Source organism: Nicotiana sylvestris, chromosome 8 (assembly GCF_000393655.2).
Source record: "Nicotiana sylvestris chromosome 8, ASM39365v2, whole genome shotgun sequence".
Lineage (NCBI taxonomy): Eukaryota > Viridiplantae > Streptophyta > Magnoliopsida > Solanales > Solanaceae > Nicotiana > Nicotiana sylvestris.
In genome coordinates this window covers 132,698,539-132,770,627 of record NC_091064.1, presented here as the reverse complement: position 1 = coordinate 132,770,627, position 72,089 = coordinate 132,698,539, and the positions used below count along the sequence as shown (strand labels likewise).

The window sequence follows — 72,089 nt, the reverse complement described above, 5'->3', positions numbered from 1 at the left end:
TTGAAAATAGAAGCTTTAACCAAGCTTCAAAAAAAATGTTGAACTCATGTTTTAGTTTAAAACCATTATTTAGTTCAAAAACATTAGAGGCAGAACAAATTTATCCGAGATTTCATGATTTCAAGCAGAATTTATTTCATATTTCGCAGAAGCAGATTCGTTCAAATAATTCCAGGAACAAGTATGTTAAGGTCCGCCCTTATTTCTTTAGGCATGGCCCAAATTATATTGAAGAATAGAGCAAATACATAGTTTTTATAAATTACTCTATTCATAGAACTAGTAGGGGTGACTATATTCGTGATTCCACATGAGAATTATTATTATCTTCTATTCATGGGTCTCAGAATAATACGCAGTTGGAAAAATTTATCAGGAAGGAATACTGAGATTATTACGTATTTTTCATGCATTTCATACATGTGCATTGACCCATGACCAGATGGCGTTATATACAAGTATATATGTAAATATATGTATATGGGATATGGGAAAAGGTTACGGTGTTATATACGCACCACCACCTGATCAGCTGGTATATGATGATGATGTTGCCCACAGTGGCTGAAATTTGATTTAAACGACATTATATATGCGTATATATGTAGGTATATATATGTATATGGAATATGGGAAAGGTTATGGCATTATATACGCACCACCACCTGATCAGCTGGTATACGATGATGATTTTGCCCACAGTGGCCAATATGATATGATAGGATACCCTCAGAGGCTGATAATGTTATGAAATATGTACCTATGCACGACATGACATTCATACGCATATGCATGATGCTAAAAGTAATTTATGATTTACAAAAGTTATTCAGACTTACAGGTTGAGTCATGTACTCTATATGTCTTCCATGTCTCTTATGTATTTTTTATGTGCCTTACATACTCAGTACATTATTCGTACTGACGTCCCTTTTGCCTGGGGATGCTGCATTTCATGCTCGCAGGTTACGATAGACAGATCGAGAGCCCTCCATGTAGGCTATCAGCTCAGCCAAAGTTTTTGGTATGCTCCATTTGCTTCGGAGTTGCTTGTTTGGTTAGTATGAGTTAGACGTATATTGTTTGGTATGGTGGGACTCTGTCTCGACCTTTATAATAATTACGTGTTCTTAGAGGCTTGTAGACATATGTCATGTACTAGAAAGATTGTACGGCCTTGTCGGCCTATGTTTTGAGTTTATAAATGATTATGTTGGCATATTAGGCCCGTATGTCACGTGTATGATAATGTAATAAGAAATATACGTTACATTGGTACTCGGTTGAGTAACGTACCGGGTGCTCATTGCGGCCCATCGGTTTGGGTCCTGACAAAGGTGGTATCACCTTTTGTCACGACCCAAACCGTTGGGCCGCGACAGTCACCCGGTACCTTACTCAACCGAGTACCAACATAATGTATCTTTCTTATTACATCATCATATACACATGACATATGGGCCTAGTAGGCCAACATGATCTTTTATAAATACAAAACATAGGCTGACAAGGCCGCACAATCTTTCACGTACACGACATATGTCTACAAGCCTCTAAGAGTACATAAATTTCATAAAGGTCGGGACAAAAGTGGTATTAGAGTAGTTCTATCCTAGGGAGTCTACAAGCTGTGTCTAGTAGAGTCTTGTTTATGGGTATCGTGCACTACACTTATAAGCAGGAGGCTATAGGGTATTTAGGATTGTCACTATTTCTTCTTACTCTAGATCGTGTAGTAGAGCTCACTTATAAGAAACTCAAATTTTGAATTTCTTTTTTTTCTATTATTCATAATAAGACGATACCTACATCGAGAAAGAAGGATTGGAAAGAGAGATAGTTGTGGAAGAGCTGAGTCAGAGGAATTGGATTTTTGTATAATGCCTACGATAAGTAAATGTGACGTCTTTAGCAGATCATGGGTGTACAAAAAAGTGCAAGCTTCCTTATAAGAAGCCTTATGGGAAGAATGTCTATCCATCTTTATGGTAAAAGACAATAAGAGATTAAGAAGATAAATACAATTTTCAACAAGCAAAAGAAGCAAGAGGAAGAAGAGTACGAGGCACCCAATTAATGAAGGCTAATGACGTTTATAATTGAGGCAGATGAACATAAGCTTTTTGAATTATATTCAATAGTAACAGATGTATATACAATTGGTCGCACTCCTTCCAGATATGACCTATGGGGGTTAACAAAAGTAGTATAAGAAGATATGATGGATGAATTGATTGCGTCAGTTGACATTTCCGAAGGATATTCCAAATGTGCTAATAGTTCTCTTTATGAGACACCTAGATGGTGCACTCTAAAATAGTGCAGCTTGATATGTGTACTTCAAAGACATGCACTATAAGCCTTGAAGGGATACATATTACCTTAGTGTGGCTCGTGTCACTAGTAAAACAAGAATTTTAAGCAACTTGAAGAGCCACTGGATGGAACAAAGGAAAGCTAAAAGCAAAAGAATGTCTTGTTCGAGTGTTTAGAATAAGGTGATAGTCATAAATGTTAGCAAGAAATAAGAAAAGAGTTAATGAAGCATTATGAGTAAGATGTGGTACATGGATGACAAAAGGTAGCAACAATTAAAAAATTGGACGAATTCCGACCACAAATCGTGGTGTGTGAAAGAGGCTCAAAGAGGGGAATGCCCTAGCATTTGGACTCATTCACAGAACAATCGCCTAGATGGCAAGGGAAGTTCTAAAGTATTCGAAAGATATAAGTTATGAAAATTATAAGCGCATCAGTCAAAATTCGAGGACGAATGTTCCAAAGGGGGGAATAATATTGCACCTAGCAGTATTACATTACGGTGATGTTATGCTTTGAAGTATTAAGTTACGACGATGTTGCACACTGTAGTATTGTGTGTTGAAAGGTATATTGACATCAGTCTAAGGAAAAGATTATTTAGAGATTATAATGATTGTAAGTGATGAATAAATTCATGAAGGTAAAAAGGGAAGCAAGTCGAAGAAAATGAATTTTCGTCCAAGTTTGGCATTTTGGGGTAAAATATGGCCCGAGCTAAATACCAGTATTTATGGACTAGTACCATGCAAGGTACCATATAACCACGGTAATATAACATATAAAGTATATATAAAGTATTTTAGTAATAAATAGAATTTTACATAATTTGTGGTAAATTTTAAATTATGCGGGTAATAGATTAATTACCGAGTAACGAAACATTACCCGATTAACTAATAAGTGGATAAAAATTAATAAAATTAACCCCAAAAACGTGGCACAAGGCCACTACTCAAGAAAGGTGAGTCACTAATCCTAAGTCTAGGTGTCTACCTAATAACCTAACGTGACTTAAAGTCTTAGCAAGACTTGTAAAAGTCTTATCCAATTTAGACCATCTGCCCTTAAAGCTTCAATTCATTTTCTTGGTCTAATATGAATTGAGCCCTTAAAGCTTCTGAAAGTAGGAGCTTGAAAATAGAATCTTTAACCAAGCTTCAAAAAAAATGTTGAAGTCAAGTTTTAGTTTAAAACCATTATTTAGTTCAAAAACATTGGAGGCAGAACAAATTCATCCGAGATTTCAAGATTTCAAGAAGAATTTCGTTCATATTTCGCAAAAGTAGATTCATTCAAATAATTCCAGGAACAGGTATGTTAAGGTCCTCCCTTCTTTCTTTTGGCATGGTCCAAATTATACTGAAGAAACGAGCAAATACACAGTTTCTATAAATTACTCTAATCATAGAAATAGTAGGGGTGTCTATATTTTTGATTCCCCATAAGAATTATTATTATCTTCTATTCATGAGTCTCAGAATAATACACAGTTGGTATAGGTCCGTTATGATATTTAAATCTTATTTGTGAAATTTGGTAAAAACAAAATTGATTTGACGTGATTCAGACCTTTGATTGAGAAAATAGAAGCTTTGAAACTATCTTGAAAATTTCATGCAATTTGGTGGTAAATTCATAGTTTTAGGTGTTATTTTGGCGATTTGACCGCATGAGCAAGTTCCTATGATGTTTTAAAAATTCGCTACGGAGTGTTTTGGAACTTAGGAAAAAATTTCTTGTATTGCTGAACTTGTTGCAGGCCTCTGATCTCTCATTTGCGAGGTTAGACATCGTAATTGCGAACCTTGCAAGTTCTGCATTTGCGAGGCTTCCATCGCAATTTCTATTAAAATCTGGGCCAGGAAGTCTCTGCATTTGCGAAGATTTCTTTGCATTTGGGATGTTAAGTGGGTAGGGGAAATGATCGCAAATGCGATCATTTTGTCGCATTTGCGGAGGTTCCCGTTCGCAATTGCGAAGGCAACACGGGTTTGGAGAACCTTGCATTTGCGATGGTTCTTCGCAATTGTCGCAAATGCGACATCTGCAGCTGATAACTTTGGACTTAGACGGGATTTTTCATTCATTCTCCCATTTTTCAAAACCTAAACTTGAAGCGGCGATTTTCCAAAGGCTAGTTCTTCCCTAAATTATAGGTAAATATATCTTAACTCATTTCTTTCAATTTTTACTTTTTTCACAAGATTTTATCCAAGAATCTAGGGTTTTTCATGGTGGAATTGGGGATTTTTGGGTAGAACTTGAGAATTTTGAAATTTGGGGATTTAAATATCAAATTGAGGTCGGATTGCAAAACCAATTGTATATCCAGGCTAGGGGTTGAATGGGTAATCGGATTTTGACCAAGCGGGCCCAAGGTCGATTTTTGACTTTATGGGGAAAATGTTGGGAAATCTATAATTATGCATTGAAATTGATTTCTTTAGAAATAATTAATATTATTGAGTTAATTATGACTAGATACGAGTAGATTCAAGGTGGAATCGAGAGGTAAAGTGGTAATTGAGCATTGAATTAGCCGTTGGATTGAGGTAAGTGTTTGGTCTAACTTTGACTAGAGGGATTAAGGATCTCCGACTTAGTCGTTATGTGAAATTCCATGTGTGTGGCGTATAGGTGTGTTGACAAGTATCTATGCGCCACCAAATTAATTGTTTAACTTGTTCCCTTCCCCGTTCCCAAAATATTGTATTCCTATCTTAATTGCTACTTGCTTATTGATGCTCCCATGTCTAATTGCTTCTTGTTAGATGTGGTTTCTTTTTTTAAGGTTTAATCGTTTCGTAGTTTCATTGTATTACATTACTGATTTAAGTTGGTTTATTGGAGTTTCATGATACATTTTGGTTGGTCTCGCTGTGTAGTAATAATTGATGAGATTTTATAATTGTACAAATTTACGTTTGATTTGGTTGAGGCAAAAATGTTGTGGAAGGTTTGAGCTAAATTGTGAAATACTTATTCTTATTGTGTGATTGATACTGATATGGTGGGATCGGGTTACACGCCACAACAGGAGGAATAACGATGAATTATGATTGTTTAGTGGGATCGAGTTGCGCGCCGCAACAAAGATTGAAGGGTGGATTGGTGGGATTGGGTTGCACGCCGCTATAGGAACAATAAGGTTGATATATTCAGGAGTAATAAGGGTGGACTTGTGGGATCAGGTTGCACGATGTAACAAAGATTAATAAGGTTGAATATTCACATTGTTATTGATTATATTATGGGATCGGGATGCGTGCTGCATCATTTTGTTGTTTATGTATTTTTCCTCTGTTGTGACTCTATTCTATAGCATTGTAGCTCTCTTAAGGATTGGTTATAGCTGAGTACTGACAAGCTAATTGACTTCCGTATTTATTTTTACTGCAAATTATTGTTCCATTTTGTTCAGAACTTTCTTTTTCTTTAATATATACTTTATGCATGTTATGTTGTAAACGCCCCGCCTTAGCCTCATCACTACTTCATCAAGGTTATGCTTGGCATTTTCGAGTACATGAGGTCGGTTGTATTGATACTGCACTCTGCACTTTCTGTGCAGATTTTGGAGCTTATTGTGGCTGATCGAGAGGTCGATTGCAAGCATTCACCTAGGTGACTCAAGGTAGTACTGCAGGCGTCCGCAGGCCTTGCATCCCCTCCTATGTTCTGCATATCTATTTTATTTTCTTACGAGACAAATGTACTTTTCTTTTAGACCATTACTTGTAGATATTCCCAGAATGTTCGTGGGTTGTGACACCAGTTTCTGGGTGGTAATTGTTTCGGTTTTGTTAATAGTAGAAGGATAATTAATTAATATGTACTTCCGCTTTTATTTCTATTTGAGTTAACATTTGTTAATATTGAGTATGAAAATGTGAAGCAAAAAGGTGATTATAACTTTAATGTTGTCTTGCCTAGCGAGTGCGATGTTAGGCGCCATTAGTGTCCCGACGGTGGGGAATGCGGGTCGTGACAAGTTGGTATTAGAGTAGTAGGTTTCCTAGGTCTCACTATTCACGAACAAGCTTTGTAGACTCTGAGGGATCGGTACGGAGACGTTTGTGCTTATCCCTAGAGGCTACCAAATTAGGAACAATTTCACTTCTATTGTGTGATTTGATCTCTCAATGCTACTTGAACTCTCTACTCTTGTTACTTCGTAGATGGGGAGAACACGTACTACTTCATCAGCTGATCAGTAGCCCGAGCCCCCAATGGCAGCTCCTACGAGGGGTAGAGGAAGAGGACGAGGCTGTGCTAGAGGTCGAGGCAGGGGTAGGGATCAACTTAGAGCTCGAACAACAACCATCTCTCGGGATGGGAGAGGAGCACAGGCTCCCGCTTCTCACACTCCAGAGCAGATGGATCCCCAGTTTTAGACTCCAGCAGCTCATCCAGTTGGGGCAGTTCCGCCGGTTGTTGTAGCACAGACCGGCGAGGTATCAGCTATGTCTTCTGAGGCCTTGTGGAGATTGGATAGGTTTACCAAGCTTTTCACCACTAGTTATGGCAGTATATCTTCAGAGGATCCCAAGACTATCTGGACAGTTCTCACAAGGTGTTACGGAACATAGGGATAGTGGAGACCAATGGGGTCGACTTTGCTGCCTTTCGTCTGTTAGGTTCAGCCAAGAAATGGTGGAGGGACTATTGTTTGGCCAGACCAGCTGGGTCAGCAGCTCTCACTTGGGACTATTTCTCTCAGCTATTTTTGGAGAAGTATCTTTCTATCACTCAGAGAGAGGACTATCGGAGGCAGTTCGAGCGCCTTCAGCAGGGTTCTATGACCGTCACTTAGTACGAGACCAGATTTGTTGATTTGGCCCGTCATGCTCTTCTTATATTTCCTACCGAGAGAGAGATGGTAGGGAGGTTTATTGAGGGACATGCTCAACCTATCAAATTGCAGATGGCTAAGGAGTCAGGGAGTGAGATTTCTTGCCACGCTGCAGCCAATGTGTCCAGACGAGTTTAGATGGTTCTTGTTTATCGTAAAAATGGTAATAATAATTAAATTTGATTATAGGACTCTAAAAATACGTGATATATTTTTATGCTTGTTGTTAAGCAGTTGATGCTATGTATGTGAGACTTAGAAACGAAATAAGAGTTAAGGATAGGTCGATAATCAAACTGTTGGGACAATTATCGAGGCTTCCAGCTTGCTGATTCCGGCCTCGAGGTTGATTCCGAAGCTCGGCGGGAGCTATCGAGGGGATTAGGAACACAGCTAATAGTTATAACAAAATTACAGAGGCTCTTTATGGCCAATGATAAGCAATAAATGATGAACAATTATGAAGATAATAAATGAAAGCAATAATATCAATGGGATATGTTAGAGAGAAAATAGAATGTTCTTGTATATTTTGTTTGGAGCAACTGGAGCAACAGGGTTCTACAAAATGACAAAGATCCCCTTTATATAGGAGGGAAATCCCAACATAGTACAAAAAGAATTAAAAAGATAAAGGGATGGGACAGCTAGATGACACTTTGATCCAGAGCTAGGGTAGTCCACCAAGCTCCGTCAGTCCTAGTCATGTTCCTTAGGAACTCCCCACTCCTACCATATCTGCGGTCAACATCATCCCAAGGTCGAGCGTCACGAACCTCGAAGGGGAAATTCGATCATAGCCTTGAAGCCTCGAGGCTTTGAGATGATCTTTTGCTGGTACCTCGATAATGAGAAATCGAACCCTCAGATTTTATTGTACACAGATAGTCTCCGCGTTTCTTAGAGTGAAAGTGATAAGAAACGACCTTGAACCTTTGTCCCCTCTGATATTCTTGCGATGACGACAGTCATAAGGTGTCAACAGACGGTGCACACGCAGCCCTCGAAGGCCTCCGCATGGCAGTTAGCTGCCCCTTGGCCTTCCTCAATGCGCACACGGGGCTTTTATAAATACTCCCCTCCTTGTTCTTCCCAATTCATTACATTTCCCTCGCTTCTCTTTGAATATGTTCTTCCATGTACTTAACTTTTCTTGCCAATGGAGCTGCAGCAATTTACCTTGGTGCGGTTCCGGACCTCCCGGTTTGGGTCGTGCGCCTGGACTCGATTTGCCCGTATGTTGAGCGAGTATGGCGTGATTTATCCCAGGCCCGGTGGGAAGCTAAGGATCATGGTGAGCCTCTACCCTTGCTGTAGCATCCTTTTCGACTTAAATTGCTACTGGCAGCTCTCTCACTCCCTATGCTTACCTCTTGCATTTGTGTAGGTCTGGGGGAAGTCCCCTTGATGAAGGGGGCATTACCCGGAGGGAAAGGTGATTTAGTACCCGATGTAGGGAAGAAGAGACAAAGTGATAGTTACGCCCCGCAATATTACGTCAATATTACGTCCTACAGTATAATATTACAACGATGTTATGCTCTGCAGTAATATGTTACGATGATGTTACGTCCTATGGTATTAGGTTACGATAGTGTTGCATCCTGCAGTATTTTACGTGGAATTTGTCATAAGGTAATTGACATCAGTCCAAGTAAAGATTATTTGGATATTATAAGGATTATTCTATTTCACAAGTGATGAATAAATTCGTAAAGGTGAAAGGGGAAGTAAGTCAAAGAAAATGAATTTTTCATCCAAGTTTGGCATATTGGGGTAAAATACGGCCCGAATAATAATACCCGATAATTATGAACTAGTACCATGCAAGGTACCATATGACCATGGTAGTATAATATATATATTATATATGAAGTATTTTAAAAATAACTAGAATTTTTAAGTAATTTGTGGTAATTTTTAAATTATGCGGGTAATTGGTTAATTATCGGGTAATGGTACACTACCTAATTACCTAATAAGTGGATAAAGATTTATATTTTCCACCCCACCCCATGTGGAAGCAAGCCAATTCTTACACAAATGACTTTTAAATCATTTTGGTTATGTGGCAACATGACTACAAAACACTTCATTTTCTATATATCTTTAATCTTGCCTTTTCAATCATCACAACAACCTAGTGTGCTCTTTTGGCTTTTGACTATTGATTCTTATATGTTCTTTATGATAATGTGTTGCAGCATAGTGAATCATTTTATTACCATGATGTTAGAAACTTGCATATCAAAGAAAATCTGGCTTGACTTTTAACCAAATTTTAAAATGATTTTCAAAGCCCAAAATCAGAAAATGACATTGAAAGAGATCGAAAGTTGCTTTTGAGTGTTGATCCGTTATTAATGCAATTGGTACTCATGCTATTTCCACCATCTGCTCGTTGATAGTCTAAAAAGTTGCTTGTTTCCGTGTTATTACTTTCTTAAATTCTAAGAGAGTACAGTGCAACCTTTTCCAAGAATATCATACAGATTTTTCCCTACTCAGGTATGATCCATACGATATGAATGAAACGTGCAAATATACAAATTTCATAAATGACTCTACTCATAGAAGTAATAGAAATATCTATGTTCTTTAATTTCCATGTGTCATAATATTTTATCATTTGTTCATGGGTCTCAGAAAAATACGAAAGTTGAAAAGATGTTACTTTATGATATTGCTCAAGAGGCAAAATGGTCTTATGACATTCCGAATGATTTTATTGACGTACTTTTCATGCGTTGCATTCATGTGCATTGAACTATGACTAGATGGCGTTATATACGCGTATATATGTAAATTTATGTATATGGGATATGGAAAAAGGTTACGGCGTTATATACGTACCACCACCTGATCGGTTGGTATATAATGATGATGTTGCCCATAGTGGCTGAAATATGATCCAAACGGTGTTATATACACATATATATGTATGTACTCAAATGGAGTTATATACGCATATATATGTATGTATATATATGTATATAGGATATGGGAAAGGTTATGGCATTATATACGCACCACCACCTGATCAGCTGGTATACGATGATGATTTTGCCAACATTGGCCGATATGATATGATGGGATGCCCTCAGAGGCTGATAATGTTATGAAACATGTACCTATGCACGACATGTCATTCATACGAATATGCATGACGTTAAATGTAATTTATGATTTACAAAGTTATTCAGACTTACAGTTTAAGTCATGTACTTTATATGTCTGCCATGTCTCTTAGGTATTTATTTATGTGCCTTACATACTCGGTACATTATTCGTACTAACGTCCCTTTGCCTGGGTACGTTGTGTTTCATGCCCGCAGGTCCCGCTAGACAGGTCGAGAGCCCTCCAAGTAGGCTATCAGCTCAGCGGAAGATGTTGGTGCGCTCTATTTTTCTTCGGAGTTGCCCGTTTGGTTAGTATGATTTAGACATGTATTGTTTGGTATGGCGGGACTTTGTCCCGACCTTTATGGCATTTATGTATTCTTAGAGGCTTGTAGATATGTGTCGTGTACATAAAAGATTGTACAGCCTTGTCGGCCTATGTTTTGACTTTATAAAGGATTATGTTGGCCTATTAGGCCCGTATGTCACATGTATATGATGATATGATAAGAAAGATACGTTACGTTGGTACTCGGTTGAGTAAGGTACTGGGTGCCCGTGGCGGCCCATTGGTTTGGGTCGTGACAAAAGTGGTATCAGAGCAGTTCTGTCCTAGAGAGTCTACAAGCCGTGTCTAGTAGAGTCTTGTTTATGGGTGTGTCGTGCACCACACTTATAAGTAGGAGGCTACAGGGCATTTAGGATTGTCACACTTTCTTCTTACTCTAGATCGTGTGGTAGAGCTCACTTATAAGAATTCAAATTTCGAATTTTTTTTCTATTATTCGTAATGAGACGATACCTACATCGAGAAAGAACGATTGGAAAGAGAGATAGTTGTGGAAGAGCTGAGTCAGATGAATTGGATTTTTGTATAATGCCTACGGTAAGTAAATGTGAGGTCTTTAGTAGATCATGGGTGTACGGAAAGGTGTAAGATTCCTTATAAGAAGCCTTAAGGCAAGAATATCTATCCATCTTTATAGTAAAAGACAATGAGAGATTAAGAAGATAAATACAAGTTTCAACAAGCAAAAGAAGCAAGAGGAAGAAGAGTACGAGGCACCCAATTAATGAAGGCTAACAGTGTTTATAATTGAGGCAGAGGAACATTAGCTTTTTTAGTTATATTCAATAGTAACAGAGGTATATACAATTGGTCGCAACCATTCCAGGTATGTCCTATGGAGATTAACAAAAGTAGTATAAGAAGATATGATGGATGAATTGATTGCATCAGTTGACATTTTCGAAGGATATTGCAAATATGCTAATAGATCTCTTTATGAGACACCAGATGGTGCACTCTGAAATAGTGCACCCAGATATGAGTACTACAAAGACATGCACTATAAGCCTTGATGGGATAAATATTACTCTAGTGTGGCTCGTGTCCCTAGTAAAGCGAGAACTTTAAGCAACTTGAAGAGGCATTGGATACAGCAAAGGGAAGCTAAGAGTAAAGGAATGTCTTGTTCAAGTTTTCAGTATAAAATGATAGGCATAAATGTTAGCGGGAAACAAGAAAAGAGTTAATAATCATTATGAGTAAGATGTGATACATGGATGACAATGGTATATCAAAAGATGACAATATTACAAAAATCTATAGTCAAGTGAAGGAAGAAATGAGAAGTGACAGGCCTTAGGACAACAAAATAGTATAAGCCATACAATCATGTCCTCATTTCAAGAAATAAATTCGCAACTCTATCATGATTACCAAGAGGGAAAGTTAGACCCAGAGTAATAGAGCCAGTATGGATTGGTGAATAAGATAAACTAAATATGTTTGGGACTGAGTGATTTGATAATAGTCAGCATCATGAGAATTTCAGATCGCGTTCCAGCAATAATAATATGGACAACAGAAGAAGATTCATGAGAATTCAGAGAATGGTTATTTAGGAAGACACTTCCCTAAAACAAGCAATATTAGAAAAGTTAAGCTTAAGGGACTGTATGTACCAGTTACATTAAGTGTCACCCTTGCAAGTAAGAAAATTTGTTATCCTTGGTACAGAAGGATTGCCGCAAGGCGAGTAAGAGTCATCGATGATGTGAAAGGATGCAAAAGAGGAAAAGATGAAACATCTATAGGCAGGTCATCGTAGCTCCAACTCTTAGTACTCCCTTAAAAGGGGGGAATATAGAAGTATAAAAGGAAGAATTTGATAAAAATAAGAAAGGAATGAGATTGAATTTATCTAGAATGCTACAGATATGCTACGATTCCACAACATTATATAAACGCGACGTCAAGGAGATAAAGTAAGGGTTCCTACCCGAGATGTTATTGATAATTAAGGAGCCAATGCGAGACGTAAGTTAAGACCAAGGAAATAACCCAAGAAAGATTTTGCGGAATAGTGACATGAGGATAGGCCAACGAGTAGTTAGTAGTTGATTCAGGGAGAGCCTAGTATGGCTAGTCAAGAAGTTACAGACAAATCAGCAGATCATGCAAGATAAATGTAGTATACCCCAACATGGAGAATTCAGCCTCGCAGTAATGTCATTATAATATTGGAGATATATTCAAATAAGAGTCAAGGTAGTTAAAGGTACCGTATGAGTTTTACGGAAATAAATAAGAGTACCACTGGAAGACAGTCAAAATATTACTTCAAAAGCAACCCTACAAGCACAAGGACGTGGAAGTAAGTAACTACAGATAAGTATAGGCAAGGAAAGACATTAGAAGGTCCGTCGAGTATACAATGTAATAGGCTCACAACTTTACAGGAGTCAGAGAGTCTTCCCTAACTACTACGATGAAGGACTAGCTGAAGAAACAAGGAAGAAGGCTTCAACCTAAGCACAACGACCTAAAGAGGAAATTGTCGTGTAACAACAAGTCTCACAACAACATTGTAAGCACTCCAAATGGAAGGGGTACCTACCGTGGTTAATGAACGGGAAGTAAAATTATAAGTAATATTCGAGATCATATGAGTTGCACGAAAACTCTGTTATGCGTGGGAACTAAGATAAGCTAAGTATGCACGTAAAAAAGAGGCAAAAAGACCAGGAAAAGTAATAGCTTACGTTAAAGGAAGCGAAGAAGGAACCAAAGGAATTATTAAATCAATGATCCCTAGTTGATGACATTATGAATGCACTTAAGTGTTTGGAGTTCTATACCTGCAGCATATACAACCGTAGAAGATTATGGTATACGTTAAAGAAGGAATTGAGCCAGGTCATAGACGAAGGATTGAATTATTAAAAGATTTTATCATGGATATCGCTCATCGCCTATGAAAGGCTAAAGTAATAACTAATACCAGGAGTCGCATATCGGAAGATAGCTTAAGCCTACATAAAGGCTGATCAGAAAAAAAGAGGAAACTAAAGAGTTGCATCGACTAAGCAAAACAGAAGGGGCCACAAGAATTATAGGCCTCGGGATCACTCTAAAGTAGCAGATGCATAAGAGAGATAATGCAGTAGCCACAGTTTATAACGACTCTACGATGAAACCAACTGAAGAGTACTAGCCTCATAAGAATCATTATGAAGCTCCTACCGGATTGTGTATGTACCAAAGGTGCGAGTATTATAATAGATCTTAAAGTTATGGACGTGAATTACACCTAGGTGGAAGGGAGGTTATGAAGGATATAAAAGATATGATACGAGATTTTCAGTAAGTAAGGTAAAAGTGAACAACGTACAAGATACTCAAATGCAGAAAGTTGTGAATAGTCCATACTTCGGGTAGAAGGCTATAAACACGAAGATCCAATAACCAGGAGTGATAGCGGCATCGTCGGCGACATGTCTTCTAGCCTATGATTTCTAAATAATGAGAGATCTAGTTAAGAAAGTAGAGAAAAGTTAGAGACAATGTAATGTCTTGCTTGACATTGCAGAATAACATAAAGAAATTTATGGTGCAAACAACTTGAAGGAAAGTTTATATATGAATATGTATAGGTCGCAAGCTAAAGTATAGTAGAGCGACAAAGTTTTAAGGAAACATGAGTAAGAATGAGGAAAGGAAAGTGAAAAGGTGACGAGAATGGATAAATCCTCAGGATTAAGCCCATGAAAACAAGAAGAGTTGATGGTTTCTCTAAGTTATGGAAAGCTCAGAATAGCCTGAATGAACTCAAAGAGTCTAAGACTAGTAGCATTTAGAAAAGATGGAATGCTGCCCTGATAATACAATGACGGTGTAATTGTGATGGATAAAGGATGACGTTTAGGCCTTCGAGTGAGTAATGATTTGTAGAGGATTTCATGGATTGTACGAGATCAAAATACCCACATAAGTGAATCATATTGGGATGCTATAAAATATGGTCATTGAAGTATAGTATTACCCCTGAGTGGATCAGGAAAATCACTTCAAATATTCCTCGATAGAACGTAAGCCCTAGTGGCAAGATATGACGTAAGAAGTTTCAAGTTATCAGTAGTATATTGTAGATTAATATTGAGGTGAATCAATAATGGATGGACAGAAGTTACAAAGTATGAGATGAGATTATGTCGCCATTCTTGAGACGAACGGTAATGAAGGAGCATTGAAGGACTGAGATTTATACCTAACGGATAAGCAATAAAAGTAACTGGGAGCTTGGTAAGCATACCTCAGTAGAGGTAGATTGAAGTAAATATTATGGTATAGTATAACCAATATAAATGCAGTAAAGTCATATGAATGGATAATCAGATCTACGAAATATGGTATGGCCATATTCGCAAGTTCTAAAAAGTATCAAGCAAAGGACTTCCAGAGAGGCATCCTATTAATCCTTGTATATACAAAGTAAGGCCTATAAATTGACTAAAAGATAAAAGGAAAAAGGAAAGATGAATCGCATAAGTGCACTTACGAAGCTAGGGTCATACAGGCTGCATGATAGGAGGTAATAACAATTGCAAGATTAGGAAGATTTCGACCATATGTCATGATACGAGCAAAAATACTAAAGGGGGGAATACCCTAGACTTTGGATTTATTCACAGAGAAACTGCTTAAATGGCAAGAAGAGTATTAAGGTATTCACAAGAGCTATAAGTTACAAAAATGATAAGAACATCAGTCAACATTCGAGGACGAATGTTCCAAAGGGGGGAATGATGTTACGCCCTTCAATATTACGTCAATATTATGTCCTACAGTATTATATTATGATAATGTTATGCTCTGCAGTAATATGTTACGATGATATTACGTCATGCGGTATTAAGTTACGATAGTGTTGCATCCTACAGTATTTTACGTGGAATTTGTCGTAAGGTAATTGACATCAGTCCAAGTAAAAGATTATTTGGAGATTATAAGGATTATGCTATTTCACAAGTGATAAATAAATCCGTAAAGGTGAAAGGGGAAGTAAGTCATGGAAAATGAATTTTTCATCCAAGTTTGGCATATTGGGGTAAAATACGGCCTGAGCAATAATGTCCGATAATTATGAACTAGTTCCATGAAAGATACCATATGACCATAGTAGTATAATATATAAAGTATATATGAAGTATTTTAAAAAAAACTAGAATTTTTAAGTAATTTGTGGTAATTTTTAAATTATGCGAGTAATTGGTTAATTACCGGATAACGGGACACTAACCTAATTACCTAATAAGTGAATAAAGATTTATATTTCCCACCCCACCCCACGTGACAGTAATCCAATTCTTGCACAAATGACTCTTAAATCATTTTGGTTAGGTGGCAACATGACTACAAAACACTTCATTTTCTATATATCTTTAATCTTGCCTTTTCAATCATCACAACAACCTAGTGTGCTCTTTTGGCTTTTGACTATTGATTCTTATTTGTTCTTTATGAAAATGTGTTGCATCATAGTGAATCATTTTATTACCATGATGTTAGAGACTTGCATATCAAAGAAAATCTGGCTTGACTTTTAACCAAATTTTAAATGAGTTTCAAAGCCCAAAATCAGAAAATGACATTGAAAGAGGTCGAAAGTTGCTTTTGAGTGTTGATCCATTATAACTGCAATTGGTACTCATGCTATTTCCACCATCTGCTCGTTGATAGTCTAAAAAGTCGCTTGTTGCCGTGTTATTACTTTCTTGTATTCTAAGTGAGTACGGTGCAACCTTTTCCAAGAATATCATACAGATTTTTCCCTACTCAGGTATGATAAGGCTATTCCTTCTTTCTTTTGGCATGATCCATACGATATGAATGAAACGTGCAAATGCACAAATTCCATAAATGACTCTACTCATAGAAGTAATAGAAATATCTATGTTCTTTAATTTCCATGTGTCATAATATTTTATCATCTGTTCATGGGTCTCAGAAAAATACGAAAGTTGAAAAGATGTTACTTTATGATATTGCTCAAGAGGCAAAATGGTCTTATGGCATTCCGAATGATTTTATTGACGTACTTTTCATGCATTGCATTCATGTGCGTTGACCTATGACCAGAAGGCGTTATATATGCGTATATATGTAAATATATGTATATGGGATATGGAAAAAGGTTACGGCATTATATACGCACGACCACCTGCTCAACTGGTATATGATGATGATGTTGCCCACAGTGGCTGAAATATAATCCAAACGACGTTATATATGCATATATATATATATGTATGTACTCAAACGGCGTTATATACACGTATATATGTATGTATATATATGTATATAGGATATGGTAAAGGTTATGGCGTTATATACGCACCACCACCTGATCAGCTGGTATACGATGATGATTTTGCCTACAGTGGCCGATATGATATGATGGGATGCCCTCATAGGCTGATGATGTTATAAAACATGTACCTATGCACGACATGTCATTCATGCGCATATGCATGACGTTAAAAGTAATTTATGATTCACAAAGTTATTCAGACTTACAGGTTGAGTCATGTACTTTATATGTCTTCCATGTCTCTTATGGATTTATTTATGTGCCTTACATACTCGGTACATTATTCGTACTGACGTCCCTTTGCTTGGGGACGCTGTGTTTCATGGACGCAGGTCCCGCTAGACAGGTCGAGAGCCCTCCAAGTAGGCTATCAGCTCAGCGGAAGATGTTGGTGCACTCCATATTATTCGGAGTTGCTCGTTTGGTTAGTATGATTTAGACGTGTATTGTTTGGTATGGCGGGACTCTGTCCCGACCTTTATGGCATTTATGTATTCTTAGAGGCTTGTAGACATGTGTCGTGTACATAAAAGATTGTACGGCCTTGTCGGCCTATGTATTGACTTTATAAAGGATTATGTTGGCCTATTAGGCTCTTATGTCACATGTATTTGATGATGTAATAAGAAAGATACGTTACGTTGGTACTCGATTGTGTAAGGTACCGGGTGCCCGTCGCGGCCTATCAATTTGGGTCGTGACATGGATCCATTGGACGGGCCTTCTGAATCTAAAAAAATTAAGTCAGAAAAAAGTAAGGCCGATCCGGTAGCTCTAACCCTAGAAATGGCGAGAAACCCTCGAGTTGAGGGTGAGGAGGAAAACAGCTTCTCGACAGTGCTCGAGGGAGGGATAAACCTGGCCGATCCTGGGGCCGCAAAGATGGTGGCTTTCGAGCCGAAGGCTGATGTCGTTGCGGTCCCACTTCGTGGCGGAGAGACAACTGAGGGAGTATCGGGTTCTACCCCCGAGCTGTTCAATGGTCAGAGTTCCCCTCGATCTGGGTGCCTTCGTCAGGTGGTTCAGATAGGCCTTGTTCTTTGGCCCTGACTGAACAAGGGATGGTCCTGATTGACCTTGCCAGTTCCATGGTCGTGATCGATTCTCCTCGGGGAACGACCCTACCTTCTAAAGAAGTGCAAGATGCCCCGTATGAAGAATCTCCCGAGGTGGGGATGCCTGTTAGAGGCGGAGATGTGCTCGAAAGGCTTCCAACCGTTCCTGAAGGAGTCCTTAAGAACTATGCTTCCCACGTCTTTGGTGAGATGAGCAGGCTTTACGATCAGGTAATCTTCGCAAAAATACATGCGGGAGATACCATTTTGCTTGTCTAGTTCGAGAGGGTGGAGACCCTACAAAAGAGAGATGTTGCCTCTCTTGCTTTCGGAGGTGCGCCGACCAGCGGCCCAGGAGGTGAAAGAAATGAAGGTGGAGCCCCCAGAGAGGAAGAGGCCATCGAAGAGGGGCCGCTGAAGGACCCGTAATTGTCGGGGTTAAACATTTATCGAAGATGTAGGTTTGATGGTAGATTAGGATTCTGTTCGGTTCTCTCTTTGTAAGGGATTTTTCAAGACCTGTAAACATCCTCTTGGAGGTTATGAGAAGGCTTTTTATTTCCTATTCCTTCATTCTTTTTTGTTTTTTGGAAATACTATGTGATGTACTTTGACTTTTGACCCAAGGTTTCGAACTTCGGGTTAGACCCTCGGGCTTCGCTATCATCGAGAGACTTGGATTTTATGTATTCGAGCGGTACGACCTTTAATCTTAGCACTGGTGACAATGACTCATATGCACGGGGTCAGTTCCCCCTTCTTAGAGTAAGCTGGCATTTGAGCTCTTGTGCTTTTACTTTCAGGCGTTTTTATTAGATTGAGCTTAGTCTCCGAGTCAGATCTCGACTCGAGTTCATCTGACCCTCAAATTTTTAGAATTTCGAGCTGGCCCTTAGGCTTTCATACGGTGGGTCGGAGCAACCTTATGTGTGGGATGGTGGCTATGGCTCTTACGCCTTGACTCAAGCTTATTCGACCCTCAAGTTTTGTATTTGTGTGGGCTGGCAACAGTGGCTCTTATGCCTTTGGTCGAAATGACCTTTTATGTGTGTGGCCCTGAGGCTCATTGGTCTGGCGACAATGGATCTTATGCTTTGCTCCCAGGAAAATTTAGTTAACTATTTTGGGTTCAGTCTCTGAATCGGGTTACAACTCGAGCTCATTCGATCCTCAAGTTTTGTATTTGTGTGGGCTGGCGATAGTGGCTCATACGTCTTGGGTCGAAATGACCTTTTATGTATGTGTCCCTAAGGCTCATTGGGCTGGCGACAACGGATCTTATGCTTTGCTCCTAGGCATATTTAGTTAACTATTTTGGGTTCAGTCTTCGAATCGGGTTACGACTCGAGCTCATTCGACCATTAAATTTTGTATTTGTGTGTGATGGCGACATTGGCTCTTACGCCTTAGGTCGAAATGACCTTTTTATGTGTGTGTCCCTGAGGCTCATTAGCTAGTGACAATGGATCTTACGCTTTGCTCCTAGGCACATTTAGTTAACTATTTTGGGTTCAGCCTCCGAATCGGGTTACGACTCCAACTCATTCAACCCTCAAGTTTTGTATTTGTGTGGGCTGGCGATAGTGGCTCTTATGCCTTGGGTCAAAGTGACCTTTTATGTATCTAGCCTTAAGTCTCATTGGGTTGGCGACAATGGCTTTGAGATCGGGTTTATGCCTTTAATAAGGTCTTACAAGTTTTACATGCCTTTGAGGTCTTATAGTTTTGGATACTTGGTACAAGTACTGTTCATGCGTTGCTTGAGGTCATATAGATATAGTAATTGCCTTATGTAGGTCTCACGAGATAGAGTTTGCCCGCTCGGGGTCTTATGGCCTCGGGTTTTGATAAGTCGATGGAGGTAGTGCTTGATGGCAGTCCTCGAGTCGTCGAGGGTTTATTGACTCGGGAGCCATTATTTGCAAACATGGTTTTGCCTTATTGATGTCTTATGATTTTGGCGATTCTGACCCAGTGGTAAGGCAATTTTTGAGATTTCGGCGTCAGTCTCCGAGTGTTCGTGACACCTTCGGTTTTGGAGATGTTTTATGACCTTGATGTTGCCTCGTTGAGAGCTTGCGAGTTTGGATTTTTGACCTGGGGGTAGTTCTGGTACCGAATTATTGATTAGAGTCTGAGAGTGTTCGGGACATTTTTGACAGAGGAATTGTCTTTGCTAAAACGTTGATGAAAAGTGCTCTTTGATTACCTGGTACAAGTACACATGTTTTTGTCGTTGAAAGCTTGGCTACTCTATATGGGCACGGTTTGTTCGACCGTTTGGCTTGGTACATTACTTTTCCTATCGAGGTCCCATTTAGGGTGTCTTGGCTTTCCCGAGCAGGTGACCTTCCGGGGCGAGGCCCCCCAGTATTCGAGGTGCATTGTAAAAGAAATCTCTAATACTTGTTGAGTCTCTTTTAGGTGTCGTATGGCCGTTACCTCGTTAAAAACCTTGCCGGTAAAACCCTTCTAGTGACAAAATCCGGTCAAAGGAATAGAGTGCAACAGGTGCTCGAGGATGTTCTTGGAATTTTCCATCGGATGCCCTAGCAATAATATTGTTTTAGCATTGATATGTTCCAGTTGCTTGGAAACTGCTTACACTCCATGGTACCGAGCTAGTAAGACCCTTTTTCAACAACTCCGAGGACGCGGTACGGTCCTTCCTAATTTTGGCCTAGCATTCCTTCATTAGGGTTTCGGGTGTTAAGGGTGACTTTTCTTAGAACCAAGTCCTCGACTCTAAAATGCCGGAGGTTTGTTTTCCTGTAATAATATCTTTTGATCCTTTGTTATTGGGCGGGCATCCGGACTAGTGAGGCTTCTCAATTTTCATCTAGTAGTTCGAGAGCCATTGTCATGGCCTCGTTGTTCGAGCTTTCAGTGGTGTGTTGGAATCTGGCGCTTGGCTCCCCGACCTCCACTGGTATCAGAGCCTCAGCACTGTATACTAGAGAGAAAGGTGTTCCCCTGTGCTTGCTTTTGAAGTTGTTTGGTATGGCCACAGCACTTCGGGCAATATTTCTCTCCACTTTCCTTGGCGCTTTCCAACTTCTTTTTCAAGTTTTGATGATGGTTTTATTTGTGGACTCGGCCTGGCCATTTGCACATGGGTGGTAAGGTGTCGATAGGATTCTCTTGATTTTATGATCCTCAAGGAATTGTGTTACCTTGCTCCTGATGAACTGCCTCCCAGCATGTTATCTCGGAAGGAATCCCGAATCTGCACATAATGTGGTCCCAAATGAAGTAATGACTTCCTTTTCTCTTATCTTCTCGAAGGCCTGCACTTCCACCCATTTTGAGAAATAGTTAGTCATAAATTAAATAAATTTAGCTTTACCTAGTGCCGTCGGTATGGGCCTGACGATGTCAAATCCCCACTTCATGAATGGCCATGGCAATAAGACCGAATGTAGTTGTTCACCGGGTTGGTGAATCATAGGGGCAAATCTCTGGCATCTATCACATTTTTGGACGAACTCCTTAGTATCTTTTTCCATGTTATCCCAATAGTAGCCTGCACTGAATATTTTTTGGACCAATGAGTCAGCACCGAAGTGATTTCGCCAAGTACCCTCATGGATTTCTCGGAGTACGTAATCTGTATCCTCCGGTCCCAGACATACTGTTATGGGGCCATCAAAAGTTCTTTTGTACAGAGTCTTATTTTCATCTAGCGAGAACCCGGCTGCTTTGGTTCGCAAGGCCCTCGATTCCTTTGGATCCACGGGCAATTTCTGTCTTTCAGATAATCAATATATTTATTTCTTCAGTCCCATGTTAGGCTGGTGGAATTAATATCTGCGTGACCTTCCTCGATCACTGATTTAGATAGCTGACTAATAGCCCCGGGGAGTAGGTCATCTTCTTCAACAGACGATCCCAGGTGTGCGAGGGCATCGGCCTTGCTATTCTGCTCTCAAGGTACATGGACTAAATTCCATTATTTGAAGCGACGTAATGTAACTTGGATCTTGTCCAAATACCACTGCATCCTGTCTTCTCAGACCTCGTAGCTCCCATTCACCTGGTTCACTATCAGGAGTGAATCGCATTTTGCTTCGATGGTCTCGGCTCCCAGGCTTTTGGCCAGTTCTAAACCTACAATCATAGCCTCGTACTCGGCTTCATTGTTAGTCAATTTTTTAATTTTTATCGATTGTCTGATCACACCGCCCCTAGGTAGATTTAGGACTATACAGAGTCTGGAACCTCTCACGTTTGTGGCGCCATCAGTGAACAGGGTCCATACCCCGGAAGACATGCCTGATTTCGGTAAAAGTTCCTTTTCTACCTCGGGCACGAGGAAGGGAGAGAAATCGTCCACGAAGTCCGCCAGGATTTGGGACTTGATGGGCGTTCGAGGTTGATACTCAATATCATACCCCCTGAGTTCGATGGCCCATTTGGTCAATCGACCCTATAGTTCGGGTTTGTGCAATATTCTCTAGAGGGGGTATGTCGTTAGAACACAAATTTGGTGGTATTGAAAATAGGGTTTCAACTTTCGCGATGCGCTTATTAACGTAAGAGCTAATTTTTTCAAGGTGTGGATACCTAGTTTCGGCATCCCCTAAGGTCCGGCTTACTTAATAAACAAGGAATTGTGGACCTTTCTCTTCTCGAACTAGCATGCCACTTACCGCTATCTCGGATACAGCCAAGTATAGATATAATGTTTCATCCTCTTTTGGCGTGTGGAGCATAGGTGGGCTAGTCAGATATCGCTTCAACTCTTCTAAGGCGCGTTGGAATTCTGGAGTACATTCGAAGTTGTTTTTCCTTTTGAGTAAGGAGAAGAAGTGATATCTCTTGTCAGATGATCTTGATATGAATCTGCCCAGAGCCGCTATTCGTCCTATTAGACATTGCTCGGCCTTTACATTATTCACCACCGTGATTTTTTTGATGGCCTTGATTTTATCGGAGTTAATCTCGATCCCCCTGTTTGATACCATGAAGCCTATGAATTTGCCCGAGCCTACTCCGAAGGCACATTTCTCGGGGTTGAGCTTCATGTTGTAACTTCTGAGGTTGTCGAATATTTCCTGTAAGTGAGTTAAATTGTCCTCTGCGCGCAATATAAACTTCCATGGATTCACCTATTTGACTCTCGACCATTTTATTAACTAGACGCTGGTATGTAGCCCCTTCGTTTTTTAGTCCGAAAGGCATTACATTGTAATGGTAGGTACCATACATCATGATGAACGAGGTCTTCTCTCTGTCTTCGGGGTTCATCTGAATTTGGTTGTACCCCAAATAGGCATCGAGAAAGGTTAGGGTCTCATGGCCGGCCGTAGCATCGATCAAACGATCGATGTTAGGCAATGGGAACGAATCCTTGGGACACGCCTTATTTAGGTCTTTATAGTCTACGCACATTCTTAGCTTATTTCCCTTTTTGGGTATCACTACTACGTTGGCCAGCCATTTGCGGTACTTTACTTCCCTACTGGACCATATTTTAAGGAGTTTATTTACCTCATCCTTGATGAATGTGTGTTTTGCCTCAGACTGGGGTCTTCTTTTCTGCTTCACCAGTTTAAACCTGCGGTCGATACTAGTCGGTGGGGGGTTATTTCCGGCAGGATACCTGTCATATCAAAGTGGGACCATGCGAAACAGTCGATATTATCGATAAGAAATTGAATGAATTTTTTCCTGAGTTTGGAGGTTAATCCCATTCCCATGTATACCTTACGATCGGGGAGGTGTTCAATCAAAACAGCTTGCTCCAGATCTTCGATTGTTGATTTCATTGTGTCCGACTCTTCGGGGGAAACTATCACGACCCAAATCGATGATCCACGACGGGAACCGTGAACCTTACTCAACCGAGTACCAACGTAACATATCTTTCTTATTACATCATCATATACACGTGACATACGGGCCTAATAAGCCAACATAATTATTTATAAACTCAAAACTTAGGCCGACAAGGCCATATAATCTTTCACGTACATGACATATGTCTACAAGTCTCTAAGAGTACATAAATGTCATAAAGGTCGGGACAGAGGCCCGCCATACCAAACAATACACTTCTAAATCATACTAACCAAACAAGTAACTCTGAAGCAAATAGAGCGCATCAACATCTTCCCGTAGCTGATAGCCTACTTGGAGGGCACTCGACCTGTCTATCGGGACATACAAGCATGAAATGCAGCGTTCCCGGGCAAAAGGGACGTCAGTACGAATAATTTACCGAGTATTTAAGGCACATAAATAAGTACATAACAGACATGAAAGAAATATAGAGTAATTGACTCAACCAGTAAGTCTGGATAACTCTGTAAATTATGAAATACTTTTAGCGTCATGCATATGCGTATGAATGTCATGTCGTGAATAGATACATGTTTCATAACATTATCAGCCTCTGAGGGCATCCCATCATATCATATCGGCCTCTATGGGCAAAATCACCATCGTATACTAGCTGATCAGGCGGTGATGCGTATATAACGACATAACCTTTCTCATATACCATATACATATATATACATAAATATATACATGTATATAATGTCATCTGGTCACGGGTCAAAGTACATGAATACAATGCTTGAAAAGTACGTTAATAAAATCTTTCGGAATGTCATAAGACCATTTTGCCTTTGAGTAATATCATAAAGTAAACTCTTTTCAACTTTCGTATTTTTCTGGGACCCATGAACAGATGATAAAATATTATGACACATGGAAATTCAAGAACATAGATATCTCTAATACTTCTATGAATAGATTCATTCATGGAATTTGTGCAATTGCATATTTCGTTCGTATCGTATGGATCATGCCAAAAGAAAGAAGGGATAACCTTAACACACCTGAGCCGATTCTCTTGACAATCCCTATTACACATATTAATTGTGATAAAATACATAACAACAGATCGAAGTAGGGAAAATCCGTATGACATTTCTGCAGCTGGAGATCAAGTGTCTGACTGCACTCAGGTTGTCACTAGAAGAATCAATTTAAAACTTGTAGGGGAAATGAATTTAAGGACATGCCCATCTTCTGAAAATCAATTCCTTGGTAGACAATATGACAATTTGATAGCTCCCTTATCTTTTCATCAACTGCCTTTGACGACGTATCATGGTAGACTAGATCAGTATATGGAAGCTTTGGATCTATTTTGCATTCCATAAGAACTCCACCGTTATAATCTTCAATATACCCTTGCCAACGCTCTTTCTCTAAATAAATCTCTTTCTTTTCAACTAATTTCCAAATATTTGATGATTCACACAATTAAAATTTAACTAGTCTTCTACTTAAATATTTGGATACGAATGTAAATCCTTGTAGGTGCTTTAATAATATGACACCTTTCTTCATGTCATATGAGTCACTTGGTGGCTTTATTAACCATTTCATGGGCTACCATGTGGGGGCTTGTCCCCTCTTATTAATTGTCTACAAAATTTTAATTACATGGTTAATCTCCCATTAAACCAATAATTAACCAATTACCCATATAATTAAGAATTTTATCAAATTACTTAGAATACTACTCACTTTTAACACACCTTATACACCTTACTATTATGGTCATGTGGTACCTTGTTTGGTACTAGTCCATAAATACCGGGTATTTTAGCTCGGGCCATATTTTATACCAAAATTTCAAACTTTGCCGAAATTTATTTTCTTCGATTCGCTTACCCTCTCACATTCATCACTTGTTTGAAATAGCATAATACTTATACTCTCAAAATAATCTCTAGACTGATGTTAATTACCTATGCGACAAATTCAACGTACAATACTTCAGGGTGCAACATCGTCGTAACTTAATACTGCGAAGCGTGATATCACCATAATGTAATACTGTTGGGTGCAATACGGTCGTAACTTAATACTGTGAAGCGTAATATTACCGTAATATATTATTGTAGAGGGTAACGTCATCGTAATACTGCGGGGCATAACAGCAACGAAAGTTCGAGGATCGAGGAAATCTTCTTCGTCATCCTCGGGGGTTCGTATGCTCTCAGAGACACCTGAGGTTGGGAGTACAGGGGTCGACTCCTCCTGATAAATCGCGAACATATTTTTTGCCGCACTTTGTTCTCCATATATGGTTGTTATGCCATCCTTTGTCGTAAATTTAATCATCTGATGTAGAGTCGATGGTACTACCCTCATGATGTGTATCCACGGCTTGCCAAGTAGTGCATTATACCTTATGTCGCCACTGATAAATTGAAACTTTGTGTTCTAAACCATGCCAGACGTGTCGATTGGGTGGGTGATTTCACTTTTTGTTATTTTGCCGGTCATGTTGAAGATGTGGAGGACCCGTGAGGCAGGTCTAATCTGGTCAAGCAACCCAAGTTGTTCTACTACCCCTGACCTGATTACGTTGGTCGAGCTGCCTGGATCCACGAGCACAAGTTTAACTCGAATGTTGCTGAAAAGAAATGAGATTACCAACGCGTCGTTGTGTGGTTCTATCAATGTCTCGAGATCTTCTTCGCTGAACGCGAGGGTGTCTTCGGTCACACGGTCTCAGATCGACCCTTCTATTGTAGCGGATATTTTTGTCCGCTTGATCATGGGCCCTTGGGGAATGTCGATCCCTCCAATAATCATATGAACAACATGCTGAGGGATCTCTTTTGGTGTCCAGGTTGGAACAGCCACACCGGTTTCTCCCCGGTTCTCCAGGTAGTTGTTTTCATCTCTATTTGCTAAATTAGGAATTTCAACCTGAAATTTGAAGATCTTGGACAAGAACAGGTGTGAAAGATAACTTGTGTTACGTGAGGAAACCAGCAAGAAAATAATCACTATTATTTTTAGCCCACGGTAAGCACCAAACTGTTTACCGTAAAAATGATAATAACAATTAAATTTGATTGTGGAACTCTAAGAATACGTGATCTATTTTTTGGGTAGTTGTTAAGTTGTTGACGCTATGTATGTGAGACTTAAAAACAAAATAAGAGTTAAGGATAGGTCCATAATCAAACCGTTAGGCCAATTATCGAGGCCTTGAGCTTGCTGATTCGTGGCCTCGAGGTCGATTCCGAAGCTCAGCAAGGAGCTATCGGGGGAGTCGGAACACGACTAACAGTTATAACAAAATTAACGGAAGCTCTTTATGGCCAATGATAAGAAATAAATGATGAAAAATTATGAAGATAATAAATGAAAGCAATAATATTAAGAGGATATGTTAGAGAGCAAATATAATGTTCTTGTATACTTTGTGTAGAGCAACTGAAGCAACAGGGTTCTACAAAATGACAAGGATCCCCTTTATATAGGAGGGGAATCCCAAGATAGTACAAAAGCATTAATTACAAAGATAAATGGATAGTACAACTAGATGACACCCTGATCCATAGCTAAGGTAGTCCACTAGGCTTCGTCAGTCCTAGCCGTGTACCTTGGGAACTCCCCACTCCTACCATAGCTGCGGTGGACATCATCCCAAGGTCGGGCGTCATGAACCTCAAAGGGGGAATTCAACCATAGCCTTGAAGCCTCGAGGCTTCGAGATGATCATCTGTGGTGCCTCGATAATGAGAAATCAGACCCTCCGATTTCACCATACACAGTTCTATCGCAGAGGAGTGATCAAGGGTCCGAAAAGAGGCCGCATCACTCCGATGGATTAAGTGGGGACTCATCTGGATGTCGGGGTACTTTTGGTAGGGGCCTTCCTCCTAGGCCATTTCATTTAGCAATTTAGACATCCCATGGAGCTTTAGGGGGTCGTGGTTCTTATGTACCTCCTTCTGGGTAGCTGGCTTATAGTGCACTGCCAACTCCTATCTAAGCACTAGCTCTTCAGAGTTATTATCACGGTCAGCCGGCTCGTTAGGGTCAATCTAAGCTTTATTAGTCGCAGTACCAAGATGGATGTTTCGAGTGTGGTGAGTATCTGCATATTTGGAGGACCTGTCCGAGATTAGTGGGTGTTCAGCCATAGTAGTAGGGTTCTCGTGCCATGATCTCAGCACCGCCCGCTTAGCCAGCTAGAGGTAGGGGTCAGGGAACTAGAGGTAGGGTTCAGGCCATTAAAGGTGGAGGTCAGGCTGTTAGAGGTAGAGGCCAGGCCGCTAGAGGTGGAGCTCAGCTAGTAGGAGACTGTCCCAGGGATATGGTTAAGTGTGGTAGGGTCCAGCCCCGATGTTATGCTTTCCCAACCAAGCCTGAGGCTGAGTCCTCCGATGTTGTCATTACATGTATTATTTCGATTTGTAGTAGAGATGCTTCAGTTCTATTTGATCTAGGGTCTACCTACTCCTATGTATCTTCTTATTTTGCTTCATACTTGAATGTGCCTCGAGATTCTTTGAATGCTCTCATATATGCGTCCACACTTGTAATGGATTCTATTATTGCAGATCATGTCTATTGCTCGTATGTTGGGGGTCTTGAGACTAGTGTAGATCTCCTACTCCTCGATATGGTTGATTTTGATGTTATTTTGGGGATGGATCGGCTTCAGCCTTATCATGCTGTCACGCCCCGAAAATCGAGGGGCGCGACCGACGCTCGACCGGGTAGCCCCCAGCCAAGCGAACCTGGGTGCCTTTCCTATTCCACGTGATACCCCGCGTTTCCATTACCCATTAACCAAGTGAAATAGCCATTTATAAATTTAAACACATTCTTACGAGATTTACATAACATAGATAGTTACTTAGCGTGGTTTACAAGTTATACTGCCCAAAATACATAAGTACATAACCCACATTTCCTGTCTACGGAGCCTCTAGAGATACAAAAGAGTGTTACAATACTTGCCGGTAACAAGGCTCCGACTATACCTTATGCAAATACCAAAATAAAATTTTCGGGAAGATAAGCGGCATGAGCCATGTAGGGCCCCGAGAGGAAAGGGGATCACCAATTCGGCTGATGGGAGGTGAAGTAGTGCTAGTGTCGGTGGGCTGGAGTACCTGTTATGGAACCACCTACAATCATAGCATGAATGTAGCGCCCCCGGCAAAAGGGACGTCAGTACATTTGAATTGTACTGGTATGTATGAACAAACTTTACCCCAAGTAAAATCAAGAAATACACATATAACAAACAGTAATAGAATCAACAATCAAATGCACATGAAAGGAACAACCAAAGACAAACAAACTCCATAATCTCTCCTTTTCCCCTTTCAACATTATTTCATCACATCAATGATTTCACAACTTTCACATATTTTTATTTCAATAGTGATTTCGATCACTTTTCCACCCTTATTACCTCGTCCACCCTTATTACCTTGGCCACCCTTATCACCACAACCCACAACTTATAACTTCGTGTTGCGGCGCGCAACCCGATCCCACCGGACAATCACATTTCACACGACAACAACAACAACAATATACAAAGAATTTTCATAAACGTCAATACCATTTCCATCATATGCAACAGCCCGTATACAACTTAAGTCACAACGATAATTGCCCGCGACAAGTCACGTATGATATTACCACATTTGTTTTCGTTGCATCAATTACGATTTCTTTCCATCATTTGTTACACAGCCCTTACCACATAAACACATTCACACACATACTTGGTTTGTTGCCATTTACTTACACCATTATATCGGGAGACTTAACCAACAACATTCAAGGGATATTAATCACAAGAATTCGCAAATAGTCCACATAAGTAACACATACCAATTACTCGTATACCAAACAAGGTGACTTTACAAAGGTTAAAGTTAGCAATACATACTTGGAGTCGAATTCCCCCCCCCCCTTTTCTTCTATTTCCAATTCACCAACAACCTAGTACCGTCAATCTAGTTCACAAGTTAACACATATAACTTAGAATTGAAGTTCACAAACTCAACCCGAACTTACTTAGGTTATCAACCCCTCTTTTGCAAATCTTTAGTTCTACCCAATTCCTCTTATTAGATTCTAGGTTTTAAAGGACATGCATGTGTATCTCAACTTCCATTTTCAAGAATTAACGCATGAGAATCTCCCATTTTGTTTAAATCTGAAAACAATGAAAAAGGGTTGGGGATTTTACCTGCAAGAACGGAGATGAAGACAATTATTTGAAATTCCCCGGCCCGAGTGACTTTGAAGAATCAAATTGATGAAGGTAGGACTTTATATCTCAAGAATTATCTCTTCCCTCTCTCTAGTTTTGTTCAGAAAATATGTTAAAATAAGGCGTTGGGGTGTTTTATTGAAGAAGGGGTCGGGTTTAAAATTTAGAAAAAAAGGAGCCCGAGTTAGGTATGCGATCGCACTTTGCAATCGCAGAGTGAAAATGCGGTCCGCAGAATGGACCGCAAAAGTGCTCCCAAACTCTGAACACACTGCCTGGGTATGTGGTAGAAATGCGGTCCACATACCCATTATGCGGTCGCATAGTGCACCGCAGAACTGCCCCTCACAAAATCCCAAGGGAAATATGCGATGACTACGCGGTCCGCATATCCGTTATGCGATTGCATATTGGACCGCATATTTAACCTCCAATTCGACCAACACACTGACTCCCTTTGCAGAGATTATGTGGTCCACATATCTGTTATGCGACCACATTCTAGACCGAAGAATTGCATTTCCTGGAAAACAGTATTTCTTGACTTTTTATAACATAGATCAGTACCAAAAGGGTCCGAATTGCAGCTCGCTTAATTTTACACATTCCTAACATATATTCGGGACTTGGCACCACAAGCTACCTGATTTTGAGTACAAGTTTTCACGGGGCCTTACATCCTCCCCCACTTAAAATCATTCGTCCTCGAATGAGGATTTTGGAAATCGGTTGGTTTTGAAAACATGATATGCAAACTCCCAATTTTTGGAAAAAAAAATAAAAAATTTGCCAGAGTTTCCTTTGTAATTAGACTTATCTACCTGTCAGAGAGCCCCCAAAACACCATTTCCAAACACCATTACGCTATCCCTATTATCCCTACAGCTGGTATACAATTCATTACCTCAACACCTGCACATAATTTGGTCACTTCAATGAGTTCCATACAGTTCAACCACTCCAATACACTATACGTATTCCATTAATCATTACCAATCTACACTGCCTTTAATCATTCACTTATCACATGAGTTCTTACAAAACTTTCGTTTACCAAAAAGGGGCTTGCGCATGACTCAAATAATCACAACACATACAATTCTTGCACAACTTGAGGAGTTACAATAGTAAAGCATTTAGGGAAAAATATAGGGTGTCTTTGCACCAGATTGAACACAACATCAGTTTACTTAGAGACAAGAGTTCGCACGATCACTACTAGACTTGTTCAAATAGATGGGGATATTTTTCTTTCATTTCACTTTCCGCTTCCCAAGTGGCTTCCTCGACTTGTTGACTTTGCCATAGCACTTTAACTGAAGCAACTTCCTTGTTTCTCAATTTGCGAACTTGCCTATCAAGAATAGCGACCGGAATTTCTTCATATGATAACTCTTCATTGACCTCGATATCCTCGATTGGCACGATGGTGGATGGGTCTCCAACCACTTTCTTTAACATAGACACATGGAACACCGGGTGCACTAATGACATTTCAGGGGGCAATTCCAGTCTATAGGCTACCTGTCCTATCCTTTGAGTGACCCGATATGGCCCGATATATCTAGGACTCAACTTCCCTTTCTTCCCAAATCGCATGACTCCCTTCATAGGAGATACCCTCAAGAACACCCAATCATCTACTTGGAATTCCAATTTTCTTCGACGAATGTCCGCATAAGATTTCTGGAGACTCTGAGAAGCTTTCAGCCTTTCCTGAAAGATTTTAACTTTTTCCATAGCCTGGTGCACGAGATTTGGCCCTAACAATTATGCTTCACCCACTTTGAACCATCCAATCGGAGATCTACATCTCCTCCCGTACAATGCCTCAAATGGGGCCATCTGAATGCTATCATGAAAGTTGTTATTGTAAGCAAATTCTATAAGTGATAAGTGATCATCCCAATTACCTTTGAATTCCAAGACACAAGCCTGTAACATATCTTCAAGCATCTGAATAGTCCGCTCCGCTTGACCATCAGTCTGCGGATGGAAAGTCGTGCTGAGATTCACCTGAGTACCCAAACCTTGCTGAAAGTTCTTCCAAAAATTAGTTGTGAACTGGGCCCCTCGATCTGAGATAATAGAAAGTGGAGTGCCATGAAGCCTTACTATTTCCTTGATATACAATTGGGCATATTGTTCCGCAGTATCCGTGGACTTGACTGGCAAGAAGTGAGCTGATTTGGTGAGTTGATCCACTATTACCCAAATTGAGTCAAACTTGCGCTGAGTGCGAGGTAACCCTACCACGAAATCCATGTTGATCATCTCCCATTTCCACATTGGTATTTCCATAAGCTGAGTTAACCCACTGGGCCGCTGGTGATCAGCTTTTACTTGCTGACAATTCGGACATTTAGATACGAAGTCTGCCACACCCCTCTTCATACCGTTCCACCAATAAATTTTCTTGAGATCACGGTACATTTCGTAGAACCTGGGTGCACATAATACCTGGAATTATGAGCCTCCGCCATTACCCTCCCCCGAAGATTATCCACATCTGGAACACATAGCCTACCTTGACATCGTAATACACCATCCTCACTACCGAGTGAAAATGTCGAAGTCTTGTTATTCAAAATTGCCTCCTTCATCTGTGCTAATGCTGGATCAATGAGCTATTTTCCTTAACTTCCGCTACCAGTGACGATTCTGCTCCATTACGCACCATAACCTTCCCCTCGTCTAAGGTCAAAATACGAACCCCCAGGCTGGCCAATTGATAAACCTCCCAAGACAAAGGCCTCTGATCCGCTCCCAAATGAGCCAAACTACCCATGGACTTCCAACTGAGAGCGTCGACCACCACATTCGCCTTCCCTGGATGGTATAAAATATCCATATCATAATCCTTGATCAATTCTAACCACCGCCGCTGCCTTAAATTCAACTCCTTCTGCTTGAACAAATATTGGAGACTCTTGTGGTCCGAGAACACATCCACATGTACCCCATAAAGATAATTCCACCATATTTTCAAGGCAAATACAACTGCCGCAAGCTCCAAATCATACGTCGAATAATTCTTCTCGTGATTCTTGAGTTGCCTTGAAGCATACGTTATAACCTTCCCATGTTGCATCAACACACACCCCAAACCGACCCTGGAGGCATCACAATAAACCACAAATCCTTCTGTGCCTTCCGGCAAGGTCAATATCGGCGCCAAGGTCAATCTCGACTTCAATTCCTGAAAATGTTTCTCATAACCGTCGGACCATTGGAACTTAACTGCTTTCTGCATCAACTTAGTCAAAGGGGAGGCGAGGGTAGAGAATCCCTCCACAAACCTCCAATAATACCCCGCTAAACCCAAGAATCTATGGATCTACGTCGGGGTCGTGGGTCTAGGCCAATCTTTTACTACTGCAATCTTCTCGGGATCCACCTGAATCCCTTCACTAGAAACATCGGCCCAGAAAGGTAACAGACTCCAACCAAAATTCACATTTTGAAAATTTAGCATACAACTGGTGTTGATAAAGGGTCTGCAGAACTGCCCTAAGGTGATCGGTATGATCCTCCCGGCTCCGCGAATAAACAAGGATGTTATCAATGAAAACAATCACAAAGGAATCTAGAAATGGCTTGAAGACCCGATTCATAAGATCCATGAAAGCTGTCGGGGCATTGATTAGCCCAAAAGACATGACCAAGAATTCAAAGTGACCATAGCGAGTTCTGAAAGCGGTCTTAGGAATATCCTGTTCTCGGATCTTCAATTGGTGATACCCGAACCGTAGATCAATTTTGGAAAAAAACCTCGCACCTTGCAATTGGTCGAACAAATCATCTATCCGAGCCAAAGGATATTTATTCTTCATGGTGACCTTGTTAAGCTACCGATAATCAATACACATCTGGAGCGACCCATCCTTCTTTCTGACAAAAAGAACCGGGGCACCCCACGGTGACACACTTGGCCGTATGAACCCCTTTTCTAATAAATCCTTCAGTTGTTCCTTTAACTCCCTTAACTCCGCTGGCTCCATTCTGTATGGTGGAATAGATATCGGCCGCGTATCTGGCAATACACCAATCCCGAAACTCATTCACGACTGGCACGGACTCGGGGACAGACACTTCTGAAGTGGTGTCCGCCACCCGGACCAAATGGTAGATACACCCCTTCCTAATCATCTTCGAAGCCTTAAGGTAGGAAATAAACCTACCTTTCGGCACCACACCATTTCCCTTCCACTCAATAACTGGCTCATTAGGGAACTCAAGCCTCATGACTCTCGTTCGGCAGTCAAGTTTAGCAAAGCACGAATAAAGCCAGTCCATTCCCATAATCACATCAAAATCCACCATTTCAAGCTCAATAAGATCGGCCGTGGTAGCAAGACCACATACCATGACAACACAATTCCTATAAACTCGCGTGGCTATAATGGAATCACCAACTGGAGTCGATACAGAGAACGGCTCAGGAAGGTGTTCGGGTTCTACCCCAAAACTTGAAGCAATGAATGGGGTGACATAAGACAAAGAGGACCCCGGATTAATAAGAGCATAACAATCAATGGCCTGAATAGACAAGATAATTGTAGCAACATATAGGGAGGCCTCTGCACTCTGGCGACCACTCAAGGCACAAAGTCGGCTGGGTACACCTCTACCACGAGCTCCACCCCTAACTACACCGTGCCCTGCTGCGGCTGGAAGACGCACGGATGATGTGGTAGCTGAAGAACCGGATGACTGAGCAAATCCCCTACACATGCCCTGACTGGGTGCACAGCAGTCCCGCTGTATATGGCCACTCACCCCGCATCTATAACACACCGGAATATCCAAATAACAAGTCTCACAATGGAACCTCCCACACTTGGGGCATGAAGCCCTCCCCTACTGCTGTGATCTCCCTCTTGGACGACCGGAATGATGGGGTCTCCTACTATCTGAACTTGATCTCAAGTGACTGCTCTGCTAATAATTTTGCATAGATGGCGGTGCGCTTGCTGAGGACTGGGCATATGACTGGGATGGCCGTGATGGCCCTCTCCCCGGAATTGGTCTCCCTGAGTGACCCGCTGATCGGGCCCTACTGCTACTCTCCCTTTCTGCCCGAATTTTCAACTTTCTAGCCTCTGTGGCCTGAGCGAACCCCACAATCTTCCCATAATTCATATCTGAGTATAAGGCCACTGTAGAAGCCTCATTCACCACCAAAGGGCTAAGACCCTAAACGAATCGCCGAACTCGAGCATCCATGGTCGACACTAACTGAGGAGCATACTTAGACAACCTCACAAACTCTATGTGGTACTCCCAAACACTTATACTGCCCTGCTTAAGGACCTCAAACTCTGTGGCACGGGCCGTCATTGTATCGGCAGGCAAGAAGTGGTCCATGAATGCATATACAAACTCATCCCATCTAGCCGGAGGTCTTCCCTCCCCACGGGAATCCTCCCACATCTCGAACCACGAATACACTACTCCCCTCAACCTGTATGAAGCCAACTCAACCCCTTCCGTCTCTGTAGCCTTCATCACTCGAAGGGTCTTATACATTTCATCAAGGAAATCCTGCGGATCGGCCTCTAGGTCTGTGCCCGCGAACTCTGGAGGGGCCAACCGCAGAAACTGGTTGACTTTGGAGCAGGAAAAATCTCCCTATCCGCTGGGGGGCTCAAGGGAATCATGAGATCTCTGGGCCTGAGCGGCCACTAACTGGGTTAACATATGGGTGGCTCCTCTAAGGTCCCCATCAGAAACCCCGGGACCGGAAGCTGGAATTGCATAAAGATCAGGAATATCAGCGGGAGGGATGGTAGCACGACCACATACCATGACAACACAATTCCTATAAACTCGCGTGGCTGTAATAGAATCACCAAATAGAGTCGATACGGAGAACGACTCATGAAGGTGTTTGGGTTCTACCCTAAAACTTGAAGCAATGAATGGGGTGACATAAGACAAAGAGGACCCCGGATCAATAAGAGCATAACAATCAATGGCCTGAACAGACAAGATACCTATAGTAACATCTAGAGAGGCCTCTGCACTTTGGCGACCACTCAAGGCGTAAAATCGGCTGGGTACACCTCTACCACGAGCTCCACCCCTAACTACACTGTGCCCTGCTGGGGCTGGAGGACGTACGGATGATGTGGTAGCTGAAGAACCGGATGACTGAGCAAATCCCCTACCCATGCCCTGACTGGGCGCACGGCAGTCCCGCTGGATATGGCCTCTCACCCCGCATCTATAACACACCGGAATATAAAAATAACAAGTCTCGCAATGGAACCTCCCACACTTGGGGCATGAAGCCCTCCCCTACTGCTGTGATCTCCCTCTTGGACGACCGGAATGCTGGGGTCTCTTACTGTTTGAACCTGATCTCAAGTGACTGCTCTGCTAATAACTCTGCACAGATGGCGGTGCGCTTGATGAGGACTGGGCATATGAATGGGATGGCCCTGATGGCCCTCTCCCCGGAACTGGTCTCCCTGAGTGACCCGCTGATCGGGCCCTGCTGCTACTCTCCCTTTCTGCCCGTATTTTCAACTTTCTAGCCTCTGTGGCCTGAGTGAACCCCACAATCTTCGCATAATTCATATCTGAGTATAAGGCCATTGTAGCAGCCTCATTCACCACCAAAGGGCTAAGACCCTAAACGAATCGCCGAACTCGAGCATCCATGGTCGACACTAACTGAGGAGCATACTTGGACAACCTCACAAACTCCATGTGGTACTCCCAAACACTCATACTGCCCTGCTTGAGGACCTCAAACTCTGTGGCACGGGCCGCCATTATATCGGCAGGCAAGAAGTGGTCCATGAATGCATCAACAAACTCATCCCATCTAGCCGGAGGTCTTCCCTCCCCACGAGAATCCTCCCACATCTCGAAATACGAATACACTGCTCCCCTCAACCTGTATGAAGCCAACTCAACCCCTTCCGTCTCTGTATCCTTTATCACTCGAAGGGTCTTATACATTTCATCAAGGAAATCATGCGGATCGACCTCTAGGTCTGTGCCCGTGAACTCTGGAGGGGCCAACCGCAGAAACTGGTTGACTCTGGAGCTGGCAAAATCTCCCTATCCGCTGGGGGGCGCAGAGGAATCATGAGATCTCTGGGCCTGAGCGGCCACTAACTAGGTCAACATATGGATGGCTCCTCTAAGGTCCCCATCAAAAACCCCGGGATCGGAAGCTGGAATTGCATAAAGATCAGGAATATCAGCGGGAGGGATGGTAGCACGACCACATACCATGACAACACAATTCCTATAAACTCGCGTGGCTGTAATAGAATCACCAACAGGAGTCGATACAGAGAACGGCTCATGAAGGTGTTCGGGTTCTACCCCAAAACTTGCAATGAATGGGGTGACATAAGACAAAGAGGACCCCGGATCAATAAGAGCATAACAATCAATGGTCTGAACAAACAAGATACCTGTAGCAACATCTAGGGAGGCCACTGCACTCTGGCGACCACTCATGGCGTAAAATCGGCTGGGTACACCTCTACCACGAGCTCCACCCCTAACTACACCGCGCCCTGCTGGGGCTAGAGGACGTACGGATAATGTGGTAGCTAAAGAACCGGATGACTGAGCAAATCCCCTACCCATGCCCTGACTGGGCGCACAGCAGTCCCGCTGGATATGTCCTCTCACCCCGCATCTATAACACACCGGAATATCCAAATAACAAGTCTCGCAATGGAACCTCCCACACTTGGGGCATGAAGCCCTCCCCTACTGCTGTGATCTCCCTCTTGGAAGACCGGAATGATGGGGTCTCCTACTGTCTGAACCTGATCTCAAGTGACTGCTCTGCTAATAACTGTGCACAGATGGCGATGCGCTTGTTGAGGACTGGTCATATGACTGGGATGGCCCTGATGGCCCTCTCCCCGGAACTGGTCTCCCTGAGTGACCCGCTGATCGGGCCCTGCTGCTACTCTCCCTTTCCGCCAGTATTTTCAACTTTCTAGCCTCTGTGGCCTGAGAGAACCCCACAATCTTCCCATAATTCATATCTGAGTATAAGGCCGTTGTAGCAGCCTCATTCACCACCAAAGGACTAAGACCCTGAACGAATCGCCGAACTCGAGCATCCATGGTCGACACTAACTGAGGAGCATACTTGGACAACCTCACAAACTCCATGTGGTACTCCCAAACACTCATACTGCCCTGCTTGAGGACCTCAAACTCTGTGGCACGGGCCGCCATTGTATCGGCAGGCAAGAAGTGGTCCATGAATGCATCTACAAACTCATACCATCTAGCCGGAGTTCTTCCCTCCCCCGAGAATCCTCCCACATCTCGAAATACGAATACACTGCTCCCCTCAACCTGTATGAAGCCAACTCAACCCCTTTCGTCTCTGTAGCCTTCATCACTCGAAGGGTTTTATACATTTCATCAAGGAAATCATGCGGATCGACCTCTAGGTCTGTGCCCGTGAACTCTGGAGGGGCCAACCGCAGAAACTGGTTGACTCTGGAGCTGGCAAAATCTCCCTATCCGCTGGGGGGCGCAGAGGAATCATGAGATCTCTGGGCCTGAGCGGCCACTAACTAGGTCAACATATGGATGGCTCCTCTAAGGTACCCATCAAAAACCCCGGGATCGGAAGCTGGAATTGCATAAAGATCAGGAATATCAGCGGGAGGGATGGTAGCACCCTCTACCGCAGCTAGAACAGGAATACTTGGATCTGGAATAGATGGGCCAAGCAAATTCAAGACCGGGGAGTCACTCTCACCCACGACATCAGGTACATGATTCACAACCACCCTTGGGGTGGCATTGGCCCCGAGGCCGAGTCTAGCTCTCTTTTTAGGTGCCATTACTGAAAATTTGGAACAGAGCACGAGTTAGATGTAAATACTTCCACTTTTCACTTCACCGCACGATATAGATTAACAAAGAATAAGGTAATTTCCTAAATGCCCATCTAGCCTCCAACTTATAGATGTGGTCAACAACACACCGATAATAAGGACTCTACTAGACACGGCTCCGAGACATCCTAGGACACTTAAAAACCTTAGGCTTTGATACCAAGTTTGTCACGCCCCGAAAATCGAGGGGCGCGATTAGCGCTCGACTGGGTAGCCCACAGCCAAACGGACCTGGGTGCCTTTCCTATTCCACGTGATACCCTGTGTTTCCATTACCCATTAACCAAGTGAAATAGCCATTTATAAATTTAAACACATTCTTACGAGATTTACATAACATACATAGTTACTTAGCGTGGTTTACAAGTTATACCGCCCAAAATACATAAGTACATAACCTATATTTCCTGTCTACGGAGCCTCTAGAGATACAAAAGAGTGTTACAATACTTGCCAGTAACAAGGCTTCGGTTATACCTTACGCAAATTCCAAAATAATATTTTCGGAAGGATAAGCGGCATGAGCCACGCAGGGCCATGAGAGGAATGAGGCTCACCAATTCGGCTGACGGGAGGTGAAGGAGTGCTTCTGTCGGTGGGCTGGAGTACCTGTTATAGAACCACCTACAATCATAACACGAATGTAGCGCCCCCGGCAAAAGGGACGTCAATACATTTGAATTGTACTGGTATGTATAAAAAAACTTTACCCCAAGTAAAATCAATAAATACACAGATAACAAACAGTAATAGAATCAACAATCAATTGAACATGAAAGGAACAACCAAAGCCAAACAAACTCCATAATCTCTCCTTTTCCCCTTTCAACATTATTTCATCACATCAATGATTTCACAACTTTCACATATTTTTATTTCAATAGTGATTTCGATCACTTTTCCACCATTATTACCTCGGCCATCCTTATCACCACAACCCATAATTATGATTTATTTCCATCATTTGTTACACACCTCTTACCACATAAACACATTCACACACACACTTGGTTTGTTGCCATTTACTTACACCATTATATCGGGAGACTAACCCAACAATATTCAAGGCATATTAATCACAAGAATTCACAAATAGTCCACATAAGTAACACATACCAATTACTCGTACACCACACAATGTGACTTTACAAAGGTTAAAGTTAGCAATACATACCTGGAGTCGAATTCCCCCCCCCCTTTTTCTATTTCCAATTCACCAACAACCTAGTACCGTCAATCTAGTTCACAAGTTAACACATATAACTTAGAATTGAAGTTCACAAACTCAGCCTGAACTTACTTAGGTTATTAACCCCTCTTTTGCAAATCTTTAGTTCTACCCAATTCCTCTTACTAGATTCTAGGTTTTAAAGGACATGCATGTGTATCTCAACTTCCATTGTCAAGAATTAACACATGAGAATCCTCCTTTTTGCTTAAATCTGAAAACAATGAAAAAGGGTTGGGGATTTTACCTGCAAGAACGGAGATGAAGACAATTACTTGAAATTCCCCAGTCCGAGTGACTTTGAAGAATCAAATTGATGAAGGTAGGACTTTATCTCTCAAGAATTCTCTCTTCCCTCTCTTTAGTTTTGTTCAGAAAATATATTAAAATAAGGGGTTGGGTTGTTTTATTGAAGAAGGGGTCGGCTTTAAAATTTAAAAAAATATGAGCCCGAGTTAGGTATGCGATCGCACTTTGCGATCGCAGAGTGAAAATGCGGTCCGCAGAATGGACCGCAAAAGTGCTCCCAGAATCTAAACATACTGCCTGGGTATGTGGTAGAAATGCGGTCCACATACCCATTATGCGGTCGCATAGTGCACCACAGAACTGCCCCTCCTAAAATCCCAAGGGAAATATGCGACGACTATGCGGTCCGCATATCCGTTATGCGATCGCATATTGGACCACATATTTAACCTCCAATTCGACCAACACACAGACTCACTTTGCGGCGATTATGCGGTCCGCATATCTGTTATGCGACCGCATTCTAGACCGCAGAATTGCATTTCTTGGAAAATATTATTTCTTGACTTTTTATAACATAGATCAGTACCAAAAGGGTCCGAACCACGGCTCGCTTAATTTTACACATTCCTAACATACATTCGGGACTTGGCCCCACAAGCTACCCGATTTTTAGTACAAGTTTTCACGGGGCCTTACACATGCTATATTGGATTGTCACGCCAAGACCATGACCATAGCGTTGCTGGGGTCGCCTCGATTTGAGTGGAAAGGGACTACTAGGTATACTACTAGCACGATTATCTCTTATATGATGGCTTGGTGTATGGTCGAGAAGGGGTGTTTGACTTATTTGGCTTATGTTTGTGATTCTAGTGCAGAGGTTCCTTCCATGGATTCTGTACTAGTTGTTCGAGAGATCCCAGAGGTATTTCTTGTAGACCTACCGGGGATGCGACCTAACAGGGATATCAACTTTTGCATTGATTTGGCTTCAGGCACTCGGCCTATTTCTATTCCGACGTACCGTATGGCCTCGCCAGAGTTGAAAGAATTGATGGAGTAGTTGCAAGATTTGCTTGATAAGGGATTTATCATACCTAGTGTCTCGCCCTGGGGTGTGCAGGTGCTGTTTGTGAAGAAGAAGGATGGGTCGATGAGGATGTGCATAGATTTTGGGTAGTTGAACAAAGTCACCATCAAGAACAAATATCAATTGCCGAGGATTGATGATTTATTTGATCAGCTATACAGTGCCAAAGTGTTTTCAAAGATTGACTTGAGATCTAGCTGACATTAGTTGAGGATTAGGGCATCCAATGTCCCAAAGACAGCCTTTCGGAGTCGATTTGAGCATTATGAGTTTCAAGTGATGTCATTTGGCCTAACAAATTCCCCAATAGCATTTATGGATTTTATGAATCGGTGTTCAAGCCCTATCTAGATTCCTTCGTGATTGTTTTTATTGATGATATCATTATCTACTCCCGCAACCGAGATGAGCATGAGCAGCACCTTCGGATCATTCTTCAGACTTTGAGAGACAGCCAGTTATATGCTATGTTTTTGAAATATGAGTTTTGGTTGAGTTCACTTGCTTTCTTGGGTCACGTTGTATCAACATAGGCCATTCAGGTGGATCCTAAGAAGATTGAGGCGGTCAAGAACTGGCCTAGCCGCACATCAGTTATGGAGATCCGGATTTTCTATAGTTTGGCGGGTTGTTACCGTTGGTTTGCAGAGGGTTTTCATCTATTGCAGCTTCGATGACCAGGTTGACCCAGAAGGGTGACCCGTTCAGGTGGTCGGACGAGTGTGAGGCGAGATTTTAGAAGCTCAAGAGAGCTTTGACTATGACACTAGTATTGGTGTTGCCCACGGGTTCAGGGCCCTATACAATATATTGTGACGCATCTCGTATTAGACTAATTGTGATGTAGATGCGGAATGGCAAGGTTATTGCATATGCTTCACGAAAATTGGAGATTCACGAGAAGAATTATCCAGTTCATGACTTAGAGATAACAGCCATTGTTCACGCGCCGAAGATTTGGAGGCATTATTTATATGGCATGTCGTGTAAGGTGTTCACGGATCATAAGAGTTTGCAGCATTTGTTCAAGCAGAAGAAGCTCAATTTGAGGCAGAGAAGGTGGTTGAAGCTATTCAAAGACTATGATATCACCATCTTGTATCATCATGGGAAGGCCAATGTGGTGGCCGATGCTTTGAGTAGGAAGTCAGCCAGTATAGGCAACCTTGCATATATTCCAGTCATTGAGAGACCGCTTGCATTAGATGTTCAGGCTTTGGCCAATCAGTTCGTGAGGTTGGATGTTTCTGAGCCCGGTCGTGTTTTAGCTTGCATAGTCGCTCGGTCTTCCTTGTTACATGCTTATTGATGCTCCCATGTCTAATTGCTTCTTGTTAGATGTAGTTTTCTTTATTGAAGGTATTAATTATTCCGTAGTTTCATTGTATTACATTACTAGTTTAAGTTGTTTTATTGGAGTTTCATGATATATTTTGGTTGGTCTCGTTGTGTAGTAATAATTGATGAGATTGCATAATTGTATAGATATTCGTTTGATTTGGTTGAGGCATAAATGTTGTGGAGGGTTTGAGCTAAATTGTGAAATACTTGTTCTTATTGTGTGATTTGTGCTGATATGGTGGGATCAGGTTGCACGCCTCAACAGGAGGAATAAGGGTGAATTATGATTTTCTGGTGGGATCGAGCTGCACGCCGCAACAAGGAATAATAAGGGTGGACAGAGGGGATCGGGTTGCACGCTGCAACAAGAGTAATAAGGGTGATATATTGAGGAGTAATAAGGGGGACTGATGGGATCGGCTTGCATGCCGCAACAAAGATTAATAAGTGTAAATGTTTACATTTTTATAGATTATATGGTAGGATCGGGATGCGTGACGCATCATTTTGTTGTTTATGTGTTTTTCCTCTTCTGTGATTCTATTCCGTACCATTGTAATGCTCTTAAGAATTGGTTATAGCTAAGTACTGGCAAGCTAGTTGAGTTCCGTATTTATTTTTGGTGCAAATTACTGTTCCGGTAGGGTTTATACCTTTGTGACACTAGTGTGGTAGGGTTTTTACCTAAAATAGCCAGTATCATTGTTGTGTCTTACTAATTCAGTGCATGTTGTATTTAATAGTTATCGCTTTACTTTGCATCTTTCTTCTGGATTTCATGTTCATATTTTTTTTATTATTTCTGGTGATACTAATATTCTATGCTTTTGTCCTTTTGTTCCCTTGAGCTGAGGTCTTTCGGAAACAGCCTCTCTACCCCTTCGGGGTAGGGGTAAGGTCTGCGTACAAACTACCCTCTCCAGACCCCATTAGTGGAATTTTACTGGGTTGTTGTTGTTGTTGTGCAAATTACTATTCAATTTCGTTCCGTACTTTCTTTTGCTTTATTATATATTGTATGCGGGTTATATTATAAACACCCATCCTTAGCCTCGTCACTACCTCGTCGAGGTTAAGCTCGGCACTTACTAGTACATGGGGTCGGTTATACTGATACTGCAACCTGCATTTTCTGTGCAAATTTTGGAGCTGATTGTGGCTGATCGAGAGGTCGGTTGCAAGAATTCACCTAGGAAACCCAAGGTAGTTGTCATGACCCAAAAATCCCTCCGAATGGGTCCTGATGCCACCTAGTCTCTAAACTAGGTAAGCCTAACATAAACTAAAACAACATTGATGCTTACTAACTTTAAATTACATTGCTCTTAACAAATTACAGCTCCCAAAACTGGTGGTACAAGTCATAAGCCTTTCTAAGAGTAATTATACAAAGTAAATACAACACTGTTCCAGAACGATAAGGAATCAATGAAACTTAAATACAAACGAAGGTGACTCTGAGACCTGCGAACGCAGTAGAAGATTACCGTGAGTCTCCACTGCGATGACCCGCACATCTACTAACGATCAATACCTGGATCTGTACACAAAAATGTACAGACGTGTAGTATGAGCGCACCACGGCGGTGCCCAGTAAGTATCAAGACTAACCTCGGCGGGGTAGTGACGAGGAACAGTTAGGACACCTACTAGTTAAATGAAATAAACATAATATGATAATAAAACATCAAGATAAAGATAACGAAGCAATATCAACTGCGGAGAGAAAATCCAAGTACAAACAATAAGGGAGAACACGGATAGCAACGAACGGAACCCAACTAAATCAGATAACCCAAGCAATTCAACACTGCCGTAATAGAGACGGAGACAAGTAAGAATGTATCCAATTAAAGAAAAAAAATGTCAATTCAATCAATCACACCATGTTTAATACACCATCCCGACCATTTCAATCCTAGATTTCTCATATCATAATCTCAACTTTCGAACTTTTAGCACATATGGCACCTCGTGCCCACATATTTTCCATCTCACTCTTAACAACAAAATCCACATGATATACAATACAAAATGTCCTTACAAATGCACTTAAGATGTTCAAGAAGTCGTATTTACATAATATAAATTAAATTTCAATTTCTAAATAAGTTTGGAAAAATGACGAGAAAAGATGAAGTTATTTTTAGAAATCATTCGAGTAAGAAAGTACCCCTTTAAATTTAAAATACAACATCAGAAGAATTATTAACTTTAATAGGGGAATTGATAACTTAAAGCTTAGTAGAAATTCCTTTTTAAGAAAAATACAACCTCACACGGTTTAAGGGGATATAATTGAGAAACTAATTGAATTAAGGATGTAACAATTGTTGAAGTTTGAAGTATTGGAACGTATAAATAAATATATATAAATACGGTGAGGTATTGAAAACATTGTGGGTTCTAACACAAGGGTCCCAGCAATAAAGGAATTAAACAGTTTAAACATTTGAATTGATAACAACAAATAAACACAGCAGCAGAAAGTGCACGGCATCACCCTTCGTGATTTTACTCTCGTTCTCACCATAGGAATCAATATTCACTTTTATTTTCTCTTGCTGCGGCGTGCAACCTGATCCCAATCATATATTATTGTTGCGGCGTGCAACCCGATCCAAAACATATAATCTTGTAATGATGTTGTGCAACCCGATCCAAATCATATAATGATGTTGCGGCGTACAACCCGATCCATATATTATTGTTGCGGCGTGCAACCCGATCAATATAATATTATTACGGCGTGCAACCCGATACATGTAATATTGTTGCGGCGTGCAACCCAATTCATATAATATTGTTGCGGCGTGCTAACCGATCCTTATAATATTGTTGCGGCGTGCAACCCGATCCATATAATATTGTTGTGGCGTGTAACCCGATCCATGTAATATTATTGTGGTGTGCAACCCGATCCATATAATATTGTTGCGGCATGAAATCCGATCACAATATACAAATCAACACCAATCACGAAAGAATCCCGGAAAGAGAGTAATAAGGAAACAACAATATTCCGGCAAGGGAGTCAGCAACAAGAATAAAACACATCCCGACAAGGGAACCAACAGTAATAATTAAATATGTCCCAGCAAGGAAATCAGCTATAACCAAACTTGTACCAACAATTAACTTCACAATGAAACCTCAACTACACAACAAGACATATTAAGCACGTGATAACTACACCGGCAACCACAACAATTGGACATGTAATTTATTTGCACGAAGTCATAGAGGAACTCACAACCAAGAAGTATCAAAACAATAAGGAAGACAATCACTTCAATTAAGGCAATTTAGGTTCAATGTAACACATAAGAATTAGAGGAAAGCTAACAACGTCATATGGAGCATATAGAGGCAAATTAAGCAACTAGGAAACCCAATCATGACAGGATACTTTCCATATAAGGACCTAAGAACCCTAGAGACAAATTTCCCACAAATAAGTCCGAGCACACACTCGTCACCTCGCATGCATGGACTACAATTAGCATGGAAGACTCAATTCCTAAGGGGAAGTCCCCCACACAAGGTTAGGCAAGATACTTACCTCAAATACGACAACTCGGTACTCTAAAATGGACTTCTCGGGTGAAAAGACCTCCGGACAGCTCAAATCCAACTATAACAACTCCAAAACACACGAATCAAATAAAAAATCAAACTTATGAATTTCCAAATCTTCAAATATCAAATCTCATGCCGAAACCTATCAATTAAACTGGGAATAACGCCAAATTTTGTAGACAAGTCCGATATGACATAACGGAGTTGTTCCAACTCTCGAAATCACATTCCGACCCCGATATCACAAAAGTCAATTATGGGTCAAACTTCTCCATTTTCCAAAATTCAACTTTTCCAACTTTCGCCGAAACACCTCAAATTACCCTACGGACCTCCAAATCCGAATCTGGACGCGCATCTAAGTCCAAACTCACAATACAAAGCTGTTGAGATCACACATGACCCATTTCGGGGTCGTTTAACCAAAAGTCCAATTCTGGTCAAATTCTCACCGTTTAAACTTCCAAAGGTAGTTTCCTTCTTCCAATTTGACTCTGAATCATCCGTTAACTGAATTCAACCATGCACGCAAGTCAATACACATATTATGAAGCTGCTCGAGACCTCAAACTGCCGAATCGGGCGAAATTGCTCAAACTGATCAGTCGGGTCGTTACATCCTCCTCCACTTAAACATACGTTCATCCTCGAAAGTGCCTAGAGTCGTTCCAAAACCATTGAACAACTGCATGAGCTCACCATTCATACACCCGGGGGTGTTTCCCCATCATCCAACCTATGATGAACTGACAATGCCACTTAACTGAAGGTCTCATCTTCTCCTTAGTCCATAACCTTAGAAAAGAACCCAAACCTCAACATCTAAAATTCATCATCAGATCTGAATTCCACATCATCACACTACATGAGCCTTAACAAGCAGAATCAAGCCAACTTCCAATCCAGAATACAATCACACGCTGCTCCACATAACTCAAATGCCCGAAGCAATAACATCTTACCACCATAGCTGCTTAAATAACATCCTGGATGCCGGCAACACACCTTATATTGAATATAACCTTATTCCGGACCTCCATATCACATGTTCATGATAAAGAAACATGCGGAACTCATAGCCACCTATGAAGTCAACTAGTCAAGAAACCCTCTCGCCTGCTAGGGCCATTATCCAAATCTTAGCAGAAATACCCACATACTTCCAAACACTCCTTACCCCCCAATACCATAGTACCACTCTCAGCTCTAAGAACCACATCTTGACCAATACAAGCAGCCCAACTGATGACTCATCATGGAAACACACGAACTCTTACACTACACAGCTCGTAAATTGAACCAGCAATAACTCAATTAAGTAACACAAATAAGAAAAAGCAAAGTAGAAGAATTTTCTAACAAGTGTAACATGTGTAACAACAAAAATATAGTTTTCATAAAATTGTTCCACAGAGGAAAAGCAGAACCCCAAATAAATACAAGGAATGGGTATCTCATATAACATCCGCTGCGGCGTGTAGCCCGCTCCCAAATACTTATCAAGCCAGTATCTTACACAACATCCACTGCGGCGTGCAACCCGCCCTCAAATATGCATCAAGCCAAAATGTTCGGGCTCACTGATCATATGAATACTAGATTAAACACAACAGAGTGAACAAATAAAACTGTGGGAGCAATGAGTAGAAGCAATAAAATATGAGAGAGGCAACCACATATAAGGTGCAATGAGCAAATCAACATCGCGAGGGCTATCTTGCCCGCATCACCATAAGGCCTTAACAGATTACTACCTATGGGGTAAATAATCATACAACCTCACCGCCTAACACAACATACAAGAGTAGCACATATCATAGGCTAAGGGCACAAATAATATCCCTCCTACCTGATCACATAACCAACATGACGATTTCACAGGAGCACTCAACTTGATATGATACAGGATACATATTCTCATTGGGCTTTCAAATAGCCCCCAACTAAATCTTGATTATTTTCAAATAGGTAAATACCCTTTCCAAAAATCCACACTGACCTAGCAATCATGCGTGCCATTAACTATCTCATCCACAACGTTTCTCCACAATCCGCAAACAGGCAATAATTTGTATAAGAGGGCATCTAGCCCCAAAACCTCAGGAATACCAAAATTTCCATCCTCTAATTCCACTACGCAATCAAATGGCTGATATATCACTTACACCCTATCATTCTACTGAAGCACTCATATAGAGTTTCTGACCGGGTAACAAAACATGAACCTTGAAAACCTCAAACCCAGTAATCATCATGCTACCAGCCATGCACCCGTAAACCAAACCTCAAGGTCCTTTCCACAAATGCACACTCTTCACATATAATAGCCAACAATGCCAACACTTTATTAATTTCTTATACCGATTCAGGAGAAAACTGCAATGTACCATATATTCTTTATGTCCATAGTAGACACCCGACTCAAGTCGTAATCAAACTATCGAGAACCCTCCGAGATCCGCCCGCATGCAACTAAGCCATCAGGAGTACACCTCCCCAACTCAACCGAGTCACACAAACCGTCCAATCCAAAAGTGCTGCCACAAATGCCATTAGAGAATTTCTATCCAAAAGGACCATTTACTTCCATGGCTATGCTGACCCAACACTACTAAACTGACTCATTTCTTCGGATAGTTGGTATACAATAACTCCCATCAAAGCCCCACATAAAGATAACTCTAGCATGAACTACTTAGCAAGAAACCCATAGACCACCGCATTACCTCTGAAGCACCCCGTTCTGCTGCAGCCACGATGCCCACGCTGAATAGACCTCCTGTGAATCTGAAGTTGTTTCCCTGACAACCCTAGATACTGAAATGTAAATCCATTATTGACGTAAAAATACTGTAAGCCCCAACAATACCCCGTTCGAGATCACAGACCCTTGTCATACCCAAAATTCGGGAACCTACCAATGCCACATATACACCTATCTCAGGCTAAAACTGATACAAATCTGACCCTACAATCTAAATGCCATTATTGGACTCCTCCACTTGGTGAAAAGCCATAGAAAATAACATCTGATAATCCGCAAAACTAACCTTCACGGCTCGCACAACACAAATCACAAGGTACTCCAACACCACCAACTATTCCCAATCAACACCCGCCTCATAACCTTGCCACGATCGCGATGACTAGTCAACCAATTAAACCTTTCCAAACTCGCACTCGTCACCAAGATGCCGGAAATCACTACGCCTCCATATGAACAACTGAATAGTCTCTCAATACCTCTGTATCTTCAGTTTGGACAGCACGTTGAGACAATGCCTGAGCATCTCTTACTCCTTCGTAGCCCGTCTGTAGCATCACGAACCACTGATGCATGGCGAAAGCTGAGAGTATAATATTATACATGAGTGGATATAAAAGAGCATAAGTTATATACTTCGAGCTTAATCAATATCGCACGATAAAGACTGAAAGAAGTGGAATTTCCTAACAGTTCTATAGCCTCTCAAAAATAAGTACAGACGTTTCTGTACCGATCCGCAAGACTCTACTAAACCTCCTTATGACTCGTAGCACCCATGAACCTAGAGATCTGATACCAACTTGTCACGACCCAAAACTCCCTCCGAAGGAGTCGTGATGGCACCTAGTCTCTAAACTACGTAAGCCTAACATAAACTGAAATAACATTGATACTTACTAACTTTAAATTACATTATTTTGAACAAATTACAACTCCCAAAACCGGTGGTACAAGTCATAAGCCTTTCTAAGAGTACTTATACAAAGTAAATACAACATTGTTCCAGAACGACAAGGAATCAATGAAATGTAAATACAAACGAATGTGACTCCGAGACCTACGAACGTAGCAGCAGGTTACTGTGAGTCTCCACTGCGATGACCCGCACAGCTACTAACGATCAATACTTGGATCAGTACACAAAAATGTACAGAAGTGTAGTATGAGCACACCACGGTGATGCCTAGCAACTATCAAGACTAACCTCGGTGGGGTAGTGATGAGAACGGTCAGGACACCTACTGGTCAAATGAAACGAACATGATACAATAATAAAACATCAAGATAAAGATAATGAAACAATATCAACTGCGGAGAGAAAATCCAAGTACAAACAGTATAAACAATAAGGGAGAACACGGATAGCAACGAACGGAAACCAAGTAAATCAGATAACCCAAGCAATTCAACGCTGACATAATAGAGACAGAGACAAATAAAAATGTATCCAATTAAAGAAAATAATGTCAACTCAATCAATCACATCATGTTTAGTACACCATCCCGACCATTTCAATCCTCGACTTCTAATATCATAATCTCAACTTTCGAATTTTCAGCACATATGGCACCTCGTGCCCACATATTTTCCATCTCACTCTTAACAACAAAATCCACATGATATACAATACAAAATGTCCTTACAAATGCACTTAAGATGTTCAAGAATTCCTATTTACATAATATAAATTAAATTTCAATTTCTAAATAAGTTTGGAAAATCGGCGAGAAAAGATGAAGTTAGTTTTAGAAATCATTCGAGCAAGAAAGTACCCCTTTAAATTTAATATACAAGATCGGAAGAATTATTACCTTTAACAGGGGAGTTGATAACATAAAACATAGTAGAAATTCCTTTTTAAGAAAAATACAATCTCAGACGGTTTAAGAGGATATAATTGAGAAACTAATTGAATTAAGGATATAACAATTATTGAAGTTTGAAGTATTGGAACGTATGAATAAATATATATAAATACGGTGAGGTATTGAAAACATTATGGGTTCTAACAAAAGGATCACAGCAATAAAGAAATAAAACAATTTAAACATTTGAATTGATAACAACAAATAAATATAGCAGCAGAAAGTGCATGGCATCACCCTTCGTGCTTTTACTCTCGTTCTCACCATAAGAATCAATATTCACTTTTATTCTCTCTTGTTGCGATGTGCAATTTGATCCTAATCATATATTACTGTTGTGGCGTGCAACCCAATGCAAAACATATAATCTTGTTGCGGCATGCAACCCTATCCAAATCATATAATGATATTGCGGCATGCAACCCGATCCATATAATATTATTGCGGCGTGCAACCCGATCCATATAATATTGTTGAGGCGTGCAACACGATCCATATAATATTATTGCGGCGTACAACCCGGTCTATGTAATATTGTTGCGGCGTTCAATCCGATCCATATAATATTATTGCGACGTGCAACCCGATCCATGTAATATTGTTGCAGTGCGCAACCCGATCCATGTAATATTATTGAGCCGTGCAACCCGATCCATGTAATATTGTTGCGGCGTGCAACCCTATCCATATAATATTGTTGCGGCGTGCAACCCGATCCCAATATACAAATGAACACCAATCACGAAAGAATCCCGGCAAGGGAGTAATAAGGAAACAACAATATCCCGGCAAGGGAGTCAACAACAAGAATAAAAAACGTCCCGACAATGAAACCAACAGTAATAATTAAATATGTCCCGGCAAGGGAATCAGGTATACCCAAACTTGTACTAATAATTACCTTCACAATGATACCTCAACTACACAACAAGACATAATAAGCACGTGATAACTACACCGGCAACCACAACAATTGGACATGTAACCTATTTTCACAAAGTCATAGGGGAACTCACAACCAAGAAGTATCAAAACAATAAGAAAGACAATCACTTCAATTAAGGCAATTTATAGTCAATGTAACACGTAAGAATTAGAGGAAAGCTAACAACGTCATATGGAGCATATAGAGGCAATTTAAGTAACTAGGAAACCCAATCATAATGAGATACTTTCCACATAAGGACCTAAGAACCCTAGAGGCAAATATCCCAAAAATAAGTCCGAGCACACACTCGTCACCTCACATGCATGGACTACAATTAGCATAGAAGACTCAATTCCTAAGGGGAAGTCCCCCACACAAGGTTAGGTAAGATACTTACCTCAAAGACGACAACTCGGTACTCTAAAAAGGACTTCTCGGGCAAAAAGACCTCCGGACAACTTAAATCCAACTATAATAACTCCAAAACACACGAATCAAATCAAAAATCTAACTTATGAATTTCCAAATCTTCAAATATCAAATCTCATGCCGAAACCTATCAATTCAACTCGGAATAACGCCAAATTTTGCAAACAAGTCCAAAATGACATAACAGAGCTGTTCCAACTCTTGGAATTGCATTCCGACCCCGATATCACAAAAGTCAACTATGGGTCAAAGTTCTCCATTTTCCAAACTTCAACTTTTCCAACTTTCGTAAAAACACCTCAAATTACCCTACAGACCTCCAAATCCGAATCCGGAAGCACGCCTATGTCCAAAATCAACATACAAAGTTATGGAGATCACCCACAACCCATTCCGGTGCCGTTTACCCAAAAGTCCAATTCCGGTCAAATTCTCAATGTTTAAACTTCCAAAGCTAGTTTCCTTCTTCCTATTTGACTCTGAATCATCTGTTAACTGAATTCAACCATGCACGCAAGTCAATACACATATTATGAAGCTGTTTGAGACCTCACACTGCCAAATCAAGCGAAATTGCTCAAAACGACCAGTCGGGTCGTTACAGTAGTCCTACAGGCGCTTGCAGGCCCTGGCGTCCCCCTCCCATGTTCTGCATATATGTTTTATTTTCTTACGAGATAGATGTACTTTTCTTTCAGACCATTACTTGTAGATATTCCTAGAATGTTCGTGGGTTTGTGACACCAGTTTTTGGGTGGTAACTGTTTTGGTTTTGTTAATAGTATAAGGATAATTAATTAAATATGTATTTCCGCGTTTATTTCTGTTTGAATTAACTTTTGTTAATCTTGACTATGAATATGTAAAGGAAAAATGTGATTATAACTTTAACATTGGTTTGTCTAGCGATTGCGATGTTAGGCGTCATCATGATCCCGACAGAGGGGAATCTGGGTCGTGACAGAAGGGAGTCCTAAGTTTTAAACTAATCTGCTAGCTTTTATGCATTTAATAGCCTGCTAGTAAAATAAGGCTATTAGCTAAGCAATATAGTGAAATTAACTCTTCTTTTTTTTGACAAGTTGTGAATGGTTTCTCATTTGTGAGTACTTTGCAAATGTGCATGTTTAGATGGAGATTCGATGATTGTTCCTTTTTAATTATAATGACCATCATTTCATATTATTGTTTTCTTTTAAATTTTTAAATTTTTAATTTATGTCTTTTTCGGGGTTTTATAAGTTGTGAAATGTGATTTTTTAAATCTTAAAAGCATATTAGTATCTATCTATCTATCTATCTATCTATCTATCTATCTATCTATCTATCTATCTATCTGTATACTTTATTAAACGGAAAAGGGCCAGACCTGCACCTAACGTATCAACTCCAGTCTAAACATGCCCCTCGTTAATCTATTTTGCTAAGAATGATCCTACCGTTAAAAATATGGTATAGTTGTGCCCTTAGTTCTAACGGGTGACTTATGATTTAATTTAACATTTTATTAATTCCATGTGGCTATTTCTGATTGGCCATTAAATAAGGCACACCCCAAATCAAATTTTACCCCACTCATAATCCAAATAGACCAACCTGACCCAGTAAACATTCTTTTACCCCAAAACGCACTTTTCACAAAACATAGGCTCAATGCTAACTGCTATATTTTGTTTCCTTCTTCCCAATCATTCATGGTGAAACCAAAGAAGAACGTTACTATATCTGTTAGGGACTGCCATAACCAAAGACATTTCTTCTCCGCCACCTCTTTGTAATTCCTAATCGTCATCTTCCACATCAAGAAAAGTAGTAGTCAATCAATATCAATTACCAATAACCTATGTTTGGGAGCCTTTCTTGTTATCATAAACTATTTTGATCCTCAAATATCACAGATTAATCGAGATAAAATGTACTCATTTTCAAAGACCACAAATCCAAAACCATAAATTAAATCTTACAAAGAGAAAAAATAGAAAGGCAGAACCGAGAAAGAAAATCCAAATCGAAAACACAAATTTGAATCTTACAAAGAGAAGAAAAAACAAAAGCACATAGAGGCAAAATTAAGAATCACGGATTGATTCTTCCAAAAGAGAAGAAAATAAAAGGTAGAAGAGTGTGAAAGGCCATATCGAGAGAGACGAGAAGGGACCAAATCGCAAAGAGAGGAATTAATGGGTGGAAAATGACCTAAAATAGTGTGTTTTGGAGGTAGAAGAATGTTTACTAGGTCTGGTCGGTCTTTTTGGGTTATGGGTGGGATAAAATCTGATTTGAGGTTTGCATTATTTAATGGCCAATCAGAAATAGACATGTGGAATTAATAAAATGTTAAATTAAATCATAAGTTACTTGTTAGAACTAAGGGCATAATTATACTAGATTTTTAACGGTAGGGTCATTTTTAGCAAAATAGGTTAACGAGAGGCATTTTTAGACTGGAGTTGATATGTTAGGGGTAGTTTTGGCCCATTTCCGTATATTAAAAGCCTTAATGTACTTAGCTAAACGTCGTTTGTTGTTTTTACTCTTTAAAAATAAATTTCACTCTGGATAAAATAGTAATTTAAGTTATTTTCTGATGTTTAGCTTAATACATATAAATTTCTATGTATATCGCCTCATATTTTACTGTTGTTTCGTGAATTTGGATGGTAAATGTGATGATTTATATTAATTTGAAATATTTTTATGTGTAGGAATGATTCGGGAGAAATTGGTGGAGAAACATGCAAAATTAGAGCCAAAAGGAACGAAACCGGGAAACTTGCAAATTTGGGCGCCACAGGCAGCGCCTTGGGCCACCTGTGGCGCTGGAGGCAGTAGGTGCATTTTGAGCAGTGCCCACCTACCCAGGGTACATGATCTCATGAACGATTGGTAATGTTGTAAACTTTCTTGTTGGGTAAGTGCGTGAGTTGAGAGGGCTTAGTGGTTACAAGTTGACTTTTGAGGTCGGGTGGTTGTAAATAGGTTATTGGAGTGATTGATTTGAATTGTTATACTTGGGCATGTTTGAAGAAAGGAAGAATGTGAATTTTTGTATGTTCATGCTGAATTGCCGGTATCGATCATAGTCAAGGGTGAAGTGTGTGATTAAAATTAAAAGTGCTCATTTATAGTAAACTTTGTATGTGTTGGAGGGTAGTAGATTGTCCCATTGCTCGAGGACGAGCAAGAGTCTAAGTATGGGGTGTTGATGTTTAGCTTAAAGCATATATATATTTCTATGTATATCGCCTCATATTTTACATTTGTTTCATGAATTTGGGATAGTAAATGTGATGATTTATATCAATTTGAAGTGTTTTTATGCGTAGGAATGATTCGGGAGCAATTGGGGGCGAAAGGTGCAAAATTAGAGCCAGAACAAACGAAGCTAGGAAACTTGCAAATTTGGGCGCCACAGGCAGCACCTTGGGCCAGCTGTGGTGCTGGAGGCAGTAGCTGAATTTTGAGCAGTGCCCTGGTGGGCGTCTGGCGCTACCCACGGCACCAGTGACGTGATTTCGTCCCATTTTACCCGGGACACGATTTATTCGGTCCTAAACCTACCCAACACGTACAAAAGCAAGACTAAACCTATTTTTGAGGGGGTGGATGCCACTTTGGAGGAAGAACACACACGGGAACGTTAAGAAGCGGAGAATTCTCAATTTTCTTCATCTTTTTCTAGTATTTTCAATTGATTCAATGCTTATGGAATTGTTTGATTACATCATGAGTGGCTAAAAACCCATTGTTCTGGGGTTGTGATTTAGCCATGAATATTGTTGTTTAACGTTGACTTAAACTTGATTACAATTCACTAATATATGGTTGTTTCTTCAATTCTGTGATTAATTGGTTAATTATTTGGCCAATAGTTAGGTTCTATTTACTATCTATGATATGCTTGGGAAAGCCGTGTTAAGATTAGAGAAGAATTGAAGAGAGCATGATCTTAACCCTTAGGAGGGGGGCGGATTTGTGGTTAGGATTGGAATATACCTCATCACCGTGCTTAATAAAATATCGTAATCTTAATACGTTCTAATAGATTAATTTCATAGGAATATAGGCGTTAATCTATTGAGAATAGGTGAGTAGTACTTCGGGAGAAGGATATGAGAGCATTTATCGATTAATTAGCAACCATGAGTGAATTGTATGAGATGAGAGTTAACTAGAACACAATAGGATTGGTGAATTGATCACAACCCTGGAATGTCTCTATTGAATACATAACAATCATTTTACTACTTGGTAATTTAGTTATTATTTCAAATTGTAGTTTAGTATAATCACACTCTTGAATTCGAATATAGCTTGACTGAGTAACAATATTGGTGTGTTAGTGGGTAGTTGATATAAGTCTTTGTGGGTTCGACACTCAACTTATCATTATATTACTTGCCGACCACGTATACTTGCGTGTGCGTTTGGGAGCAATATTTTCCTAATATTATGAACTTTGAAGTTAGCTTAAATTTTGGTAATCAAAATCCTTCCTTATTTAAATTATTTAAAAAGCCTAATATTTAGAACTTAAACTCAAATAAAATTTTACTTATATAGACTACTAACGGAAGGTAGGAAGACAAAGAGAAAAAGCATTACATGTTGGAGCAAGTAAAATATTCTTCTACATTTTCCGTAAAAATTAAAAATTATACAGATGCAACCATTGTTACGGGAACTATGTTAATGCTTATCTGTGGAATTTTATGGAATGATAGATACTAGATAATTAACTTACAAAATTATTTAAGGATTCAATAAATAAAATCTTATGGAATGCTATAATAAAATGTCGTATAAATATATATACTTTTTGGGGTCAAACATAGTAGCAACATGTAATTTTGTGACTAATATTAGATCTTCTATCTTAGCCAATAGTTTATTAATCCTTTCTTAATATAATTATTTAATTCAACTATAATATTTTTCATATTAACTTTTAATATATATAATACCTAAAAATTAACTAAATTTTAAATTTTAATAATAAATATTTTTGGACAATGTAACACAATTGTAATCCCTTTCATGTTACAATTAAATATTTAAAACATCAGATGAGCTAATATTAAGAATTAGAATCAACAAAAACTAAATTAGTTCCTTTAATGTTAAGGCCAAATAATTAAGTCTAAAAATTCAATTCAATTATCAATCTTCAAGTTAACAAAACTCTTAGTGGATACCTAAATTTATTTTTATAAGAATAGTATTGACATTGAAAGAAAATCAGAAAAATAAAAAAAGTTAACGTGGAAGGGTTTATGGATAAGCCTTTTTTGTTAAATCCCGTGAGTTTAACAACATTGACACCGTTATATATAGTATTTTGAGTGGCACATTTTTGTAAAATAGTTTGTAAAAAAATATAATTTTATATATTTATTAATATTACTACTTTCGAATATGCTTTAAATTATACACATAATATGAGAAAGTTTATGAGATTTTCTTTGTTGTAAAGATAGAAATTATTTTCTCACAAGAAAAAAAGGATATCTTTGTACCATTTTAAGAATTAAGCGTACGAAAATTTTTACTCTTTATATGAGATTAGGAAAATTAGAAGTTGAAGAAAATATATATATTTTTACATGGATGTTTAAATGAAATAATAGTGTATATATATTGTTTTTGGTACCACATAACTATAATAGTAAATTTTATAATGTGTATTAAAAGTGAGTAGTATTTTAAGTAATTTGAGATAATTCTTAATTATACGGGTAAATTGGCAATTACCTAAAATGGTTGAGATAAGAATACCACGTGGCAGCATGTATTAAGTTTTAATTAATCCTAAGATGACTAATCATGTAGTGAGTCTTGGTAGCATCTTTAGAGGAATCTTGGCTAAATCAATAAAAGACTTAAATTCTTAAAAAATGGAAAAAGGCAACGTTAACTTCAACAAAGTCATGGCAGAGTTCTCTAATTCAACAAAGTCATATGAGATTGTACTAATAACAATGCTATGAGTCTCCTACCCTAGCTTGCTACTATTATTATTAATATACGTATCGTTTTCCTTAAAAAAAAGTCATATGAGATTTGGATAAAATTAACAAAAGAGAGATATATTCATAGCAACATAACTAGTTTCAGCAAGAAATTTATATGAAACTTCTTAGCATAATAGCAATGGAATTTTGCGATTCTAAGGGAGTACGGTGCAATCTTTACAAAAATATCATACGAATTTTTCCTACTCCAGATATGTTAAGGCTAATCCTTCTTTCTTTTCGCATGATCCAAATAACGATACGTAAACGTAATGCTATTCCATAAGTGATTCTACTCTTAGCTGTTAAGGATGTCTATGTTATTGATTCCCCTAAAATGATATTCAAGCATGTCTAAGTGTGTCCCTAAGTCCATAATGAGGTATATGATAGAGATGTTAATGTCTATAATATAATGATACATGTTCTTGCATCTTCATGCATTTACCACCATGCTACGGCCGGTCGGGTAGTTACCACCGATTGGGAAGTTATGTATCAATATTTACCACCGGTTGGGCAGTCATCAATATTGATTTACAACCGAGCTATGACCGGTCTGACAGTCATGCATTTGCCATCGAATAAGACCGGTTGGGCAGTTACGCATTTACCACCGAGCTACGGCCAGTCGACCAGTCATGCATTTACCACCGTGCGAAGGCCGGCCGGGCAGTTACCACTGATCAGTCATGCATAATAAGATATGGATAATAGTCTCAAAGAGAAGCATTGTATATATATGACTATAATAAGTATGCATATATGGTGGCACTTCGGAGATTCAGGATGATTCTTATATGTCTTTAATTAATGCTGACTTATTGTTGTGTTTAAGTTCTGCCTTACATACTCAGTATATTATTCGTACTGACGTTCTTTTGTTGGGGACGCTCCATTCATGCCTGCAGATATAGATAATTAGTTTGACGAGCCCTTATAGTAGACGAGATTGGCATTCAGCGAAGTATCGGTAAGACTCCACCTCATAACTCGACCTATGTATGTTCTAGTTTTAGTCGAATAATCATGAGTTACAGAATGGTTCACTCGGGCCAGCTCGGCACCGGGTGCCAACCACGCCTCCCCAGGTTTGGGGCGTGACATTTTTAACTAATACTATATTTTTTAAATAGTATACATTTTTAAAATTTTATAATACAAATATATCTATAACTATACTATATTGAAAGCACGAATGCCTCAGCGAAATATCGTTCGGTTTTTTTACCCTATAAAAATAGACTTAATATTTGACCAAATAGTAATTATAATTTAATTATTTACCTAATATTTAGGACATTAAAATAGTTAAATTTTATTTATTAAATATTTTTTTATTTAAGATATCTAGAAACTCCTAATATTGAGGAATCTAAATTAAGTAAAATTTTACTTCTAAATATTTTACTATTTTGCAACTTTTTGTTGTATTAATTTTGTAGGATTGAACACATAAGAATCATCAGCATATTTTGAAAATCCATTTTTTGTCGATTACTGTCATGACCCGGATTCTCCATCCTCGGTAGTCGTGATGACGCCTACTAATGGGAGCTAGGCAAGCAAATTATCAAACAATTACCTTTTTACCAATTTTATTTCTCTTTAACAAACATAAAGCGATAACGCATAAATAACGGAAGTTTAAATATAAGCGGAAGAAAACAATGAAATATCTGAAATTTGCATTTATTACAACTACTTAAGCCTTAATCACCCAAAACCTGGTGTCACAGTGTCACAGACGGTCTAAGATTGCTGCATCCAAAGTCTGAAGAAATAACAGTACACTGTTTCTGAAGTAAGGAAAATGAAACACGGAATAAGGGATAGAGGGAGACGTCAGGGCCTGCGGACGCCTGCAGGTCTACCTTGGATCTCCGCGTAGACTGAAGGAAGCCTCCAAACTACGGTCCAAGAGTTGCTCCGGTATCTACACATAGTGCAGAGTGTAGTATCAGCACAACCGACCCCATATGCTTGTAAGTGCCTAGTCTAACCTCGGCGAAGTAGTGAGGAGGCTACGACCAGACTACCAAATAACCTGTTCAATTCAATATATATAGCGGAAAAGAAGTACATAAATAAACAGTCAAGTATGGGAGGGGGAGCATGCTGCGGGGGAGATATCAATTCCGAATAGAAATACATCAAGTAAACGAAAGAAACAATATAACTCGGGTATCAACAAAGAATCAGAAATCAATAAATGCACGACATCACCCTTCGTGCTTTTACTCTCGTCCTCACCAAAGCAATCATATAATAAAAATGTGCATGACATCATCCTTCGTGCTTTTACTCTCTTTCCTCACCATATAAACAATATAATCAGCACGGAATGGTATATCGTGCGGCACGGCATCACACTTCGTGCTTTACACCCTTCCTCACAATCATACGTGGCATCACTGTTCGTGCTTTACACTCATTCTTCACAAAAACAATGCATGACATTACCCTTCATGCTTTAACTCTCTTCCTCACCCAAACAACAATCACAAACAATAGGGCAAGGGAAATAAATGAAATTATAATAAGAATCCCGGCAAGGGAACAATAATTCAACAATTTAGTCCCGACAAGGGAACAACATCAATAATATCAACATCCCGGCAAGGGAGATAACAAATAAAGCAACAATAACCCGGCAAAGGGTGGCAACATAATGATCTCTTTCTTTCTCACTTTTACTTCACAATTCACTTCACAGCTCGAGCAAATGCTCTAGAGGTTCAATTATTATTTATACCTTCATAATTCATTATACAACTTAAGCCAACGCTCCTCAATGTTCATAGGTCACAATTTCTTCCACAAACTTTATACAACAAATAGAAACCATCACCAAGGCATGAAAGATACAACAAAGTCATGATAATCACAATATAAAGACTCACGGCCATGCTAGACACCAACATATAGATACTCGTCACCATGACTATACGTTGTACTCAATAATTACCATATAGCAAATAGGACTTTACTTATAACCCCTCAAGCTAAGGTTAGACCAAGCACCTACCTCGATGCCATGAACACAATTCACCATTCAATTATAGCTTTACCCCTTGATTCCACCACCGATTCGCTCGTATATAGTCACAAGTTACTTAATTATATTAATAAACGATACATGAATCAATTTGAATGTATGAAAATGAATTTCCCAAAGTTTCACCCAAAAAGTCAAAAATTGCCCTTGGGCCCACATAGTCAAAACCTGAGGTTTGAACCAAAACCCGATTACCCATTCCCCCACGAACCCAAATATGTAATTTGTTTTGAAATCGGACCTCAAATCATGGTCCAATTCCCCAATTTTTGAAAAACCTAGGTTCTACCCAAAATACCCAATTTCCCCCATGAAAATCATTGATTTTATGTTTAAATTATGTTAAAAGATGTTAATGATCGAATAAAACTAGTTAAAAATGACTTACAATTGATTTGGAGAAGAAGAAGCCTTTGAAAAATCGCCCTAGTGTGTTTATGTTTTGCGAGTATATGAAAAATGGGTTAAAATTCGTCTAAGTATAAAAGTTGTAGGTCTCAGATGTGGGAATTGCGAATAGGGGTTCGCAATTGCGAACCCTGACCTCTGCTGGCTTGGGAATTGCGAAACAGGACTCCCATTTGCGAACCCTTTAGGAAATTTGGGCTTTCACATTTGCGAGGTCAAAATTGCGAGAAACATCTCGCATCTGCGAGGAAGGGCAGGCATGGACTGGTTCGCATTTGCGAACAAGCACTCGCATTTGCGATACCGTATTTGCGATCCAAGCTTCGCAAATGCGAAGCCTGCAGGTCTGATCATACCAGCAAAAATCCTGCAATTTTTGAAGTTCAAAATGCAACCCGTGGCCTATCCAAAACTAACCCGAGCCCTCAGAGCTCCAAACCAAATATACACCCAACCTCAAGAACATCCTACGGACTTATTCGTGTAACCAAATCACCAAAATAACATCATGAACATCAAATTAAACCTCAAGATGAATGAAATTTCTCAAAACTTCTTTAAACATCAAATTTTGCATTTAAGGTCTGAATCACGTTAAATGGATTCCGTTTCTTACCAAACTTTACCGACAACACATATAAATCATATTGAACCTGTACCGGCTCTAGAACCATAATACGGGCCCGATACCATAGGTTTCACATAACATTTCACTTTCAAAAACCTTTATATTTTTTTCAGAAAACAATTTCTTTCAAAAATTCATTTCTCGGGCTTGGGACCTCGGAATTCGATTCCGGGCATATACCCAAGTCCCATATTTTCCTACGGACCATCCGGGACCGTCAAATCAGGGGTCCAAGTCCGTTTACCCAAAACATTGACCGAAGTCAAATTAATTCATTTTATAGTCATAATTTATCATTTTTCACAGATTTTCACATATAAGCTTTTCGGCTATGCGCTCGGACTGTGCACGCAAATCGGGATGATGCTAAAAGAGGTGTTTAAGGACTCGGAATGCAGAATTCATTTTAAAAACAAGTGATGACCTTTTGGGTCATCACATTCTCCACCTCTAAAACAACCGTTCGTCCTCGAACAGACAGAAGAATGAAGTACCTGAGTCGGGGAAAAGATGGGGATAACGGCTCCGCATATCGGACTCGGACTCCTAGGTCGATGCCTCAACAGGATGACCTCTCCACTGAACACGAACAGAAGGATAACTCTTCGATCTCAACTAACAATCCTGCCGATCTAGAATAGCTACCAGCTCCTCCTCATAAGACAAGTCCTTGTCCAACTGGACAGTGCTAAAATCTAACACCTGGGATGGATCACCTTGATATTTCTGAAGCATGAACACATGAAACGCTAGATGCACGGCTGACAAGCTCGGCGGCAACGCAAGTCTATAAGCCATCTCTCCCACTCGATCAAGAATCTCAAAGGGGCCAATGAATGCCAAATCACGAACCTTACGGTCGGCATAACTCTTTTGCCTAGACTGAATGATCCTGACCTTGTCCAAGGCATGCTGAACCATATCCGTACCCAACAATGGAGCCTCTCCTGGATCAAACCACCCAACTGGCGACTGACACCGCCTACCATACAAAGCCTCATATGGAGCCATCTGGATACTCGAATGGTAGTTGTTGTTGTAGGCAAACTCTGCTAAAGGAAAAAACTGATCCCACAAGCCTCCAAAGTCAATGACACAAGCTCGGAGCATATCCTCCAAAATCTGAATAGTCTGCTCAAGTCAACCCATGTGCTCAACTCTCACTGAACTGCTCTCCAGAAATGAGAGGTAAACTGCGTACCTCAATCCAAAATGATAGACTCGAGAACACCATGAAGACAAACAATCTACCGGATATAAATCTCAACTAACCTCTCGGAAGAATAGGAGACCACCATAGGAATGAAATGCGCTGACTTGGTCAGCCTATCAACAATAACCCATATTGCATCGAACTTCCTCAAAGTCAGTGGGAGTCCAACAATGAAGTCCATAGTGATCTGCTCCCACTTCTACTCAGGAATCTTAATCTTCTGGAACAAACCACCAGGCCTCTGATGCTCATACTTAACCTGTTGACAATTCAAACACCGAGCCACATATGAAACGATATCCTGATACATCTTCGCGGCACCCGGATGAATAGAGTACCGGGAGCTATGGGCCTCCTCTAAAATCAACTCTTAAAGACCATCAACATTAGGCACACAAACTCGACCCTGCAATCTCAAAACTCCATCATCACCTAAGGTAACCTACTTGGCACCTCCGTGCTGCACCGTGTCTCTAAGTACACACAATTGGGGATCATCATACTGTCGATCGCGGATGCGCTCCATTAAAGAAGAACGAGTGACTGTGCAAGCTACCACACGACTGGGATCAGAAACATCCAACCTCACGAACTGATTGGCTAAATCCGGAACATCCAAAGAAAGTGGTCTCTCACCGACCGAAATATAAGCAAGACTGCCCATACTGGCTGACTTCCTACTTAAAGCATCGGCCACCACATTAGCCTTTCCCGGATGATATAAGATGGTGATATCATAATCCTTCAACAACTCCAACCACCTCCTCTGCCTCAAATTCAACTCCTTTTGCTTGAACAAATACTGAAGACTCTTGTGATCCATGAACACATCACATGCCACGACATACAGATAATGCCTCCAAATCTTCAACGCGTGAACAATGACTACCAACTCCAAATCATGAACCGGATAGTTATTCTCATAAATCTTCAACTACCGCGAAGCATAGGCAATGACTTTGCCATCCTGCAACAACACCGCACCAAGTCTAATACGAGATGCATCACAATAAACTGTATATGACCCTAAACCTGTGGGCAAAACCAACAATGGTGCCATAGTCAGAGCTGTCTTGAGCTTCTCAAAGTTCGCCTCACATTCATCCGACCATCTAAACTAGGCACCCTTCTGGGTCAACCTGGTCATCCGGGCTGCGATAGATGAAAATCCCTCCACAAACCGACGATAGTAGCTTGCCAATCCCAAGAAACTCTGAATCTCTATAGCTGATGCTGGTCTAGGCCAGTTCTTGACTGCCTCAATCTTCTTTGGATCAACCTGAATACCCTCTGCTGATACAACATGACCCATGAATGCGACTGAACTCAACCAGAACTCACACTTCAAGAACTTAGCATATAACTGACTATCCCTCAGAGTCTAAAGAACCACTCTAAGATGCTGCTCGTGCTCCTCCCGGCTGCGGGAATATATCAAAATATCATCAATGAAGACTATCACGAACAAATCTAGGTCTGAAAACTCGGTTCATCAAATCCATAAAAGTTGCTGGGGCATTCGTCAATTCGAATGACATCACCAAGAACTCGTAATGCCCGTACCGAGTACGGAAAGCTGTCTTAGGGACATCGAATGACCTAATCCTCAACTGATGGTAGCTAGATCTCAAGTCAATCTTCAAAAATACCTTGGCGCCCTGAAGCTGTTCAAACAAATCATCAATCCTCGGCAATGGATATTTATTCTTGATTGTAACCTTGTTCAACTGCCGTTAATCAATACACATTCTCATCGATCCATCCTTCTTCTTAACAAACAACACTAGCGCACCCTAAGGCGAAACATTGGGTCTAATGAAACCCTTCTCAAGCAAGTCTTACATCTGCTACTTCAACTCTTTCAACTCAGGCAGGGCCATACGATACGGAGGGATAGAAATGGGCTGAGTGCCCAGAGCCAAATCAATGCAAAAGTTAATATCGTTGTCGGGTGGCATACCCAACAGGTCTGAAGGGAAAACCTCAGGAAACTCACGAATAATGGGCACATAATCAATAGAAGGAACCTCAGCACTAGAATCACGAACATATGCCAAATAGGCCAAACACCCCTTCTTGACCATACGTCGAGCCTTCACATAAGAGATAACACTACGGATAGAATGACCAGGAGTCCCTCGCCACTCTAAACGAGGTAAATCTGGTAAGGCTAAGGTCACAGTCTTGGCATGACAGTCCAAGATAGCATGGTAATGTTATAAGTAGTCCATCCCCAATATGACATCAAAATCAACCATGTCTAGAAGAAGCAAATCTACACGAGGCTCAAGACCACCAATCACAACTATACATGAACGATGGACTCGATCTACCATAATAGAATCACCCACCAGTGTAGACACATAAATAGGATCACTCAAATAATTACTAGGCATCACCAGATACGGTGCAAAATAAGATGACACATACGAGTATGTAGACCCTGGATCAAATAATGCTGACGTCTCTATCACAAACCAAAACCGTACCTGCAATAACTACATTGGAAGCCTCATCCTCGAGCCTGGCTAGAAAAGCATAACATCAGGGCTGGGCCCCACCACCCTGAACTACATCTCCAGGACGACCTGCTGCTGGCTGGCCTCCACCTCTAGCGGCCTCAACTCTACCTCTAATACCTCTACCTCCACCTCTAGCACCTTTACCGCCACCTCTAGTTAGCTGGGCAGGCTGTGGAACACCTGGTGCCTGAACCATGGCACGGGAACCCTGATGCTGAGAGCTACTCGGTGCTCAAGGGCAAAACCTATTAATGTGACCCATATCACCACAAGTGTAACAAGTCCTTAGCTGTTGAGACTGCTGACCCTGACAACCTGAATGACCACCCCGGAAACTCTGAAGTGGCGGTGCACTGATAGGAGCTAGTGGTGCACTATAGGACTGCTGATAAGAATACTACATCTGAGGACCACGACCACCTAAAGCACCGTGAGAAACCTGGAGTGTTAACTAAAAAGGCCTAGGAGGATGGACTCTATCATATGAATCCCTACCTCCAAATGAGGTACCACTGAATCAGCCTAAATGATGGGGCCTCTTATCCGACCCATGACCACCTCCCTGTGACAAAACCATCTCCACTCTCCTGGCCACATTGGCCGCCTCCTGGAAGGAAATCTCACTCCCTATCTCCCTAGCCATCTTAAATCGAATTGACTAAATAAGTCCATCAATGAACCTCCTCACTCTCTCTCTCTTAGTGGGAAGTATGATAAGTGCATGACGATCCAAGTCGATGAATCTGGTCTTATACCGTGTAACAGTCATAGAACACTGCCGGAGATACTCAAACTGCCTCCATTAGGACTCTCTCTAAGTGATGAGGAGAAACTTCTCCAAAAATAGCTGCGTGAACTGCTCCCAAGTCAAAGCTGACGATCCAGCTGGTCTAGCCAAACAGTAATCTCTCCACCAAGTCTTGGTGGATCTAGACAAGCGAAAAGTAGCAAAATCGACCCAATTGGTCTCAACTATCCCCATGTTCCTGAGAACCTCATGACAGCTGTCTAGATATTTCTGGGGATCCTCAATAGATGCACCACTAAAAGTAGTTGTGAAGAGCTCGGTCTATCCAACCTCCACAAGGCATCGGCAGATATAGCTGCTCCATCACTAGTCTGAGCTACCACACCCGGCTGAACTGCTCCAACTGGCTGAACTACTGGTGTCAGAAATTGGGGAGCTACCTGCTTTGGAGTGCGAGTAGCTGGATTCTGGGCTCCTCCTCTAACCTAAGAGACGGTTGGTGCTACAAGAAGCAAGCCTGCCTGGGTGACACTCTCCATAAGGCCCACTAGACGGACCAGAGCATCTTGAAGTATAGAGGTAGCTATAAACCCCTCTAGAACCTGAGTTGGGCCCACCGGAACTGCTGGGGCTGGAACCTCATCATAAAAATCAACTTGAGGCTCCGCTGCTGGTGCTGCTGCTCAGGGCTAAGCTCTACCCCTACCTCAGCCTCTAGCACGGCCTCGGCCTCGCCCTCTGCACCTCGTAGGAGCTGCTGCTGGCAGCTCGGGCTGCTGGTCAGTGGATGAGGAAGTGCGTGTTCTCGACATCTGCGAAAGAACAGAGTAGAAATACAATTAGCATTGAGAAACCAAACCGCACGATAGGAAAGAATAAATGTGAAGTTTTTTCTAACTCTGTAGCCTCTGGGATAAATACGGACGTCTCCGTACCAATCCCTCAGACTCTACTAAGCTTGTTTATGAACTGTGAGACTCATGTAACCTAGAGCTCTGATACCAACTTATCACAACCCAGATTCCCCACCCTCGGGAGTCGTGATTGTTACACCCCATGTTTTCGTGCGTTAGAGTATTCATAAGTCAATTGATGTAAGCTCATAAATGAGATCAACTTTGAGAGTACATAAAGTAAGTTAATCATTTTACAATGGAGGTTACAAATATTTAAGATCATGAATACCAAGTACTAAGAGAGTTTTAAGGCTTTGAAGCTAAATGAATTGAAGAAAATAAGTTTCGTCAAAAGTCGACAAGTTGGGAATGTTATAACATGTACTTTTGGGGTGAGACTAGGGTGCTTAACCTTATAAGGAGATTATGTTATGAGTTATTTTAGTCGTATGATAGTTGTGTGTCATGTTTTGAAGTCAAGCGAGTTGTGAAACAAAAGTTGGAAAAGGTCATCACAAGTTACATTCATAAATATGGTGAAACTTAAGTCAAATGTAGCTGAGCATTTCTCCCAATGTACTTGGAATTATGGGATGATCTATCTACCAAATTGAAGATCTACAAGTCTAGTTTCCAACAGATTAAACTGTTCATTGATACAACATTGGAGTAGAGAGATATTCACATTTCTGCGAGACTGCACAGCTAGTAGGTGACAAGTAGGTGCATCACCTACTTGCCAAAAGGAAAGGCCTCAATTAAAAGCCCCAAAGTAAGCCAAGAGTGTACTTTTAAGTTATATTAAACTCATTTCTTTCACTTATCTTTTAGACCAAGAAAAACAAATTGAACCCCTGCAACTCCTCCCCAAAAATCCCACTCAAACCCTAGGTTATTTCGTATGCTACGATGTGATTCTAGTGCCGACAACCCCGGACAGCTTGCTAGTTTCTCTTTCTCCTTCATGTAGCTGAGCTGGGGGACTGATTTTTGATAGAGAAGGACTAGGTTTCATGGTTCTACTCAGTCCAAGGTGAGTTTATGCTTCTCCTTCTATTATCTATGCGTTTGCGAGTTGTAACTCTATCGTAAAAACTCGACCAAGCGAGTTTCGAAAGAGTGGTATGTTGTTTGTCTTTGAATCATGGTTGGTTGTTTGTGATCTTATTTTTAAGTTAAATTCATGGCTGGTTTACTAGATAATAGGCCTAAGTATGTACTTTTGGTTGTGTTTCTCAATTTGAAAGAAAAGACAAGTCAAAACATGTTTAAATAAACTGAAAAATGAATTTTGAGTTGCTGAACTTGTGGGGCTATTTTGTGGGCTGTTTCGTGTTGCTATTGGATTGTATATTTTGCTACTATTTTTATGGAGTTGAGAAGACAAAGGCTGTGGAGAAACACCACATAATGGAAGGGTGGTTTGCTCGTCATCCGTTGTAATATTTCCGGGTTGTTTGACACTACTATGGTGGTCGTCTTATGTATGAAGTGATTAGGTTGTGTGGACTATTTTGGGATTCTCAATATGATTATTATTGATGTTGTTTGGGCTGTTTAGTGATTGTTTTGACTTGTGTGAAGTCATATATATAGGGGATGTGTTGTCCGTTTCCTCGTAAATAGGTTGTGTTCGATACATAATAGTTACGACGCCTAAACGATAACGATAGTGTCATTTCTCTTACTGTAGAATAAAGAGCCGTGAAATTGCATAGCTTGAGGTTGGGAAGAATATACAAGGTATGTGAGGCTATCCCTTTCCTTCTTTTGCATGACTTCAGTTGTACATAATGCAATGAACGAGCTTCCAAAGGTACTCTACTCTTAGAAGCTAGTAGTACTTACATTGTTTCCCTTCTTATGCAACAATTGATGTTGAGGTTGCTTTTCTTATTATTATGTTATCAATGTTATTGGTACTTCCTGATTCTTATAAGATTCTTGATGAAGAGTTATTCCTAATAATGTGTACGGAGATATTGACCTTACGTCACTCCGAAAGTATCAGAATATGATTCCAATAAGTCCTACATGCATTATATATATGTATCTATTTTACTTTACTAAGCCACAGTATAGTCGTCCGGGTATGACACCTATTGTGTAACCACTGATCAGTTGGGATTACCAAGCTATACGTGGTTGGGTACGATTTTACCAAGCCTTATGATGGCCGGGTACATTTTTACCGAGTCCTCTTTGAGGCCGGGTATGATATGATGATGATGATGCCCACAGAGGCGTATGCTTTTTAAAAGTTTATGTATATATATGTATTATGCATTTCATGTCAGTAGCCCCCAGAGGCACTCAGATGTTACAGGTTGTATCTCATCTATCTCTCATTTACATTACTGTTCTTGTTTATGCTTTCCTGCCTTACATACTCGGTACTTTATTCGTACTAACGTCCCTTTTGCCTGGGGACGTTGTGTTTCATGACCGCAGGTCCTGATTGGTAGGTTGACAGTCCTCATAGTAGGCTATCAGCTCAGCGAAAGGTGTTGGTGCACTCCACTTGCTCTGGAGTTGCCTATTTGGTCAGTATGCTTTGGATATGTATTGATTGGTATGGCGGGGTCCTGTCCCGACCATTATGGTTTTATGTACTGTTAGAGGCTTATAGACAGATGTCAGGTGTATGGATACTTGTATGGCCTTGTCGGCCTATGTTTTGAGTTTACAAATGGTCATGTCCGCCTTATAGGCCTGATGTCACATGTATAAGTTTGTATGTTATGTTGGGTCATCATATGTTGAGTACTCCCTTATGTTTTATTTTTGTTATGTCATGATGGACTTTCTGGCTCATTTACCCATGATAGTATGATAAGAAAGATATGTTATGTTGCTACTCGATTGAGTAAGGCACCGATTGCCCGTCGTAGCCCTTCAGTTTGGGTCGTGACAGTGATGGCGCCTACTAATGGGAGCTAGGCAAGCCAATTATCAAACAATTACCTTTTACCAATTTTATTTCTCTTTAACAAACATAAAGCGATAACGCATAAATAACGGAAGTTTAAATTTAAGCAGAAGAAAACAATGAATATCTAAAATCTGCATTTATTACAACTACTTAAGCTTTAATCACCCAAAACACGGTGTCACGGTGTCACAATATGTCTAAGATTGCTACATACAAAGTCTGAAGAAATAATAGTACACTATTTCTGAAGTAAGGAAAATGAAACAGGGAATAAGGGATAGAGGGAGACACCAAGGCCTGCGGATGCCTGCAGGTCTACCTTGGATCTCCGCGTGGACTGAAGGTAGCCTCCAAACTACGGTCCAAGAGCTGCTCCGGGATCTGCACATAGTGCAGAGTGTAGTATCAGCACCACCGACCCCATGTGCTGGTAAGTGCCTAGCCTAACCTCGGTGAAGTAGTGACGAGGCTAGGACCAGACTACCAAATAACCTGTGCAATTCAATATATATAGCGGAAAACAAGTACAAACTAAACAGTCAAGTATGGGAGGGGGAGCATGCTGCGGGGGAGATATCAATTCTGAATAGAAAGATATCAAGTAAACGAAAGAAACAATATAACTCGGGTATCAACAAAGAATTATAAATCAATAAATACACGACATCACCCTTCGTTCTTTTACTCTCGTCCTCACCAAAGCAATCATATAATAAAAATGTTCATGGCATCACCCTCCGTGATTTTACTCTCTTTCCTCATCATATAATCAATATAATCGGCACGGAATGGTACATCGTGCGGCACTGCATCACCCTTCGTGCTTTACACTCTTTCTTCACAATCATACACGACATCACCCTTCGTGCTTTACACTCTTTCTTCACAATCATACATGACATCACCGTTCGTGTTTTACACTCATTCCTCACAAAAATAATGCATGGCATTACCCTTCGTGCTTTAACTTTCTTCCTCACCCAAACAACAATCACAAAGAATAGGGCAAGGGAAATAAATGAAATTATAATAAGAATCTCAGCAAGGGAACAACAATTCAACAATTTAGTCCCGGCAAGGGAACAACATCAATAATATCAACATCCTGGCAAGGAAGATAACAAATAAAGCAACAATAACCCGCCAAGGGTGGCAACATAATGATCTCTTCTCCTTCTCACTTTTACTTCACAATTCACTTCACAGCTCGAGCCAATGCTCTATAGGTTCAATTATCA

The 72,089-nt window shown here is 40.5% G+C and overlaps 1 protein-coding gene across 1 annotated transcript; it reads right to left on the bottom strand.

The window, feature by feature from the left end:
• Positions 1 to 31,282: 31,282 nt before the first annotated feature.
• LOC138875688 (uncharacterized) lies at positions 31,283 to 31,804 on the bottom strand. The gene has a single exon (XM_070154547.1). The coding sequence runs from the start codon at positions 31,802 to 31,804 to the stop codon at positions 31,283 to 31,285; it is 522 nt and encodes a 173-aa protein (XP_070010648.1).
• Between the last annotated feature and the right edge of the window lie 40,285 nt (positions 31,805 to 72,089).

Bases quoted from the DNA above. Each gene is read 5' to 3' on its own strand.
- LOC138875688 (XM_070154547.1), bottom strand. From the start codon at position 31,804: ATGGAAAAAGTTAAAATCTTTCAGGAAAGGCTGAAAGCTTCTCAGAGT.